The sequence below is a fragment of the Vanessa atalanta genome, chromosome 13, assembly GCF_905147765.1.
Source record: "Vanessa atalanta chromosome 13, ilVanAtal1.2, whole genome shotgun sequence".
Classification (NCBI taxonomy): domain Eukaryota; kingdom Metazoa; phylum Arthropoda; class Insecta; order Lepidoptera; family Nymphalidae; genus Vanessa; species Vanessa atalanta.
In genome coordinates, this window is record NC_061883.1 from 12,497,575 (window position 1) to 12,569,663 (window position 72,089).

The 72,089-nt window shown below is 35.4% G+C and overlaps 5 protein-coding genes across 10 annotated transcripts; 2 read left to right on the forward strand and 3 right to left on the reverse strand.

Annotated features, from left to right (window-relative positions):
• Window positions 1-1,654: 1,654 nt before the first annotated feature.
• On the reverse strand, window positions 1,655-3,738 carry LOC125068083. The gene is made up of 2 exons (XM_047677082.1): window positions 3,385-3,738; window positions 1,655-2,690 (listed from the first exon to the last, which is right to left on the reverse strand). Exons 1-2 carry the CDS (start codon window positions 3,710-3,712, stop codon window positions 1,765-1,767), a joined length of 1,254 nt encoding a protein of 417 aa, XP_047533038.1. The 5' UTR covers window positions 3,713-3,738; the 3' UTR covers window positions 1,655-1,764.
• Window positions 3,739-6,648: 2,910 nt separating this feature from the next.
• Window positions 6,649-10,966, reverse strand: LOC125068142 (protein deltex). Of its 2 annotated transcripts, none has more exons than XM_047677164.1 (8): window positions 10,719-10,966; window positions 10,217-10,435; window positions 9,711-9,847; window positions 9,100-9,358; window positions 8,704-8,937; window positions 8,370-8,560; window positions 7,998-8,106; window positions 6,649-7,590 (listed from the first exon to the last, which is right to left on the reverse strand). In XM_047677164.1, the coding sequence occupies exons 2-8, from the start codon at window positions 10,413-10,415 to the stop codon at window positions 6,776-6,778; spliced, it is 1,944 nt and encodes a 647-aa protein (XP_047533120.1). In that variant the 5' UTR covers window positions 10,416-10,435; window positions 10,719-10,966; the 3' UTR covers window positions 6,649-6,775. The 2 variants fall into 2 exon arrangements, with proteins under 2 accessions (XP_047533120.1, XP_047533119.1); XM_047677163.1 differs by having other exon boundaries at window positions 6,649-7,608.
• Window positions 10,967-11,505: 539 nt separating this feature from the next.
• Window positions 11,506-17,665, forward strand: LOC125068245 (double-stranded RNA-specific editase B2). Of its 3 annotated transcripts, XM_047677328.1 has the most exons (11): window positions 11,506-11,651; window positions 11,795-11,853; window positions 12,601-12,684; window positions 13,437-13,496; window positions 13,812-13,950; window positions 14,380-14,501; window positions 14,939-15,044; window positions 15,106-15,204; window positions 15,280-15,488; window positions 15,570-15,771; window positions 15,855-17,665. In XM_047677328.1, exons 1-11 carry the CDS (start codon window positions 11,636-11,638, stop codon window positions 15,941-15,943), a joined length of 1,185 nt encoding a protein of 394 aa, XP_047533284.1. In that variant the 5' UTR covers window positions 11,506-11,635; the 3' UTR covers window positions 15,944-17,665. The 3 variants fall into 3 exon arrangements, with proteins under 3 accessions (XP_047533284.1, XP_047533285.1, XP_047533286.1); XM_047677329.1 differs by lacking the exon at window positions 11,506-11,651 and having other exon boundaries at window positions 11,934-12,684; XM_047677330.1 differs by lacking the exons at window positions 11,506-11,651; window positions 11,795-11,853 and having other exon boundaries at window positions 12,627-12,684; window positions 13,437-13,500.
• Window positions 17,666-18,373: 708 nt separating this feature from the next.
• LOC125068036 (protein GLUTELIN PRECURSOR ACCUMULATION 3-like) lies at window positions 18,374-46,011 on the reverse strand. 2 transcript variants are annotated; one of them, XM_047677005.1, is made up of 7 exons: window positions 45,884-46,011; window positions 23,448-23,607; window positions 22,388-22,542; window positions 21,877-22,078; window positions 21,563-21,709; window positions 20,973-21,125; window positions 18,374-20,876 (listed from the first exon to the last, which is right to left on the reverse strand). In XM_047677005.1, exons 2-7 carry the CDS (start codon window positions 23,602-23,604, stop codon window positions 19,924-19,926), a joined length of 1,767 nt encoding a protein of 588 aa, XP_047532961.1. In that variant the 5' UTR covers window positions 23,605-23,607; window positions 45,884-46,011; the 3' UTR covers window positions 18,374-19,923. The 2 variants fall into 2 exon arrangements, with proteins under 2 accessions (XP_047532961.1, XP_047532962.1); XM_047677006.1 differs by lacking the exon at window positions 45,884-46,011 and adding an exon at window positions 39,742-39,915.
• On the forward strand, window positions 45,953-51,994 carry LOC125068038 (ras-related protein M-Ras-like). 2 transcript variants are annotated; one of them, XM_047677008.1, is made up of 7 exons: window positions 45,966-46,095; window positions 46,202-46,305; window positions 46,622-46,670; window positions 47,886-48,039; window positions 48,317-48,470; window positions 48,548-48,710; window positions 48,796-51,994. In XM_047677008.1, the coding sequence occupies exons 3-7, from the start codon at window positions 46,641-46,643 to the stop codon at window positions 48,880-48,882; spliced, it is 588 nt and encodes a 195-aa protein (XP_047532964.1). In that variant the 5' UTR covers window positions 45,966-46,095; window positions 46,202-46,305; window positions 46,622-46,640; the 3' UTR covers window positions 48,883-51,994. The 2 variants fall into 2 exon arrangements, with proteins under 2 accessions (XP_047532963.1, XP_047532964.1); XM_047677007.1 differs by lacking the exon at window positions 46,622-46,670 and having other exon boundaries at window positions 45,953-46,095.
• Window positions 51,995-72,089: the final 20,095 nt, after the last annotated feature.

Here is a 72,089-nt window from a genome sequence, read left to right on the forward strand (position 1 = left end):
ATGTCTGCCAGTCAAGTACGTCAGTGGTAACGCCAGGAGCGTTATAAAAGCTCTGATGCGTTGCACTGAGGAAATTTCGGGCCAACCCGAAATTTCTTTACGTAAATATATGTGATCTTTTATTTTTCTTCTTGCCCCATTAATAACTTTCAAAACAGTAATTTACTAACAATTAGTTATCGTTTGGTTCCTGGGCCCCCTCGTTTTAGGGGCCCCTGATACACTACACTGCTTTGCCCTATGATAGGTACGCCACTGAGTGTTATGTGCTTTTATACATGGGAGTGTCACTGTTTCATAGCGAACTGCTTATAAACAATAAATTTTATGAATTCAAGTGTCCCTCGCACTCTAGTGTAATTTACACTAACCAGAAGACAAACGAGTTGAATACATATTCTTTATTAGAATGGTAATACTTAGTACACACAGTTTCAGTTTCATTTCCAACTGATTTCATACTCATTAGGTAGAAGGATGCTGTAGAAACTTTGAGTGTATGTCACTATCTAGAAACAAGTCGATTTATTTTTACACTACTTGATATCAGTGAATAAATGTAATTTTAAATTTACCAATTTAATTATGTGGATAATCCTTTATGAATAACAAGTAACAACAGACAATATATTTAAAAAAAAACAACAATAATACACTATATATAATTTTATTAATTTTACCAGTTTATTTATTCACATCCGTCCAGTTACAATGTTTTAACTTTTTTTTATTGGATGTCAAATTACTAACGTCAAAAAGAAGAAATGGGTGTGCCATTCACCGTTTTTTAATTAATCCGTATTTATTTTACTAAATATTTTATACGAATGACATTGACTTATTTATTAACGGTTAAAAATGTTGCACACATAAAATTTATATATTTTTGTCACTGGCAACTCATTAGCATTATTGCAAGGTGTAGAACCAAAAATGGATTTAAGCTTACATGGTCGACTTCAACTGAAACACGTTTTATGTCAACACGAGTAAATCAACAATATTAGTATTATTAATATTAATTACGCATGACTATTGCGTTAAAATCAAATGCTTTTTATTCGATACAACGTTTAAAAACATTTATAAGTAAACAAACGTGCATGGGGTTTTGTATAAAACAATTTATATTGAATTAAACAATTACAAATTGACATAAAAAGCCACTGAGTTTCTTTCGACAATTTATCTCAGGTAGTTTCTTTTCCGATGGTATCTTTTAATATGAAAATCAATAAGTAAGTGTAATGCTTCTATATTTAATAAAGAATTTTATTTGATTTGATACGAAAGGCGATCTTATCGTTTAGAAAGCCATCTCTTACAGACAACTTGATAATGAATATTGATAGTCTACTGTCTAACAGTCGTGTTTACAAATATTATATTTGCGAAGTTGTCAGGTCAGAAGTTGGTCAGGAGTACGTGCATAACAGTCTTTACTCGTAGAAATAAAAAAAGGAGTGTGGCCGGTAACTTAGACTAGAAATACGGACTCCTTCTAGAGCATCCCTACAATAATTTAAATATCAGATTATTTTAATATTTTACACGTGCGAACATTGCTCGTATGTTTAACTAATCTAGTAAGGAATTGGTTTCCTTATCGAAAAATTCTTTAAAATAAGTTTTGTACGGTTAAAGTCTCATATTTACGCGTAAAAGGTAAGGGAACAAAACAATGGATGTAGTTACTGGTTGAAACCAACTAACTCCAGAGTAAGCCAGATATATTTAATAATTTATCTTCTTTGATATATTAATTCATAAAATATATTTTTCAACTAATTCTTCATAAAGTTCCAATTGTTTGGTTCTATAGGAATCGTTTTCTCTAGCATGTTCTATCACTGGACCTGATCGGTCTTCTACCAAATATTCCATGTAAGTTTCAGGATTATCGAAGGTCTTCTGCGCTTTAACCGGATCCATTAGAATGTAAGGAAATATCGTCGCCGCTTCCACCATACCAAACATTCTTGCCTTCTCGCACCAATCCAGGAAACTATCGAGATTATATTTAAAGCTATCCATCCTTAGTTTTGAATCATTATCTAAGGATTCAAAAAAAACTGAATAATAATGCCGCAATACTTCATTTTCGTAACACTCGCGAAATCTTCTCGACGTAGTTAGGTATAAAAACGCCATGACGTCGAAGGCCGGTGGAGCAAAACGCGTACACTGATAATCTATAATCACAGCATTCGTGACGAGATCTCCATTATAACGAAACAGAATGTTATTCATCCACAAATCCTTATGTATGATGACATTTAAAGTGTCTTCGTATACTTTTAAACTTTCACATGCCTTTATATAAAATTCAACTAATCGTTCCTCCAAATCGTCTGGATACTTTTTAGAATTTATTGACAGTTCTTTTAGAAATTTGCTCGTTAATTTTGCCGCGGTGTGTAACCACGGCGAGTCGATAAATATCGGCTCAGTCATAATATGACTACAATCATCTAGAAAGTGGTATGATCGCTTTCCATTGGCAGTATTCTTTGTAATATAGTTGAAGAAGGCTGCGTGAAAGCGAGCAATGGATGTTACGGTGACCATGACGTGATTTTTATCTAAATATTTCTTAGCAGGAAACGATTTGTATCCTTCCGCGCAGAGATCGGGCATCACTAATATGTTTTCTGTGTAAATATAAGCTTTCGGTCGCCAAGGGTATGGATCTGTAATAAAATATTACCATTTATGTATTTCTACCGTTAGGATTTATAAAACTTCTGAAACTCAGTCAGACTTGTATGTATTTTTGTTTCCTTGATGTAGGTTTTATAATTCTTATGGTTGTAAAAAATAGGCTCAATAATTTCAGAAGTCAGCTGAATTATACCTTAAAATTTGCGATTCGTGTAACATCCTTTATAAACTTGCAAACAGACAAATCTTAGTAGTATACCCTTAGAGCTTTGTGCAAATCGCTTAGCCTAGCACTAAACAGTATTATTTATTATTGTTGTATTCCGACTAAATATAGTAATAGTAAATGGTAAGTGAGTCAGTGTAATTACAGGCACAAAGGACATAATTTCTTAGACATTTAGGAATGGTTAACATTAAGTTTAGCGTCAATGGATATGAGCGGTTGTGATCACTTACCATCATATGGATCTTTCGCCAGCCTGCCTATCACATCTAAGCTTCGCACAACATACAAACTTGTGTTCATTATAATAATATGCTGAGGAATGGACACAACAATGATTTTAGGTGGCTCGTGTACATGGTGCTCGTGCTCGTGTGCTCGTGTACATCTATGCAATCGTGTGCAGATTAGTCTCTACTCTTCCCGACACGATGGCTTATAAGTTGGACCTGTCCTAACAAAGCATTACGTGACAACTTTTTTACAATAAAACTTACCCTCCGTCCCCCCCATCTCTTCAAACAGTTTGAACATTAAAGCTTCCCTCTTATTAAACTGATTTTGCGTAATAAATTCAGCCTTCGGCTGGTTACCCATGGGTATGGTTTTAACGAACAAGTGTATCTTCCTTACAAAGTCCTCCTTCACGTGAAGCGTCAGCCTTAAGTGATCCCCGAGGAACCCTGCGATACCCTGGGTCGCTGATTTCAGATCATAGCTGACAAGCTGAGCTCCAGGCTTGGCAAGCCTATCCAATATATGTTGTAGTTGCTTCGCACTCAAAAGGTCTTCGAGACTTTTAGCACTTTCAGCACAGTACTCCATTTTTGAATTCTCGAGACTTCTTTGAACGAAACCTATCCAATACAGAGGTTTTATACAATGGAGAATTTATTTATAAGATAATTTTATTGATCTTTGTCTTCTATTTATTGTTTCATAAATAGGAAATTGTGTGCAATTGCTTTCACGAAATAGAACCTTGAGTTGTTACGAATAAGGTCCTTATTATTCCAAAACTTATCTCTGAAGCATTCGTAGGAGATAAGGCGTTTGTATATATATCGTTTTGTACTATTGATTGTGGGCTTACAATACACGTTGTTTTAAATATTGAACTTCCATTGTTACGTTATTTCAAATGCACGCCGAATCATTTGACTACAGATAACGTGCCTCGACAAATAAAACTTACTAAATCACGTCAATTTCATTTGGAAATATACTTTTTATATAATCAAAAATGATTTGTTTAAATAAAAAGTTTAGAGGCAGGCATTGTAATATACTTTGGAATTCGCTAATATATGAATAAAAGACAAATTAATTTTTAAGTAACTTTATTAGCTAAATGTTATTTAAAAAAGCGTCAACAATTGGCGTAGTCGGCTTAACGCACGCTTGCAACGAACTATAAAATAAAAAAGAAAACTTATTTTGTGATACTTGCTTCTTACTACGCCAATTGAATCGACTTATTAATCATTCAACGACTTATATCCTATGTATCTGATGCTAATAATATCTTATAATAATAAAAATAATCTTCATAAAGCTTTAAAACGGAAGATCTGGTCGTAAAGGAAGACAATCTTACATACGTATATTTATATACAATACAATATCAGAGGCACTTACTGGCAAGATTTATTCTAACATACTTCACAATGTAACATGTAAATATTTAAATAATTGACATTTATATAAAAACTACGATCTTAGATATCTTTATCAGTCTTAAAAATAAAAATATAACAAATATGTTGTGAGAATATATTCGGAAGACCAAAGTGACATTTAACACATTGAAAACTTAATCAAAGTAAACCTTAATGCATGGACATAAGGTATATAATACAATAAATGAATTACATTCAATTGGAATGATGTTTCCGTCAAGATATATATGATTATATATATGTACAATTAATTTTACGATTTGTTTTAAAGCAATACTAATACACGATATAAACATACATGTCTCATATACATTTATAAAATTAAATGTCATGTAATATGTCATATTTAAATGTATATGACATAGTACAATATACAATGCATATATGTGATTATTTGAGATAGTAATATATCTTAACAATCGTTGTTTATGGAATGTATTAAACCTAATTATCATGTATTATATTTATAAAATGTTATCAAGATTAAACATATTATAAAAATAGGCACGTCGTATTAGTTTGTATACAATATAAAAGTGAAAATACACTTATAAAATTTTACTAAAATATATAATAATTAATTCCATAAATCACTATAATATTCGAGAAAATGTACATTTGTATTTTTTCGAGTTCGGTTTTTTGTGTTCTTTGTTTACAAAGTCTTTCTTGACCGAGCAGTTCGGACTGGCCTATCTCATATGGTGCTCATGACGTCGTGACTCTTTATCGACGACTTCAATAACATCATTTAATTCTGATTTGTATATAGTTATTTTAATCCTCTGAGTAAATAATTTTATGACAACGACCGATTTAAAAATGAATATCACACTTTTGGGTGTTAATGGCGAGTTACATAATAATGCAACTAAGTATCTTCTACTAACGAACTTGAGTTAGATATTAATTCAATCAAAGTATTACAAAATACATTGTAATAAACACATAATTACATTAAATGCAAATTTAATGACGTCATAATTTTAAACTACGCACAATTTCATTCGTAGAAAAGAGTAATTACTAATTACTGACTTAACCAAACCAATGTTCTTTTAAAATAACTTTTAAATTCAAGCAGTTTTAAGAGTGCTCGATTAAGCTACGTATATTTTGATTATAGTATGTGTGTATTAACTGGTGTAACATAGTATATTTTTAACTTTAACTTTGCCGTTTAATAAATTAAAATCCTTTGTAAAAATACATTGGTTAAGAAGGTATATTATTCGATACCAGATTATATAGATTATAAAAAAGCGTGGAGTTAATACTTGTTGACTTCCAGGCAGGATTTATAACATACATATATAATTGTATTTAATTAACATAACTGTATTTTTAAACGTTGAAAAAGAGTAACTATTGAGTTTCTAGCCAATTTTTCTCGGTAGAATTTACATTCCGAACCGGTGGTAGCTTCACTTAATATAGTTTGTTAAATGACGGTACAAAAGTGCTTGTAAAAGCCTACTTGAATAGAATATATTTAGATTTTTTGATATATGTCCTACAGTTGTAAGACTATATAATACGCGACTTCATTATTAAACAGACAGTATCATTCCAACATTCGTGTGTTTAATGACCCTCTTCCCCAAGTGATTTTTAAATTTTAGTATTGTTATTTATCCAAAAACTCTCGACATGCTTTGGGAAAACGCTATTTCTCTCACCGGAATATATATTGTGATATTAGGAGCACGTTTATTTTTTCGTTCCAGAATAGTAGACAAGTAATACGGCTGAATAAATTAGTTACCTCAGCTGTTTATAAAGCAAATATTACATACATACATTTTGGTGCTCTCAGGCTTTAAAAGGGAATAAAAAGTTTATATCATTTGGTGTACCTTGTATATCGATAAAGAAGTGCGACATTTTGAATAAAAAGATGTGTTTGATTTTTTTAGCACTTAACAGATAAAAGTACCAAATAGATTTTTCGTAAAATAGAATAATACATAGTACATAAAGGCTTAGGCTTTCGAGGAATTTCCATGAAATTTGAATGCAAAAATACTTTTCTTCAAAATTACATACGATTATAGTCCATCTCTCTTATATTACAATATCTTTTAGAAATATAAATATCATAACGGATTTTCTTAATAATTCTTAAAATAAAAATGCACGTATTGGCCGAGCTTACATTGAAAATGTACTGGAAGACACACGTCGGCAGTCGTCAGGTGCGACGACTGCGTCAGGCGGACGAGTCGCGCAGCAGGCGCGCCAGGTGCGTGAGCGCGCAGGGCAGCGGGCGCGGCGGGTGCGGCGGCAGGTAGTGGTGCGGCGCGGCGGGCGGGGGGGGCACGCGCCACGCCACCACGTGCTCGCGCCCCGTCGTCTGCGACGCGCTCACCGTGAACAGCACGCGCCGCTCCCACGCCGCGCGCAGCGCCGCCAGCACCTGCCGGCCCAGCGGCGTGTCCGGCAGCAGCGAGTGGCGCGGGAAGCCCACGGCGTAGTAGGGCGCGCCGGGCCGCGGGTGGCGCGCGCCCTGCCGCCCCGACCGGAAGTCGTACGTCACGAGGATGGACGCGGCGTGCGGGTGGCCGGGCAGCGCGCCGGGCTCGCGGCGCCACGCCATGGAGCCCGGCGGCTGCTCGCCGGCCCGGCGCCGCCGCGCGCGCCGCCCGTACTGCGCGCCGCACACGAGGCACGCGATGTAGGGCCGCTCGCCGCCGGCGCGCAGGCGCTCCAGGTGCTCGCGCAGGCAGCGCAGGTGCAGCACGTGGTGGCAGGCGGCCAGCGCCACGGCGCGCGCGGCGCGCGGGTCGGGGTCGGCGGGGTCGGGCTCGTGCGGGTCCAGCGCGTCGTGCGGGTCCAGCGGGCGCGCGCAGGCCCAGCACAGCGCGCCCCACTGCGGCCGCGACACGTCGGACACCCAGCGCCAGATGCTCTCCTCGTCCTCGCTGTCGCCCTCGCCCTCGCCCTCGCCGTCGCCGTCCGTCGCGCCGTCGAGCCCCGTGTCCGCCGTGACGGACAGCTGGTGTAGTTCGGCGCTTAGGTTGCAGTCTGTCGGCGAGTAGTTTGCTGATTAAATTAAAATAAATATAGTTTATATCTCGATATTTAAGTAGAAGGAGAGACGTGTCGAATGACTACGTCACGACAGAGAGTGCTTCAAGTGAAATTGTCTACAAATTAGGATAAGTGGCTAGTTACAAGTTAGATGAGTCGCTTACCTCACTGGTACTTGTAATTTTGTAAAAAGTAATATACTAATCATAAAAATGTATGTCGCTTTATATATATGATAGACAGAGTTCGGCAACATTTGACCGGTGACCATTGAAGTTGGCGCATAACAAAGCAAAAGATTTACAAAAATAATGATTAATTATCCAACTCTGACAAAGGTATTGAGAGGACCGTGCGAGTCTCAGTTCCAAGAGTTCGTTGCGCAGCACATTTCGTGGTACCTATATTCCGGTCGTCAGAGGCAGTCAACAAGTCCGGTCCGGAATCGGCCGCCTCGAACACATCGTCGCTGCCCGCACTGCAGTTCAACAGCTCCCCCACTACCGCTTGCTGAAAGAAACAAATAAAAACGTTTAAGAATTTAACAAGTCATGTATTAGTTTTTTAATAATTTATTATTTAATAATATTTATTCATTCATAGACCATTAATAAAACACCAGCTCCTTACATCGAGGCTATTTCGTTAAAATTTTACGAAATTTACGAATATTTTACGCGGCAATCACTACATGTACTGTTAGAAAAACAATAAAATGGTTCAATATATTCGGCCCGCGGCCTGCGACACGGGGGCGGCGCCGGGCGGCTCACCTGCAGGCTGTCCTTGCTCTCGTGGCTGAGGTAGGTGGACACGGTGTCGACGCTGTGGCGGCGCGCCGAGCGCGTGCTGCTGCTCTCGGTGTCGGTGTGGCGCTGCTCGTGCTCGTGCTCGCGCTCGCGCTCGTGCTCGCGCTCGCGCTCGTGCTCGGCGGCCGCGGCGGCTGCGGCCTTGCTGTTGTTGCCTAAGCACCACCAGAGCCGATTAAATCATATTTTCCTGAGCCAATACCATTATGTCTGTCTATCCTCCATCTTTATAATTATAAATCTACGGTATGAGTATATATCAATATATTATATCAATGTATAAATCAAATAATCTTACTAAATATATTGAGGTTGTGTAATATTTGTCGAGCCAATCCCGGCTTCCTGTCCTTGGGTGAGGCACTTCGCGCTCCATTCCTCTCCCTCGAGTCCCGCGCGGAGTGCGTATGCGCCGGTGCAGACTTTACGGACTGCACAGATTTAGCAGACTTCACGGACTGCATCGACTGAACCGATTGGACTGAATGCACACTGGAACCCGTGTGCTGTTGGGGTATTCGGGTTCTTCTTGCTGGAGTAAAAGGGTACATTATATAATTAAAATTAGCATCCTACAGAATGAAAATCACTTCACATCAAATGTATGAATCTCTCAGACTGCCTCAGAGCAGATATTGTTGACACGAGCTCACGAGGATCTCGCAATATTAAGCTAAAATAATGGAGCTCTTACCGTCGAGGCAAGGACGCTCGGGCGGAATGGGCGCGTGTTGTGGGTGCGGGGGGTGAGGCGGCGGAGCGAGCGGGGTGAGGGGCGCGGGCGGCGCCGTGGAGCGCGTCAGGGGATAGGGGGGGTGCGCGGCGCGACGCAGCAGCCGCAGGGGGGCCGCGCCGCCCCCACGCGCTGTCATACTGGACACGCACAGCACCCAGCCCTCCCACTGGACTACGTCCATGCCGCGTGACCACGCCTCCTCCAGTCGACATTGCACCTACAACAATATTATAAATTAATAACGTATTATACAAATATGCACTTAAATTTCTCTCCCAAAAATATTTTCCTGACTAGAAATATGAGATTACGAACCATACAAACAGCTTCAAAAATAATGACTACTACAGAGCATTGTGATCATAACTTTCTCTGTTAATATACATTTTAAAAAAAAGTTCATTGTTCACAATTATAGTAATATTTTTCATAAACTGATTTGTACACAGCAACCATTAATTACTGTGGTAGCTAATTGCAGTAGTCATAACTCGTCTAACTAAACTACCAATGACCCAAGTACTTAAACATATAAATGAATATAGTAATGTGTGGAACGACCCATCAACCTCCATGGGCAGAGGGTCGTATCTGAGCTCGGCGGCGCGCGGCGGGTCGGCGAGTCGCGCCCACTCCCAGCGCGCCCCGCGACCTCCCGGCGACTGTACGCTGTAGCACGAGCGACGCACCGCACACTCGCCCACACCTGATACAAGCAACTAGAGATGAGACTCTTGTGACACTGCTTTGTTAAAATTTGTGTTATTATACATCAACATTTGTAAATGTAAAAAATTTAGAATAAAGACATGTTAATTTAGGAAAGCAAGAAATGTTAGAGCACTAAAATCTAACCCTATCCAAGTTGAATATTTTATAAAAAATTTCAAAATCAAAATATATTAATTAAAAAGGCTAGAACTTGATTTATAGCTTGGTGTTTCTAGAATTTTGATTTAGGTATTACTCCATATATAATTAATGTTTCCATTTCAATTTAGAATGTGCTTTTTAAATATTGCCACCTTAGAAAAATATAATAACATCATAAATACAATTCACAAATAATTTTTACCTGGTGTGTCTGAACTTTGAGTAAGTGTACGGAGATTGACATAGTGTCCTTTGAGTGCTGGCTCTGCATCGGCCAGTACTACTCTCGTTAGTTTCTTAGCGTGAGCTCTCTCTAAAGTGCGTGCGACTCCAGGGGAGTGGGGTAGCCACTGCCCGTCTTGCTGCCACTCCCATACCACCACAGAATGAACAGACGACATCACACTGAAGTTGTCATATCCTTTAAAGAAATTTTTTTAATTGAACTTTATAGAAAAATTGGATAAATTTCAAATATGGTTTTTATTTGCTATAAACCAAATGACCAATGTTATCACCTTATCTATTATTTACACTTACACAATTTTAATGTTTACATTATCGGTGACTAATGTCCCATTTGTTTTATAACTACTTTTAAGCTATAATAAAACTTTAAGTGTTCCTCTTTTTGTAAACATAAGGGCTACAATATATTTCATAATCGACAGAACAGATAAATAAATACTGTTAAAGGCACATACCAATTCCAATTAGTTTTAAACGGCCTGAAACGCGATACACATCAATCAGTACTTATTATTTAATAAATTTCATTGTCTATTATCACTTTTCAACTTATTTTAGCAGTTATTTATATTAAAATGAAATATTTAGTATCTAAGGATATTTTAAAGTAGAAAACGAGTTATAAAACTCGTTATTATATGTAAATCACAACTTTTTTCTCGTGAAAGGCGAGAGACCAATGGAATAAGGAATTTCGATGTCGTTGTCGTTGATTGACGCTTGTTGCTATTATACTTGACATTTGACACCAATGTCATTAAAAATTGTAAATTATAAACACAGTACAGATATATTAAAATATGCTTTTGCAGTATTTAAGAAAAAAAATGTTCTATTATAATAAATATATATGTATCGTATATATAACAGATGCCCATCATACATGTATTAGGTACGGACGAACATTGAAAAGAGAACATACTTGTTTACAAAAAAAAAAACCGTAACTATAATGAAATGAAAAAAATACACATACATAATTATTAAAACCAAGTCCCCCACCGTATCTGTCTGTCTGAACATGATAAGCTGAAAAACTATTAAGAGAATTTTAATATTGGACAGAATGATGGCTTGGAAAATATCTTTCTTTTATTAAAATAGTAACTGTTTTAGTTTTTTCAAATATGTCAACAATTGCTCTTATTAGCGCGTTCCTCCAAATTTACTTATTGACAAAACTAGACTGAAAACTGAAAATGTAGTTTGCACTTTGCAGTAGAGTGTAAACACTCTGTGCTTTTGACTTTGACAACTAAATGATTGGATTGATTTGGTATTTAGTTATCGGCATTCGGCTTTTTCTATAGAGACATTTTCATCGGCGTCTTTTATTGGTATCGAAACAAACAAATATTTAAGGCCCATAACAATGTCGTATAATAAATGTATGTAAAAATGTTATGTGTTATAGATTTATAGTTTTATACATTCACAGATTTATGTGGCTTTTAAAAATCTAGTATTCATTTTAACTTTTATGCTAAATATTTACTATTATTTAATATTTGTTGTTCTCCTGTAATATCAGATGGAACACGCAATTCTGGCCGCTACAATTCTCCAAGACCATTTGTGCCAGCAGGAGAGGTGAGAGAAATGCTTCAGTTGAATTTACATTTTTTTTTCAACTTGTACTACCATGAATAACAGACTATATATTATCACAGCTATATGACGGGCTCCTAGATACCTCTGGCGCTGGCCCTAAAGTCACGAGTTACTCACTAACTGTGCCAAGCCATTATATGTCTTTAAGCATATACTGTATGAGGTGTGTTGACATGGTGCTACCCATCTCTTACAGTATCTGACTTTCACCAATAGCGCTGTTTACAAAGGATGTTAGTTTTTCGATAATTTTAAGTACAGCCTTTGGTGTGCCTTTCTGGACTTGGTGTAAGCCTCTTAGAGAGTAACTATAGGCTGAGAAATCATTATGGTCACGATGAAGCAGTTTCGTGAACATGCTGAGTTCTCTAGACTTAATTAGTCAGTAAGCTGATCTGGATTCCTAATATGTGAAGACCTTCTGGAATTGCAACAATCTGTTATACTAGTGATAGGCTTATGAGTATTTATGGTGCTATAATTTCATTGGGTCGAGATCATAGTAGGAATGTGGTGTAACATGGCTATTGTGCACTCATTTTTACGTTATGAAAGGTGTGTGAATGTGTCCAAACTATATGGCTTAGTTTTCTTTCCATTTCATACATTTGTTTATCGTTATAACAGAGCATATAATATATTTGAGTGAGTGAGAGGGTAGGCATGTGTGTTAATATGTGTTCGTGAATGTGGGTGCACATAGCCAACTCAGCTAACTGATGCCAGTTGAACACGGGAAGACCTCAAGGCAACTACGGCAACCATATGGGACTGCCACAACAACTTCCAAATGTTCAGTATAATAAGCCGGTGAGAAAATTTTTATATTTAAAAGTAATTAATCTCAACTTTAATCTGATTTTCATCATGAGTTTAATGATTTATCCTTGTTAACTTTTTTTTTTTAAATTAACTTTAATTTTTAAATTTTTTTTTGTGAAAATGATAATTATGTGTGTTTATAAACTGAGTTTACATTGCATAGCCAAGTCCAGTTAAAGGAGGATTAAACATAAATAGACAACTTTGACCTGGATTCATTAACATGATATTATTTGTTATGAATTCTTGGAAAATTGTAGTTTAATGTCAGCTAAGTTGTTATCAGTACTTTAAAATTTTATGTGATATATATAAATAAGGGAAATGGTGTTGTATTGTAAACAAAGATGTATTAAAAGGACTACAGGAGCTAAACACAAGTTTTATAATGCATAAAAGTATGGTTATATACTTTCAGTAAACAAAATCAAAAATATATATGATAATCTTCAGCATATATGCTAGTTAGATAGTGTTTTGATAATGTGATATATAAATTATTTGATCTGATACAAGAACATCACAAATTTACTAATATGTAAATTTACTAATATAATAATAATGAATAAAAACTATACTTATGTACATGCAATAATTCTGATATTTTGTCAGATTATTCTACAAGCAATATACTAGTGTAATAGTGTTTTACCTTTTTAGACTATCCAATAGATTTTTTATTAAAAAGATGACACTTTATAAATCATTGTAGGTATATAATTAGTTTCTCTCAATCATAGCCACCATTGAGTCAGAGTTTCAACACAGCTCGCCCAGTACCACTTCCTGTGCCTCCACCAGTAAGTAATCTTTTTCATCTTGTACATACAAAATACTAACAGTTTTAATGCACAATTCTAATTCACACATAAACACAAATAAATTTTAATCAAGGTTATTTTACACTTACTTTTTGATAGTTGTAGTAACAATGGTAAAGACAAAAAATAGCCAAACACATATGCATGTGCAAAATGTAACCAGAACACCAATGATGTGTTGTATTCACTGTTGAGCTGACTATATATTATCTATTGCTTACATTACAAGTAATTACCTCAGTTACTTCCTGTATATGTATAAAATTGGTTTATATTTTATTAATTGCTTGGCAGCAACAGCAGCAACAAGAGCAGCAGCAGCCGGCTCCGCAGAAGCAGCAAGATACTGAAATGAATTCTGAGGTGATGGATACTTCCGGCGGAGACGGTTCTCCTTCCCGTCCACCCTGGATGAAGTCCAAGCTTCAAGGTGGTGAGTATAGTTTTCACTCTGATGGAATAATAATTAATAAAATATCCAAATCCAATACTCAATTCCAATCAACAACATTAATAATAATGTAATATTCAAGGAATAACGATAAATTAATCTAATCTATGATACCCATAATGGATGAAACTGTTATGGGAACTTTGGAAGTATTAGTGGAAGTAGTGCAAAATATATCTGCGCTCGCAAATCGCATGAAATACTTAAATCTACGGTTTGTTTATGTTTATTCTTACATCGATCGATTATATACCAATAGGCTATAGGAAATTTTATTTTAAAAAATCTATCCTCAAGTTAGCGCACCTAATTCACGCCCATTGCCGCAGTGTAGTATCAGTATCAGTCTATTTTTAATAATGTTTCCTGGTACGATACATATTTCAAAGAGTGATTAATATTTACTCACAGTGAAGAAGATCTCGAACAAGGAACGTCGCAGGCGTCAGAACGAGAACCTGCGCCGCCTGCTGACGCCCAAGAACGCGCTCATGGTGCTCAACGAGATCATGCCCGGGGAACAAGTCGCCAGCGTCAGTGCTCATGGGTTTTATTTGCATTAATGTCTGAATCAGTTGTGACGCAGTGGAGTGGGGGAGACATGGACCAGGCGTTTTTAGTCAACGTGCTCATTATTTTTATGAACATTTAAGAGGTTACTAGTTCGAAATATGTCTTTTATGAACAAATATCCATCTTTAGAGAATTACTGTACATCATATAATCTTATCAGTTGTTTTCTCCAATCCACTTTGAAGAGTGACTAGAGGCACTGGGCTAAGTTCGGGTTTGAAGTGTTTCTTTCCGAACAAGTGGTAGAATTTTGACGGTCAATAACAAAGTGTGAAGCTTCTGTATATTATTATATTTCTGTAAATAAAGATAAATGAATGTTGATCACATTAAAGAACAAGAAATATTTTTTTGTCCCCGGAGGATGGTACACTAATCTCGTTTATGTCTCGAGCAGCAGTTCAAGGTGGAAGCGGTGTCCGGTGGCGCACAGTTCTACCGGCCGAACGCGCACAGCTTCTGTGCGGACCTCACGTTGCACGGGAACAATTACAAGGGATACGGTACGTGCGTGTGGGCTTCAATCGCGTGTCAGGCAGTCCGAGTGACGGCGTGTGCTTGCAGGCGAGAACAAGCTGACGGCGCGCAACGCGGCGGCCGAGCAGGCCATCCGCGACCTCATGCTGCAGCGCATGGCGCGCCTGCTGGCCGACTCGCGCGAAGGTATGGCCTTTGATTACTCCCCGTCGCGAATGCTCCGGTACCGGTACACGCACATAAATGTAACGATATACGCAGGGAACGGCTCGACCGCGGGCTCGACTGCGGGCTCGTGTACGGGCGCAGCTGGAGGTGCACGGGAAGGCGAGGAGCCGCAGGAGGGCGAGGGGGAGAGCGAGGAGGAGTCGCTGCCCATGATCCAGCTGGCGTCGTACGCGCTGCACAAGCTGTTCGCGGAGTGGGAGTACGAGGGCCACAAGGTGCCCAACCTCCGGCCGGCCAGCAGCGTGAGTGTCCGGCCGAGTGGCGCGTGGCGCGTCGCCCGTGACGCCGGCCGTGACGCCGCCCGTGACGCCGCGCGTGCGCAGGTGGCGGAGGGCGCGGCGGAGGCGGCGCCGGCGCGGGCGAGGGCGCTGCCGGCGGGCGCGGCCGCCATGCACCCGTGCATGCTGCTCACGTACATGCGCTCGCAGCTGGAGTACCGCGAGCTGCCGCCCGAGGGCGACCGTCAGCACAACCTCGTGTTCGCCATGGCCATCGACGTCGACGGCGTCACCTACGTCGGCCGCGGTGCGTGCTCGGCCCGAGACCCCTCCCCCCCCCCCCCCGGCTCCCGGGGGCCCCCTTCTGATGACCGTTTCGTTCGTTTGCAGCCCAGAACAAGAAGGAGGCGCGGAAGCTAGCGGCGAAGGCGGCCTGCGAGGCGCTGTTCGACGTCAAGTTTGAAAACGTGTCCGCGTAGGCCCGCCGCCTGCGCCGCCTGCGCCGCCTGCGGATCGGCTGTAGATTTAAGTGAAGCGACTGACCGGGTCGATCGGTGATAGTGTTTCTTATGATGAGGACGGTGCTTGACGACAGTCGTCTATCAGCCGAAATGTATTGCATGCAACGCCTGAACTTTTCATGTAATTACGATTTGAATGTTTTACCTAAATTGATTGACGCCAATCAAACACATCAGGCTTATTTTGTCACATTCGATCATGTGACTTTAAATGTCTTCCACCTACCGTAACTTTCGAATTGCTCCATCATAACAACCATAATTTTAAACGTGCCCCATTGGTATTTTGTCTTTTAAATATTAATAACAGCCATGTTTAAAGGCGCCGCCCCCATCCGAATAGGAAATTAATTACGCATATTAATATAGTTGAAGTATTAGTTTTTAAATCTACATCAGTAGGTTAAGATCATTCTTTGACATTATTGTTTCTATAGACTAAGTGGAAATAGGTATAAGAATGCTATAATAGTTTTGACATTTAAATGAATTTAACGAAATAAATATTATTTTACTTCTGAGAGATTCTAATGTTTAAACGTTTTACGTACATGAGGTCGCAATCTGCGCAATTTAAGTTGACCGGTGTGAAGTTGGCTTTCCAAGATCTTTGCGCACTGAAAGTCGTATAAACTACCCTTCATTCGGTAAAGATTTTATTGAGAACTTGTTTCGTATTATTGTCTATATTAGACGGTGATTTTTTTTCGTATAACAGTTTGTTATGACATTCGTAGTTTTTCTGCACTTTTACCGTATATTCGTATCCTAGGACTACGGAGGGAGGAAACCTTCACTGTCGACGATTTAGTCCCCTACTACACGATATTTATAAAGTTACAAAAACAAACTTAGCAATCGTAAGAGTAGGGCAGTGTATTATAATTTGTATATTTGTACAATACTCGCCCTTATAGACGTTGTTTACCGCTAAACAGTGTTTAGTTAAACGCTCTTGTCACTCTATATATCATCATCGAATTGACATTAGGAAAGAAACAAGAAGAGTCTTGGTTCTTTGAGGAGACATCGCTTTACTTATTTATGAATTTTTAGGTAAATTCACTACTCCGTTCAATTACAAAAGTGTACAAAATAAACTTGAAATTCAACAATTAATTTTGACGTGACACAGATATACAAAATCACACTATTATATATATATTTTAAAAATCAACAAAATAATACATTTTACTCATGGGGTCAAATTAAGTTCGATTAATCTTACTAGTGTAAATTAATTATTGTTGAACCACCGTTTCGGAATATAGATTAGATTCAAGCAGAACCGAACCGGAATAATCAAGAATCTTTAATTATTTTGTTAATTATATACAATAAAATCTAAATATTCTTCATGAGTACAAGGAATAGTAACTTTTTTTACCATATTTATGAATCTGCAAACAAAACAAACGGAATTTAAGTACTAAGTTGTTTTCGACTGCAAATGAAAAACAAATTTTATGTCTCTATTTTTTTAAACTTGTCAACGTCAGATTAACTAATTTGGTTTTTATTTGAACGCTCATTGGCGGGTCGCTTCCGATGACGCGACAGCCGACCAATGAGCGGTCAGTTTAGTTAATTTTGACTTTGATTAGCTTTTCAGCAATGATATAGTTTTGTATGTGTTATGAAAAAATACAGTCTTATAATTAAATTTATTTATTAGCAATATTAATAATAAAGAACATAATTAAACAAATCTGCTGGTTTGGTTTTTTATTTTTACCCGTTACTTATTCACTTAGATAGGTATTCTACCGACACACACACATACACAATTATGACACCGATAAAAATAATCTTTAGTGTTGTGATTCGGATTTAAGAATGTGTGAGTCTGTACGATTAAAATAAATCGCATCTCAGCGAATAATTTTAAATGTTATAAAATTATATTATCTAAACTCTTATGCGCGTTCTACCTAAATATAGTCTTCATTTGTACAAACTTTTTGTACTATTTGTGCGGTAAATTATTCAACATCGTCATAAGAAATCACGAGTATGACTTGGACGTCGTTCGCAAAAATTCATTCTATCAAATCAAATCAAAATATACTTTATTCAAGTAGCCTCTTGTAAGCACTTTCGATTCAATTTAACATGACTATATCTTAGGTATATAAATAAAACTTTAAACTAACAGAAGTTCGGGGTTGTGTCAATAAAATTAAAAGAAAACACTTCGCGACCGCTACATTTTTATTAACATTTAAAACATGTAACTTTATTCAAAAAACCTAATCAAAAAATTTACATCTCGTCCTGAAGTTGTGCGGATTTTGATTAAAAAATAATAACAAAGTAACAAATAAAACTTAACAGCTCAATAAATAATACAAAATATGTAAATTTAATTAAAACATTGTGTACGTAAATAATTAATCTTCAAGTTGCGCTACATGTGTAGTACGATCTGAATGTATGTTAGTATAACACGTGAAAAATGGGTTATGTAAATCTAAAACCTTACAATATATCCAATGATATTATACACGTAAAAAGAAGAATATATCACAATAATTCATAATACAAATTGTAAGATTAAATTTATACAAAGAATGTAGAAAAGGAAGGTTTACGGCTTTATCGTAAAAACAGCGATTTCGGGCAACCACATTGAAGAGAAAAGAAAAAACCGTTACATTGTTCAATTATTCAGCGTGACACGTGTCTTTTTTATCTGTAGGACCAATGTTGATTACATTCATTGAAAGTATTAAGTAAAGTTAAATTGCAGTTCTCATATGTTGGCGGATGGTTGGGTAAATATATTTTTTTATCAACAATGATAAATCTGTAGTTGGTACTAACTTAAGTTATTTAATTTTTCGAAAAGAAACCCCAAAATCGAACAAAATAGTTTTTGGTATGAAGGAAACGAACAGTTGAAATAGCTAATTGATAACCCCTGCCAAATAAAGACAACACAGAAGTCGAATTTAAAAAAAAAAACAGTCACTTGAGTGTCACTTAAACAAGGTTTTAAGTAAAACAATTGTCTCTATAATATTATGGGTAATTCTATCGGATGTCATATATACATATTATAATCAGGAATTAAAGTTATATAGTCATTTTATTTCAATCAATTTTATGTACGACAGTTATAAATAAATTTAAAACCTGCACATCATGTGAGTATAAGCACTGTACTAAATATTCATCTATTCATCATATTATATGATTTGTTTGTGTGGCCTATTTGACATTTCCTAATCGTAGATAGATATACAAGCTATCGGCGGTTTGATTCATTCACCTGACAAATAATTTTCCTTTGTACTGATTAGTCTCACTGTATTTAATGTTTCCATTTTCATAACGAAAGTAATAGTTTTATAACACAACTAATAAGAAATGAAATTAACAAAGAAATAGTTTATGTAACAAATACACACTTATAAGTAAAAACATTAAAGATAATCTTAACTACAATACTTGTCAATTGGCACCTTATTGTACCTGATATTTAAGTGCTAATGGACGCTAACGAGACGCTTAAATAAATAAAGACATTAGTAACATAGATAATAGAAAAAAATGCTTCTAAAACTAAAGGCATTTTCTCTTTGCCTTTGCTTTAATCAACCTCGTTACAGAATAAAAAAAAATATCGATGGAACGTACAGCGTTTATACTATCAGCATAGGCACTAAGTACTAGAATCGCATGAGAAGATTGTCGAATTCGAATATTAGGATATTTCTTAATCACATCTGCTGCTATTTTAGCGGTGTTGTTCATAATTGTAATCTTCTAAAAAATCTACAATAACAGTGTCAAATATTCATAAGGTACGCAAGTCTTGCAATGTTGCCGTCATTAAATCTCTTCGTCTGAGATAGACGACCACCATGTCGCCACGCTCCTCTTTTGCTCTAGTTCCTAAAGTGGACGTCAATGTTCTAAATACACGCGGGAGTAGGTTACAGCAGTCTGTAGCTCCACATGGAGAGCGGGCTCTGCAGCAGTGCGAGGTGTGGCGGCTCCTTGCCCCCTACCAGCAAAAGATGTAGCTGTCTCTCTCCATTCCTCGGAACGCTCCTCGCGCGTCTCTCGCCGAGGTCCTGCAGTTCTATGTCTCCGGGCCCCACACCGGAGTCTGGGGTCAGAGCGGAACCGAGCTTCCCGATATCCGGCCCCAGATAGTGAGGGTTGCTGAAACCCGACGACGCCCCAGAGACGCCGTTCACTCTCTCCGCGCTCGCATAGTCCGACGTCGAGAGCTCGGCCTCGTCCTCCGTCACCGGCACGGTTCCGGCGGCCGGCTCCCTCGTGAACCGGACCGACGCCGACTTCGACAACGTCACGCCGACCCTCGGCCGACTGCGCTCGAGCTCGGCCAGCTCCCGCCTCATGTCCTCCTCCTCCTCGGAGTCGAAGTACACGAGACGGGCCGCCTCGACCGGCGACAGCACCGGCGTCGGCAGCACCATGTCCGCGAAGTCCGGCACCGAGATGGGGTCGCGCGAGACCTCGCAGCGCAGGCGCTCCTCGCGCGGGCTCTCGCCGCCGTCGGCCGGCTGCCGCTCGTCGATGACGTAGGCCGAGCGGGACTTGCTCAGCGACGAGCGCTCCGTGCGCAGCAAGCTCTCCGTGGAGTCGCGCTCGCCGGCCAGCACGGTGTAGGAGCAGCGAGCGGCGCGCCGGATGTGGAAGCTCGACAGCTTGGATATCTCGCGCAGGAAGCCGGCGGGCGCGGGCGCGGCGTGCGGGGGCGCGCGCGGGGCGAGCGGCGCGCTGCGCACGCGGCCCCCGCGGCCCCCGCGGCCCGCCGCGCCCGCCGCGCCCGCCGCGCCGCCCACCAGCAGCGCGCGCCCGTCCACGCGCGCCGACGGCCACTTCACGCTCTGCACGATACGCTCCCAGGTCTCCGTCGCTACGCATAAACGAGGCGAAACATGGAGCGAGTCGATGACGACGAGAGGTCTCGTCGTCATCTATTTATCGATCGGTCGGTACTGAAGCTACATACCGAAGTGGAACCTCCAGAGCTCGTTGGTGGGGTGTCCGTGCGCCTCCCCCCCGAAGATGTAGAGATGTGCCCCGGCGCGCAGGCCGGCGTGCCCGCTGCGCGCGCTGGGCGCCTGCTTGCCGCTCACGCGCACCGCCGTCCACACGCGCGACACTGTGGTCGGTTACATTCTTATAACTATTTTAAATAGAGGTTGCTAGTCACCGACCGTGTTGTTATTTGTTTGTTTTCGTTTGTTGTTGTTGTTGTTGCTATGTATTACGGAGGCCATTGAAATTTTTTGGAGTCGGGAAAGAGTCACAGAATGCTTCCAAGATATTGTGACTTATCTACTTATCTAAAGCGTTTGATTGCGTGCAACACGAAACACTGGTCAAAGGTATGGCATTAGAAAAGCCGCACTTAATATTCTAATCTATTATCTTAGCAATGGAATTCAAAGAATTGATTTTATTAATGCGTAGGGGGTTTCTTAGCGATCAGTTCTTGGTACATTTGTCTTGTTCACCATAAATTGTACGATAAAAAATATATCATATAACAAAAATAAAAATATGCTAGAGACGACTGGTCTCGGCACGGCTACTGACTGGTGTCGTAGTGCCAGAGGTCAGCGCAGTCGCGCAGGTCGCACTGGCCGCCGTGCACGTACAGCCGGTTGTCGTGCAGCGCCGCGGCGTGGCGGTGCCGCGCCGGGCCCGCGCTGCTCGTGCGCACCTGGTGCCACGACTCCGACTCTGCATGCAACGAACACTACACTGTTCTATATACAAAACTAAGGAGGTTGGTAGTCGGTAGTCGGTAGTCGGTAGTCGGTAGCCCTATTATGGTTGGTGATCAGTATATCAGAATTAATTGTGTTTAATCTTTTGTTGCAAGGCGCTTATTTTAATGTATGACTTACCGTAGTGGAAAGCCCATAGCTCATTGGTAGATCCTCGTAAATCTTTGTATCCTCCGTATATAAGAAGGCAATCCTTAAGTGCGTGCGCGGAGTGTCCGCGCCGGCCGCGCGGGCCGCACGTGACTGCGCGCGCGTCCCGCGCTCCGCGACGACGCAGCGTCGAGTAACTGGACTGCCCTGGTAGCTTACGCCATGTTTCTATCTGTGAAATAACCTATGTTTACTTTCAAGTGTTCCAGCTTTGCAAAACGACTTAATTTATAATTTAGATTTATTAGAGATACTCGTAGGAGTATTTTTCATGTTTAAATAATCTATAAGTTTTGCATTAACCTAACGTATTCGCACCTTTAAACCTTAACAAAACTAGTAATATGTTATCGTTAATACCACTGATTTTTCTTCTGACCAGAGAACGCAACTTCCTGAAAAATCGCACTAGATATGGCGTCAGGAGAACACCAGGGGGTGTTCTCCTGACGTGTCATGATCTAACTGTTACATTTCTTACCTCAGTGTCATATATCCAAAGTGGCGTCTCGTTGGAGAGCGCACCGGCCTCGCCACCGAATACGTAGAGCTTGTTGCCATGAGTGGTGGCGGTGTGTTCTTGCAGCGCGGGCGGTGGCTCCCCACGCGCCTCCAACCGCTCCCACCGACTGGTTGCTGAATATAAGACAGAGCGAGTTACACGCTGCTTTGAAGAAGTCGTTAAACGGTGATCACCCTAGTGCTAAACATATCTACATAATTAAATTCACGTAAAGAAAGTTCGCTGATTGCAATCAAATTTCGGTTAACCCAAAAATAATTGTATATTTAATTTAATTATATTTTTGCTCGTCTTCGTTTGAATCAAAAATGACATCGGCCACTCGAGAGTAAACAATGAAACGACATATTCCAGTACACTTTCGCGGTTAATTGGTTTCTCGCGAACCGTAAACTGTTCTCGACCTAATTAGTGAGTGTCCTAGAGAAATGCTGCCATTGTCGAGAGCCCTTGACACCCACACGCTGCTCCGCCGGAGGCGATTCGCAGATAAAGATGTAGCTCACATTGAGTACGAGAGAATATTTCAAAGAGAATAACATAAACAAATTAAACAGTCCCAATTCAGACTTCGGGGAGCAGTCAACTTCTATACCATTCACGAATGTACGTATGACATTAGGCTTTGTCAAAATATTTTTCTAGTTTCTGTTAGTTTGCTTAAGTTTTGTGGTTGTTGATAAAAATATCTACTTAGAATTCTGGGGTTTATTTAGTATTTCAGTAACTTTAGTGTCGAATATCCTAGTTTAAGTCGCAGCGGCCAATCTCGAGGGAGACTTGCCAACTGCTCAGGAAATATAGTATACTACGATGGGACGCCGTTCTGGGAGGATCAGAGAGAATTCAGACGTAGGGCCAAATTACTTTAACATTTTTTCTGATGCAGGGCAGTTTTTACACAGCCAGCTTATGGCAGCTACTGAGAATATTTTCAGAGAAAAAAAAAATTGCTCCAAACTGGTTTTTTAACCCAAAGTCTTGGATCTATCCGACTGTTAGTTGCAAATGGACTCACCAAGGCAATACCTCCAGAAGTCCCTGAGTGGCACGGAGCCGCCCGCGCCGCGTCCGCCCAGTACGTACACGTACCCTCCCAGTAGGGTCGCGGAGTGCTTTCCGCGCGCACATGGAGCCGTACGCACCGCACCGCCGCTGTCCACCGACACCCACATCACCTGGAACATTATCAAACTATGTTACCATTCTAAAAATAATAGCTGTTCGTAGGTAGGTTTGAAAGATATCGCTTTATGGTGACTTTTTAATAACTATATAAAATTTAAAAAGGTCCCTATTGTATCCGCCTGTATATATATATATGTATTTTGACCTATAGCCAGACTGATTCAAGAGAAAGATTTATTTATGTCATTTAAGAGTATTTGTGAAAATATAATACATATACTGTAAACATGTTTATATGTATGTATCTATGTATGTATAAGACAAATGCGCGCCACTATATTAACTATAGACCTTTTCACGTTAAATTATTGTTATTAATTATAATCGACGTGCATTAGTATCAGTGACGCTCATGTTTAAAATATGTCTCAGTGTGTGTGAGCCGACTAACAGTAAGGACAGCATAAAAATACAAAATAAGTTATATTTGTGAAATTTATTATACTTAAAATTAATTTAAACTATTCGTGCGCAGCTACGGCGGCTGGGTGGTATAATATTATGTAGGTATTTTTTTTTATGGCATTGCTTGGCGGACGAGCATATGGGCCACCTGATGGTAAGTGGTCACCACCGCCCATAGACAAAGGCGCTGTAAGAAATATTAACCATTCCTTACACTTACTGTTATTTGGCGGTAGAATATCTGATGAGTGGGTGGTACCTATCCAGACGGGCTTGCACAAAGCTCTACCACCAAGTAAATATATATAAAAAGACTTATTTCTAATCTTATAAATTTTTTGTCACTATTTAAATCTCATTAACTAATTGAACTAATATTAATATTCCAGATAAGTATTGTTTTAAATATAATATATATTTCTTCGGGGCATTTACCACATACCTATTGAAAAATAAATTCCGATGACTATTTAATGCCTGATTTGAAATATTAACCGAAGGTCGTCCGTTTTACTCCATATATGCAGCCTTATATTCTAAACATCTGATCAACGAGGCAATTACCCTAATTATCTGTTAAAATACGAAAGTGATTTGTTTATTAATATTTTTTATTGTTTTTCAGTATTTAAACTAATAATTAGTATAATTGCCTCGCTTTAACTAATCTATCGATCGTCATTAAATTTTGATATACGGTGACGAAACCGCGGATGGAAACTAGTATTATAAAGACATCTTCCATATATGACCTAAGTTTTATTAAACTTATATATCTTTAAAAAGAGAGTGCTTTTTCAATTGCATCCTTTTTACTTCAAAGACTTCACAATAAAGGAAATGTATCCGAACTCCCCTTCAGCGTTATAGGTAGTTCTTTATATGTACTTTAATGAAACGGTCCGGCGTCCCTCAGGCCTCATTCCAGGCCCCCCGTCTCGCCATAACTACTACTTATTGACGATCGCGTCCCTTCTGTGAGGGTTGCAAGTAGGTTATCGTTTACAGCGTGTAAATATTGGTCGAATGTAATGGAATGATAGATGCATTCTCTTTTAAATATTGAACGGTACACGATGTTCGTGTAATAACATGTTTGAGACAACATCGTAGGTAATCGTAGTAAGATATTTACATAATGACAAGTTATAGCTTAGGCTGTATGTTGTATATTTTTTGTGATATATAACGTTACGTTAATTTAGCCGAAGATAAGTTCTCGGCTTGGAGCTTTTAAAGATCAAAGATCTGTATATTTCCAAAATTTCTACAGGTGATGTCCATCTTTTGTCGATGAGTAATACCTAACGGTAACTATAAATGTTTTTTTTTTTTTATATTTACGATCGGACAACAGCTAACAATATCGTGGCATATATCTCGCACACTATTCGGGTCGTGGTTGGCGTCAGAGATTCATGACTCCAATTTTACGGTTAGATAAAAGTAACAGCTGGGCTAACAATTTTTTTCTTTTTTTAAATTTGTAGGCGGACTGGCAAATGGACCCCGAAAAGGCAAGTATCGTCCATAGACAACCCTATGCCTACATACCATATAAAGCTCTACCACCAATTATTTATCCTTTATTCAGAATTTGAAACTTATTATTGTGAAATGTGATCGTTCGAGGTTTCATTACAATGTTTTTTCCTCACCAGGCAGGCTCGGCCTAAGATGAATTATTATGAATTAATTCAGTGACGCTTATTCGGATCTGAACTCGAACGTGATCTAAGCAGAGTGCGACTACGACTCTTTCTCTTAAAAAAATACGCTTACAAGTTTAAATTTGAATATACGTATTCCATTTTCCCAATTTAATGAACTAAAAGTTCTTCTTAAATTGTTTTCGTTTAACATCGAATTCGGTAATAATTATCGATGTTGAATGTCTAGAAGCTGAGATTTCACCAAATTTTGCTAATAAGAGATAACATTTTATCTCTCGAAATGAACTGGTCTGTTGCCAAGTTTTAACGCAAGGTATTTGCCCTATTTTTCTGTAATAAACTGAGGGACAGGTTATGTCGAAGTAATAACCGTTGCAATTTTGCAATCAGTGAAATGAAAAATTATTTATTTACTTTATCGAGTTGCGCACGATCGTTTGTGCAGACTTTTGTTAGGAGTTATAGTTCGACTCGAGAATTACGGTAATTTGCAGGATAAGGATTGTTAAAATTGCTTCTTATTATTATAAAATAAACGTTTATTTAACAACTTCATGATACCCTAACGTATATTTATCGTTGTCGTCCACGACGATTACTATTTCCAAAAAATATTTCACATACAGATGTTAATAAGGGGATTACATTCTAGTTTAGATATACATACTAATCTAACAATTTACAATTTATAAGTAACACCAAGGATGCGTCGATAGCAGAGGCATGAAAGATATAAGTATAAAAATTATAAATAAGTCTTTACTTCAAAAAAAAATTTGACATGGAATAAATTATGATACATGGATGGACCACAACGTCGTACCACCGGATAAATCGTGAGTCTAACTATGCTATCATAAAAAATATATGAGGGAACACCTACAGCTCCTAATTAAACCGTGAATCACTCGGTTACCCTTCTGTTTGTCGAGTCCGGTTTGTCTAACTAACTCCGCGCCAACACTGCTCCCGTACGACAATCAATGTACACGGGGGTTGGTTTTTATTTTTGTTTTGGATTAGGGGTTGAGTGTTGACTCGAATGTTAAAGCTGAAATATGCGCCTATAGCTGTTCAATTTGTGATGATATGTTTAATAATATAACTTTTATATAATAATATAAATTTTTGAAGTTAGTTGAGATGAGTTTTCAAACTTTGTGCAATGTTTTCATGAGTAATGTTTGAAAAATTTATGACGCAAAAACGTTCCGTGACGTGCTCCAAGTTAGGTCTAGGATGAAGAAATCTTATTAAGATCATCTTGACGTTTATTATTATAGTCGGTACTAAATGAACATGTTATAAGGTTTAGTAAACGTAATGAATGAAGAAATATTCAATAAAAACCAACGTCAAGTTCAAATAACAATGGCAAAATGACGACACGGCAACTTTTATATCAACGACGAGAAAGCTGGAGGCGATGCCGCTCAAAGCATTTGCATGTCGCTATTGCGTTTCCAATTTGACGTAAAAATCATTATTTCGGTCTTATTTTCTTATACTACGTTAATATGTACAGGGAATGAGGTTATTTCATAGCTTAACATGAATTATGATATTTTGTAAACCTTTTGAAACGGCTACAAAACTCAAATTCAAAATCTTTTATTTAATATAAAAACCTTACATTTAAAAGCATTACAGCAAAGTTCTTTGAAATGTATTGATTTGTAAATTAAAAAACATAATTGTTACAGTTTATTTCACTTGCGTTGTCAATAATAAGACACTTCAAGTTTAAATAATAAAAAATTGTGTAAAATTATCAAAAGTTTTTCAAAATTTTATTATTTTTATACTTTTGGTGTATTTTTATTAAATGCGGTTTGACCTAACTTGTATTTCATTTAGGATGCATTCAATGGGGGGTCACCCTTGTATCGCCAGAGGATGGTTGGAGGTAGAGGGAGGCGATTATCCACCCCTCTCATGTCGGCAGCGTAGCGGAGAGTTTAATTGAGGGCTCTACCGCTTTGGTACTCACAACTTCATAACTAGATCTGTGATGTATGATGCAATCAAATACGAATTTCCTTTTTTTATGTAAAATATTTAAAAACAATGCATAAAAAATAACAATAAAATATGGCTGCCTCGGATGTCTGCGTTAGCCTGATTAGAATTTAATTAAAAAAATTGTTTACAACACTAAATTAATTCATTTCGATAAAATGTGTCTCGCAATTACATAGTATATAGACTTCAGCTTTAAATTCATACGAAGTTTGTATCAAATTTTAATTCCAAGCGAAGTTATTAGTGAAACAAACTGTTGCACTTCTATTAAGATGTTCTGAATACCGTCATTGCAAGCTTCAGGTTCTTTGTAGTGACTTGTATTCAGCGCAATGTTAGTAAAGCTACCATCCCCAACGGCGACATGAACTCATTTGGTCTTCTTTGCTTTGTAGACTTTTTCTTACAAATGCATTGTTTTGTGGTAAGTTTTGCAATTCAAATGGCTCTTATAAAGCATTTTATTGTTAGATAGACAAGACAAGTAAGACAGTACCAAGATTTTGTTATGTATATTCATTATTGAGCTCAAGAGAATAAGCTTATTTAAAAAAAGAAATAAATTCGTTTTTTATTTCAATAGATTTGAGATGAAATTTAATATAAGATTGCGAATTCAAACCCCTCGGTTTCCTAAGTTTCCAACCCTGAATTTTCATGTGCTTAATTTATAAACCGTGTCGCGCTTGGCGGTGATATAAATCATAGCAAGGAATCATGCAGGTGGCTAATGAAATCTGCTATATCTATACATGCACCAACGCGTATCGGAGCAGTGTCAGCTCTAAACCATTTCCTCAAAAGGACGGGCACTGTCCAGCAGTTCGACATATACGGGACTGGGATGTTATTTTTTTTAATTTTTGATTTCAAGCCAGATAGCATGAAGGTTTGAAAGATATACATCATTGAAAAAGGGTCTTACAAAGACTTTTGAATTGCGACTAAAGACACAGCATTTAATGAATTCTAAATCAGGTGCTAAATTTTCTTGATTTTACTTTTTGGATTTAAACATAAAGTTTGTTTTAATAACTTTTATTTAACTTGGTAGCTCACTTTACAAAACACATTAATTATACTATACAGTTTTATAATTATCCTGCATAAAAATCAACAAAAACTCTTCTTTAGTATTTATTGGGCTTTGTGTAAGCCCATCTGTGTAGGTAGTAGGTACACTCATAAACCATAAATACTAAATAATATAATATCGCCAATCAGAAAAACTAAGCATTACTGTGTTCCCGTTTGAAGGGTGAGTGAGCCAGTGTAATTACAGAAAGGGATATAAAATCTTAGTTCCCAAGGTTGGTGGCACATTGGCGATGTAAGGAATGGTTAATATTGTCCACCAATGTCTATGTGCGGTGGTGACAACTACCAACCGGTAGCCTACCGCCTACCTATATCATAAAAAAAAAAATTTGTTAAGTAATTTGTCTAATATATAAATTTGTTTTTGAACAGATGATTTCAATTTATTAGTTGGCAAAATTACGTTGGGATTTTAATACAGAAAGAAAGACCTTGACCCGGGAAGAATAAAGAATTTAAAATTACACGGCTTATAAGCTTGATGATATACATATTAATTTGTTTGACTGAATTTTAATATAAACATTTTATAGTTTCAGAGCTAAATTCATTGAAATTTCGTTTGTTTGTGTTTCAAAATGGCCCAATTTTGGTGGAATAGCGTTTTCCTTGATCTTCGAAAAAGTTGTTGAATGTTACGTAACAACTGGGAAGAAGCTACTTCCGACTAGTTACGTAACACGACGCGAGAGAAGGCGTTGTATACATGGAATGATATACTTTTATTGTATACATAAATATTCAATATTAAAGTTAGATACGAGATCTGTAGTATTCATTTATACGTATTATGTATAGGATTGGATTGATTAGCTTGAGCTCTACCTTTTTTTATTTGTTTAAATATATTTACTACAATGATATTATGTTACGAAGGTATGCATGTCCCTGGTATGGTATACCCCTATTCAAATAGGAGAAATATTTGGTAACTTTATTAAAAAATAATTTTACCAATTTCCAATTTTTGGTCTATCGGCTAGGGTCCCTAGTATTGGGCTATTTGCCTACACTGTTTAATGGATGAACTTACACTGTTTTATTATTATATTAAATATCAGATGTCGTCTTCGTCGTTAAGATTACAAAAAATATTACGCTGACACACGTACGTACCCACACATTCAAATTTATTACACTACCTACAGCATATTAAAAGGTTGCCTTTTTAGTGTTTACTTTACTTAAATCTACACCAACGAATTGTGTTAGACTAGACGACGATTGATGATAGTATATTATCCATAATAACAAGACATTTTAAAATGTAAAAAGCGAGTCAGAAACAAGGTTCTCGTTAATAGAATACTTTAGACGAGGATTTTTATATACACGTACAATCACACCTCGCGTGTAAAGTTATTAAAAAAACAATTTTAGTTGCGATTTTTTTCTTTGCGTTACACAAAAATATATTTTTCAACATTTTTCTTTTACAATTTCGCTAGCGTCTGTATACGAAGTTACATGCAAACATATGCAATTTAATATTCAGAACATAGACAAGGGTAGCTTCGGAGAAGGGATGAAACAGGGGAGACAAATCAGATTTAGGCATCGACTGCACTTATCACCCTGTCTGCTATTTATTAACGAACAGAAAACATTTTGACGTAACAAAGGGAAATAATGTAACAAGGTGCGGGCGATTAGTATCCGACCTTATTAATGCAAACGTGAGTTGATTTGTTTGTTACGATTTCTTGTATAAACTAATAAATTTTGAAATTTTCCCATAACATTGTCACGGTATAGAAAAGAGACTTGAAAAAGGGTACCAAAACTCCCCCTTCACATCCGGGGGAAACCTCGGACGTTAGTTAGTTTATTTTAAGGTTTTTATATATGATCATAATGAGTATTGGTACTAGGCATGAATGTGGCAGATGGGGGGCGGGTGATAGGTTATTATATAAGATATATTAATACTGCAGCCTTGGCCAACGATCCTGCTTTCGATTCCTGGGTCAGGCCACTGAGGAAGTTTTTAGATGAATACACTCCTGGCTGGCTGTATTTTCTCTCCCATCCTTTAACGCTATACAGTTATATGTTTTCTTTGTGTTTTTCTATATGGATCAGAGTGTTGGGCCACAAAAAGGATGAATGAAAGACAATTGCATATAGCGGATATAACAATGTTGAGAGGAATGTGTGGTGTTACGCGAATGGATAGAATAAGGAATGAGTACATAAGAGGAAGTCTGAAAGTGGTATCGGTAACCGAGAAGCTATCTGGAAACCGGCTATCATGGTATGTGTATCTTATGCGCAGGAATGAGGACCATGTTGTGAGGAAGTTCTTGAGCATGGATGTGGATGGATATAGAGGAAGGGGTCGACTAAAGAAACGATGGATGGATTGTGTGAAAGACGATATGGCTGGAAAGAATGATACTTATAAGATGACGTCAGACAGAGAAGTATGGAAGAAGAAGTCATGCTGCGCCCCAAATAAAATTGGGATAGGGACAGGATTTTTTTCGTTTATATAAGTAGTTACGTTTTGTATGCAACATGACACGATCAATGTTTCAAGAGTCAATTTGATACGGGTCATTTTTCACGTTTCCCGAGATGTATCATTTTTTCCTAAATAATTCCTATATATAAAAATCAAAATACACTTTATTTAAGTATATTCTTACGGTAATAAATCTACCGGTTACGTAACTACTTTCCGCAAATTACCGAAAAGAACCGGCAAGTACTTGATACGTAGTTATTATTTAATATTAATACATATTATATTAGTTTTAGGATTATATTGATTATCCACTCTCCTCCATGTGAGGAATTCAATGACGAACAAGTTATTCTTTTATTTACATTTTAATTGATATAATATAGTCACGCTATTATCATTCATTTAGATGGATATATATAAGGTCCTTCTTATTGTTATTAATTAATAAACATACTGTTTAAAAATAAAAAGTTTCTATTGTTGAGCGTAGATAACGTATTGGATTAATCATGTGAATTTTAATTCTACATTGTTGCAAATTCGAAGAAGCCGTTGATTTTTCTTTAAGTTTAACAACAACTGTTGTTGTAGGCGATAGTTTCACTTTGAATGCAAATATTGTGGAATATATCAATTACTGAAATTAAAAGATGTTCATTTCCGAGACTGTTCTATGGAATGGCGTGTTCTATTAATACTGTATTCATCTAAAGATATAAAGCCTATTCCAATGGAAGTAGGAAAAAAGATAAACAATCCTTAGATTCACGTATTTCATATGATTTGCTAATAACTCAGCTATATTGTGTAAGAGTTTATGATTAATATATCTTTACTATAAACTATATTATAATACATCAATATCACACTTAATTACTTATTTCCACTTTAATTTTACTTAAAAAATTCCGATAGCAGTTTCGTAGACGTTCCAAACGCCATTTTTTCGCAAAGTCATAGTGAATATCATTGATTAATCAAGCTCACGAGCAATGATATAATGTTAATTTGTTGTCAAATGTAGTTTATTTGGCTTATCTCCTGTTATGGTTGGAATAGAGTGTATGAGATCAGTGGGATATAATTACGAGGCTTACCAAAGATTGTATATGACAGACAGGCTCACTTTTTAGAAGTTTGGTTCCATTTTGTATTTATCACGGAATAATATTCAAAATTAACCTCGCGTAATATAGAATAGTGCAAATCGAATGGTTGTCCTAATTATATATTAATTTATCGTTAATTATACATAGGAACTGTTCGTAAATACCGTAAGAAAAGACGAATGCCATTTTTCTTGATAGGACATGTTTACAGAGCAAACTCACCTAAGCATCTATTCTGACATTTTCATATCTATTGAATCAAAAATATGTGGTAGTTTTTTGACGAATGGACGCACCTTCACCAACGCATATAGATACTAGTTATAACACCAAGGGTATCACTATTGATCACACTTTTCACCGAAACTATGAATTCCTATCCAAATCATTCTATATTGTAAGCATGCTTCACCCGGAACATCTATAAAAACGCTGAAGCGATTTACGACCCAAATATCAGTCACATAGTGTTTTTTATTCCATAAATGTTGTTAAAAAATACCCTTAAATATTTAACTAAAATGTTACCCACTGGAAATTAAACTTTATATCTATAGAACAGAGTATATATTTGCTGATGTACGATTACATAAATCTAAGAAAGAGGGTTGAACGACCCTCGTTTTTCCCGCTAGTTCAGTGTTACGCAACAGCCTGCGAGGTCGACAACTCCACAGCTAGTCAAAGCTCTCGTGTAAATTAACACCTGTGTTCTTTGCGCGTATTGAGAACCCTAACGATTACGAGGAACAATTGAAATTACATCGAATTAACGGAGATGAATTCGATGAATAATGATTATAACCAATTACATTAGGGCTAAGTAGGGTAATGCGTTTAACGTGTTCCAATCAAATATGGTCTTTGTCATGGCTGTCTAGGCACCACCGAGGCATCAATCTTCAATAATTCATACTAACTGCGCCTGGTTTGAATGGTTAGTGACGTGACGTAATAGGCAGATCGACATAACATATTGTATCACAAATTACCAATTTGCCAAATGGAAGAGCTTTCATTATTATTTGTATATTATGCACGATGTCCACTTACCTGATTGTAGTCAATACAAATACTTGTACATCAATAAAACCTAAACTACTCTAGTAATACAGACAATGATTATGTACAAGTGCTGCCTGCATCATCGCTAACACAGGGATCTCATCCAATAAGACCAAGGACACAACAAGGGCTTCTATGACCTATATAAAATATTTAAATAAAGTATATTAAATTTAAGCACCTTTTAACTCTACTTTCCATGAATCTAAATATGATAATGACATTAATTATATATTGGCAAAATGTAAAATTTATTTTTTAAATTGATTTCGTAAACGAAGGGAGACATCTTGCTCCTAGAGGTTTGTCTAGCCCAGATACTTTCGCGGGCCTTTAAAAAATACTACATAAAAATGCAATTCAATAATGCCTTAAATCCTGCAAAACGCTGCTGAAATTTAACAATTCAGGAGGTCAAAAAAAAATGCATCCTTCAAAAATTCCGTCTCTATGTAGTAGTCATAATATTTGCAGTTAATGAAAAACACATTGCTAACCGCTTGTGCGGTGTTTGTACATATACTGTGGGCTATATGCCCACGAGCCGTGCCTTTGATAGACCCTGTTCTAGAGGAACAGAACTCCATATACATATAACTTGAAAAGTTTTCCAAAACAAATTAATTTAATTTAAATTAAACTTCAACTGAAACAGTACAGGAGTAAATATAGTATATAAGGTCGTATTAAGAGGAAATTTCTACAAGTAAATCGAAATCCATTTTCTCAAGTAGTTCCTTATCAGTACGTTTCAAATAAATTTTAGAAATTCAAAACCAAATAATAATACAACTTCAAAGAATTAGTTTTGTTTATTGATTATTTAAAAAATTGCACCGGTTAGAAGGACACCGCACTCGAGAAAAACTGGCGAAAAAATCCGGAAGATTAGAAGATTACAAGTCTACCCTGTCATACTTAAAGCTACTACCATCGTTATAAAATTATGTTTGTGTGTAGTTGACTGTATGTTTTGTATATAATTGTATTTGTACATATATTTTTACGTGGTTTAAGCTCCACACGCGACTGGCAAATGAAGCGTTAGTAAGTCATTGAATTTATGATGTCTCTTGAAATATACGATGAGCAATTAGTATCACAAATATAGCATTTTCTTAGACTCGTTTTTTGATGTTAGTTAGTTCAAAGTTAATATATCTTTCCCGGGGTACGGTATTCATTTCTATAATGAGATTCCACAGTTATTTTTCACTTAGCCTATTAAAAATGTAAAGCCCTTGTCAAAAAAAAACATTGACAAATCAGGCATATTACTCAATATAAGATTATATAATGATAGAATATAATGATTAAGAAGACTAGAGACTATAGACATAGTATTTATTCACATACTCTGTAATAACTACTACTAAAATGGTAGAAAAGAGTAACAACTGAGTTTTTTTGCCGGTTCTTCTTGGTAGAATCTACTTTCCCAACCGGTTGTACAGATTAAAAATTACCAATTTTAATTTTAAAGTATTAAAACAATAATATGCTTTTATGATTCAAAATCAGAATATTTAAATATATATTTATATTTACATTTTAATTTTTATCAAATTTCATACTTTTTTTTCACTACCGGAAGTACCTTTTTGATATAATAGTTTTTCTTTATTGTTTTTTTTTTATAATTGAATCATTACCTTCGTACATAGAAATAAATTAATTTTACTTCATTATAGTATTAGTATAGACAACATTGATCACTTTAATAGAATCAGTGATAATAATCATTGTATAAACACAAACAGTAAGGATAATTTTATATTCCGCAAAGGCAATAAATCCTTGCTGGGGTAGGATATTCTTTTCCATCATAAAATTCCGCAGATATTTTTAACTTTTCCGATTCATAAAATTAGATTATTTGTTAAAAATTATTAATAAATAAATCATATTATTTAACTCAAGACTATAATGATGATAAAAAAGCGTGAGGCTATTAATTATTAACTTTCAGGCAGGATATAAAATATGAATTTAATTGTATTTAATTGACATTATGAACATTGTATTTTAAATTCTTGAAGAGTCCCTACTGAGCTTCATAAGTTCTTGCAAAAGCCTACTTTAAGTATACTTTTGTCTTTGCTTCTTTATTTCAGTATCATAGTTAGTGCTTTACTTCAAAAACAATCTAGACTTGTAGATAGCTTCTCCTTTTAAATTTAGTTCACCACACTACTCAAGCGGAGTCAGCTGATTTTTATCTGAAAGACGCATGTTTCCTCACAATGTTTTATACTCATAAAGCAACTAAATTAATATTAATGGTGTTTGAGCTCGCATCTCCGGTTAAAGTTCATGTAGTCTTTAAAATATATACTTTTAAGAAAAATAATCCTTTGTTAATAGTAATACTTATTAATTTCTAGATTGTGTTAGGATAAAAGAAGTAAGAAGGACCGACAGACATTTTGCGAATTTTCTTTTAACCAATTACTCACAAATTAAACGACTACGAACCGTCGTCGAGTGCCCTTCAAATTAGTAAAACGTAAACATTCCAAGCGCTTAGCGGAGCCGCAGAGTTATAAAACGGTAAACTGTATTTGCGAGTAATGGCGGGGTAGATTTGTGGGGGGAAGTAATTATCAAGCTACCTAGTCTGGAGTCTGGACTTGCACCTCCCTTCAGGCTGTTTTCCTCCCTTGCGTCTGACCGGTCTTGTACTGATTTTCCTTTCTTTAATCTAGCTAATGAAGGGACATTCTAGGGTTACGTTGTGTTAATTTTTAATTGGTTTTAGAAACGAGGCCCATTCTGGCGTACTGCAAGGTTCTTGTCTTGGTCCTTTGTTATTTTTGTTTCTCATTGATGTTATCACGAACTGTATTGTTGATCGATTCATTGATTATATTCAACTATTTCGGATGTGTGAAGATTGTATAGGTGCATCTAACGGTTGCCTGTATGAAGCTGCATCGCTATTAAAATCAAAGACGCTTATGATGAGTATATACGATATGTAAAAACATATATGATAGGACATACGATGATTTAATGGAAGAAGTTCAAAGGCAAAGGCAAAGTTTAATGTTCCCTACGAAAAGCTGGGGATGGTCGCTTGTCAATTACATACTGTGCGCAGTTGGGATTTAAGTTATTTTGTGACGCCGCGGGCGGTAACTACTAGTTTATAAAATTGCCGATGCACATAACATATACAATAAAATATATAGACGAAAACTTTCAACAAAATAATTTATTTATTTATTTAAAAGATCAGTAACAAATTATGCATGTATATAACTCATTGAAACACAGAGTTAAAAAATAAAGAAAACAAGTGGTACCTCAGTTACAGGTTACGAAAATTATCGAAATTACACGCAGTTAGTTTACAGGAACCGACATGGTTTAGTGGTAAGAACTCGTGATCTTAACCGAAGATGGCGGGTTGAAATCAACTCGTTTTGAACGCCAAAAGAAAATTTCCCGATAAACCATGCATGTGTGGGATGAAAGCCTAACACGAGTCATCAATCTGCATTGGAATTGCTCAACAGTGGGATATTTATGGGCTTTCCTAGATATAATTTCCAACAAAGGTTTCCCTAGACAGTATTATTGTTGATTAAAACTGTATTATAAATTCTATGTAAAGCTATCACGAATTTGAAACAGTCAGTCCAAAGTTTTTTATAAGATCATTTTAATACGTAGACGTATAGTCTGATAAAGTCAAATTGAAATAGGGATCGCTTGAAATCATAGCGTAATGAATTACTAGAAATAAAGATTAAACAAAACTAGTAGCAGATGTGAAGAGTTGTCGTAAGAACAAATACCTTGCTGGTAATATGTAAACACATTTTATCTTGTTGAGTTTCGATCAAATGCTCGAAGGGTGGGGGTTGCATAATGCAATACGTCTGACGTGCCCACCTCACCCTGCCACATTCAATTTGCGACAGCTGTTGATACAGGATATGAAATTTCACCTGTCTCGGTGGATGGAGATGATGTATTGTTATAAGTTAATTAATGAACGATTTCTTTTTTCTTACATTTATCGCTAGTATTACTATAAAACTGTACTCTATCAGACCTTTTCGAATGATGACGTAACTCCTAATACATACGTCCCCACTTGCTGAAACGTTGGTTAACGTCAGACTAATTTATTTGGCTTTAATTGAAATGCTCATTGATCGGGTATCGCTTCCTTAACTGCCTTAGACCAATGTCAATAAAATGTTGCGTTTCAGAATATGACTATATAAATGTAGTTGTATTAGAATGTAATACATTTTGTTGAGTTTGAACATTAGGGCGGTCCCTCACTGGGATATTGCACTGGAACAGCTTAGATTCGAGCATAAGTGTATTTCGAGCATTCGAGTAAGAATAACTAAAAATCACAGCGGCTAATGATACTGTATAGGTATATATATTCTATAAAAACATCTGCCTCGACTGCAGGCGAATGCTCTAAATTTAATCTTAGATCGTCACATTACAGACGAAGACTTGTCCGTCAGTGAGTCAATACTGTAACGTAATGCTCAAAATCGAATCTAAGATCATTACATTACAGGCGAGTGCTGCCGGTGAGGGACCGCACTTAAACGAATAACATGCCATGTGCTTATGACCCACCCAAAAAATTATCCAATCAAAAGTAATTTCAACTAAAAAAAACAAATTTATACATTATTTTATGTTCCTGGTTTAAGTATACGTACAAATATCATTGTTGTTGACTTTTATTAAATAGGTTTTATTGAGAGAAAACAACTAAAGCAAATTACCTCGTGTATGGAATACGCATCCAAATTATTTTAATTTCATTCAAAACGCTTAATTAAATTAAAATATTTGACTGCACTTTGTTGAAAGCACTTGCTATTGTAGTGATTGTGCTTCGAACGCTGTTTTTTTCAGTCAGCCATGCGTGTTTTGTCGTTGAATAATATTCACCCCTACGCTACGCTTTTTGTAAATATGACATCCTTGCTGAGGGTTGGGATAGGCATTTTTGTACGGACAAATGCACCTACCGTTTTCTTAAGCGTTTATCTTACACGTTGTTGCTTGCCATTTTGTTTGCGTTGAGTTACCTATTCTTTTTTTAGTATTCTCAAAAAATACTAGATTTTTTGTGCCATATTAAAAATTGGTGTTTACATGGGTACGGGTAATAGAAACTAATTCAAATAAATGACTATTTTCTTAAGTTTTGTATGAAGATCTTGTTAATATCTTAACTAATTTTGCTAATTAAAATATCATTAATAACAACAACATAATTTACATCCAAATGGTCATAAAATCATCACAAATATAATGATCGCTATTGTAATCATCTTTGCGATAAGTCTGAGAAATTATACATAATTAGTTTGGGATAGTGTATAACATCCTATAAATAAATAAAATTATTCTAAATATTGTGTAAGTTGTAGCATTATTAGGACAAGTAAAGTACTTGAAAACTTTTTCAACCGTGAAACCTGAGTTTAAATATTATGAATACTTGTATATTCACTTTGTATGTAGCCCTTGTAGAAATACAAAACCTACTGAGGTGAGCACGGTTATGCTGTAACAATACTATAATTTTGATTATATAATAAATTCTTGATTCATGTTCAAAATAAACTATGATAAAGACCATAGTTTTTGATAAAATCTATGTCCCACGTCGGGCGCCACATCTTTTCATTTATTTATCACATCGGTTAATCCAATTATTACAGTAATGAGTTCCCTGGGGCTCGATCAATGACTTACACGTCGGTCTGAGATACGGGGTGATAAATTGCAGGAGAATTTATTATATATTAGTATATATCTTGCTAACAATGTTTTGTATAAAACGTTCAGATACGGTCTGTAACTGTAACAGTTAAAACATTTAAAAACAAAAATATGCCTAAAATTTTAATCACTACAATGTCAGTGTATGTCTGTAAATATTTTTTAAAGTGTAGAATAATATTTCGTTATTTTTTCGGAGTAAAATTAACAAACTTCCAATATTTCATTAAAATATTACTTTATTAAATTTTCATCAAGCAAAATATTTACTAAATATGGTAATTAATTATATTATTATCAACGTATTTTTATTCAGACCTTAAAATTCCTAAAAAAATACGTTTTATACGTATTTTTTTATGGCCTGAATGGCCTTTCTTATCAAATATTTACTTAATCTGTTCGCAAAGTTGTGTAACATCACTAAATAAATCTGGACACGCGCCGTGGTTATTGCCCCATTGGCAATACGAGTACCATTATTTCGAACTAGTATATAAACAAAGTACTTACCGGTCTCTCAGCATCCCCGATGCAGCTCAAACAACGAATAGTCCTTTCAGTTTCAATGAAGAGTAGGTTTTATAACGATTTAACTCTGTGTAGTGTTGATATAATTTTAATTTATGTTTTCAATATATTGCCTTATAGCATTTTTTAAAATAATTTGTGTGAAAGGTTGCATAATGCGTCACAACACGTGCGCCTGTCACTGAGTTTCACAACGCACTGATCCGGGCTGCTACGCAACCGCTTAGCGAACGCAAGATTTTAGGTTTCGTTCAAAAATATGAAAATGTCTACCCCTTATTTTTATAGTATTCTGTCTTTTAGTTTATAATTATGATATTTTTGTTTGAAATAATAAGCAAGGTAATATTATCTACTAGAGCAATAACTTTACTTGAATAAGAAACAATCTTGCAATATAAAATAAATACAGTACCAGTTAGAATGAATGTGACTTGTCACGTTTTTTGGCAAGACGATAGAAAGGAATTCACGGAATTATTTTTCGAGTTATAACACAAAGGTAGCGTGCTATAAGTCATGAAATTAACGTATCGTGTGCCTTTCATGATATTATAGTTGTCGCGGTCATTCAACCGAATAATATGGTGTTATATCACAGATAATGAAAGAATATAAAATTTAATACTTAATTTTTGCTAAAATGTAGAAATATTTGTAACAAAGACAGAATTAATTAATTTATTACACACTAAATTATGCGAACAGTTTGTTATATTTTCAGCTTTTATAATACATAACATTATGTTTATGTTTACTAGTAATTTAATTAAATAAAATACTACAGAAATAGTCGCAATTTTTGAACGTAAATGGATCGATAGAATAGCGGGGAAAGCGCGGGAAGCCCATTGTAATCGCCATCTTGGAAATGCGTTGTCATGGCAATGTTAACCGCAGTTAACTTCAGAAGTACGACAGCATTTTTATGTTTCATGTTTTATTATTATTATTATACGAAATACACGATTTATTTTATGAATCGTCCCCGAAGTATTATCAAAATATGATGTTAATGAGTTCTTAGTTTACTCGTATATATCTCACAATTATATTATAATTCTATTACCGTTACATTAATACAACTGCAATATCAATCTGCAATCTAATGAGTAATTATTTTCTTAATATAAACTGTTTAAGCGATTTTGATATATAGTAAAAACTAATGACATGCTTGTAAAATAAGCCTAAATATTTTCTAAAATAAAACTAACTTCTCATAAAATCATGTAACGGCATGTAAAAGTATCATCAAAATCGGTCCAGCTGTTTTCAAGATAAGCCAGAACAAACATACAGACGAACATCAATTTTAGATTTTTTTTATAAGTATTGTATCTTTATAATCACATATACCTACATTTAGTAAAAAGCTATTATTTCGATTTTATAAGCACATCAATTTTATTTTTTTTATAAATTCGGAAAAGGTAATTTATAAAAGTAATGTTTTTGTTGCTATGGTATTTTAAATATACATATTTTTTTTTTTATGAAATCTGTGTCGAACGGGCAGGAGGCTCAACTGACTACCGTCGCTTATTGACTTCTGCAACATCGGGGGCCTTGTCCTTCACCAAAGGACATAAAAGGACTTGTCCTATGAGTAGTCATATCAGTTAGGAAACACCGGTAGGTTCCAGTAAGTGCCTAAAAATCGAGCTCTTGTGTATTTCCGGGCAAACAGGTGAATAGAAAGGAATTTAATTATAATTGATCAAATAATATTACTTTTTGGCATAAATCACATTGGCTCCTCCGTGGTTTGATGGAAATGAGCTGAGCACGAGATGAATAATTATAAACATAAAAATAAGACTTTGCTTTTCCGTGTTTGTATTCGCGACCTTCGATTGAGGTCTACGTGTTCTATCTCTTGGATCTCGAGTTTTTAAATAAAGAAAAAGTATTTATCATGATATTCACTAAATGTGATATAGAAAAGATTGATTTCATTGTAAATATCGCGTTAGAACGAGCAGTTAATCTCAACCCGGAGCGCGCAGACGAAAGATCTTATAATTTTAAAATAAATCTCTTTTTCTCTTTTCATTCGTCTGCCCCCCTGTGGGTGTCACCCCCGTTGATCCACCGCTACTGACCGAAAGTTTTAAACTTTGTTTGGAACAAGCTCTCTCAAGCCCGTCACTAAGTTAGCGTGAAAGTTTTAACGTGAGATAGAAAAACTGTTTTATTACTTTGCCATAACATTTCCAAGAATGAAAACAACACTATTGATCCATGCTATAAGGTCTCATGACTAATTATGTTTAAAATTCTTTTAATGAATGGGTACAATTTTGAGAGTACTTAATTTATTTCTACAAAATAAAACATATTTTTTTTCATGTTTGAAATCAAAGTTCAGAACGTAAATTTAAAACAACCAGTAGGCACTCGTTTCAAAAGTTTATTTTAGTAAAATACAATTAAATCATGAAATACTAAGTTCATAGATACGAGCTGCTCCGCCCTCGTAGACCGTGGCGAGGTCTTAATATATGGTCGTTAGTTCTGGTGAATGCTAAGGACGAGTCATCGGGAACTATCGCCTGTATTGTTTTTTTTATGACCATCTGATGTTAAGTGGTCACCACCGTCCATAGACAATGGCGCTAAAAGAAATATTAACCATTCCTTACATCGCCAATGCGCCACCAAGATGTTACGTCAATTGTGTCTGTATGGGATACCTACTCATAGCATCTTAGTAGAAATTTATGTAAGGTCCCTATGGGAATCATCGTCAAAAGTCACACCATCCTATTGTTATCACAGATATGTCATTGGATACAAAAAATATGTGTGTGAAGTTGATGACCATTAAAGAGGAAGTCGCCTCACGAGACCAATAACAATAATTAGTATTATTATTGAAGTACGGAAAGGGAACGTCGTCCTCCGTGGTTGAAAATATAAAAACTTTTTCAACATTATAAAATAGACACATCAAATTATTGGACCGACACGCGACAGTATTGTACGTACGTGTATTGTACGCAGTAATTTCTTATTGGACCCACTCAATTATTACAATTTTTTTCTGCGAGTGGCAATAGTGGTACAATTTCTAAGGCAATTGCGCCAGAAAATTAGTAGAAATTTAGCAACACTAGCATCGATTCTCTCTTGACTTTAAATTTAGAAGTGTCGTTATCATAACAGTCATCTAGATTTTAGTGATTTTTTATTATACAGATACAAAAGTTATTGATATTCTGAAGGTTACGTAAGCAAAGTTCAAAATCTCCACGTTACTCCATGCATGTAATAATATCATGCACAGAATCCCGAGCATACGATCGAATTACGTCCCTCTCTTCTATCTTGTTAGCACGCTACTGCATGTACTCATACTGGTACTTAGCGCGTAATTACAACGAATGAGGGGCTGAGAAGTGATTTACGAGTAAAGTACACTGGTAGAGCACGTAGCATTCGAATGGGGATAAATATTTACAATCACTGTTTAGATAATCCATATATCTACAGCTCTATACCTATTACCAATATCTATTTTTAAAAAAAACATTAGTTAATTTAGTATACCTGTCTGATTATGATTTACTAGCTGCTCCGCGCGGCATTTATTTGACATCCTTACTCCGCGCTCATGGGCCGTAGCGTGATATTAAACACGAATAATATTTTTTCAAATAAGACTGGCCGTTCCACAGTATTAGCGAATTCAAACAAACAAATAATTCTTCAGCTTCATATAGATTTATCGTAAGTTGTCCAGGTTTTTTCATGCAACCAAAAAAATGTGAAAAGGATGTTAATGTGAACTAAATATGGTATAAAATTATGCATTACTAGTATACAATCGGTATAAAATATGTGTAACTATCCTATAAAATGTTTTTTAATATAAATATAAACAAGCCGCATCGCTGGCTAGCTATTGTGTTTGGGTGTAATCTATAAACTGAATAAAATAAAGGCCGACTTTCGAACGACGTCGACATCACGAAACCTAAAATGGAAGTGCTTTCAATATAATGCCGAGCTTCCACAGCAACAACTTTGAAATAACTATGTATATTAAATTAAATTTTGTAGTACTCATTACTAATAATCTTTTTCTATCTTATTTGCGATTTGCAAATTACTCAGTTATATTATTAAATTTTCAATACAAAGAGTTCTCGATTAATCTATAATATTTATTTATTTATTTAAATGCTTTATTGACCACCATAAAGTTAATGGGCACAAAATGCGGACTTAATGCCTGAAGGCATTCTCTGCCAGTCAACCTTTAGGTCAAACAATATATATATGCATAGAATTATATAAAACTACATAAAAAAAAAACATATACATACATATCCATACAGTATCTACAGAATAGATATTGATATATACTGTCTATCGTAAAAACATATATATAATATAACAATAGTTAATTTAGTAATAATAGTGCATAAAATAAATCATAAGAACTAGGGGCTTTCTGACAATATGTGCTCACGTAGACGAGTTTTAAAAGTAAATTTTGAGGTAGCTTTCCTAACATGTTCGGGTACTTTGTTCCATAACACAACTTGAACGGAGTAGGAATTAGAGACGAAACCGGAAGTGTGAGTACTTAATAATAAAAAATTATTGCACTTAACTTATTATATATCCACTTTTATTTTACTTCCAAATTATCAATAACACCTTAGTCGACATTTAAAAACCCATATGGGTTGAATCATATAAATTTTAGGTCCAAGGTTTTCAATTGTATTTACTCTCCCCGCTCTAACTTAGAATAGAATAGAATAGGCCCTAACTTTGAACATAATACACATGATAAACAATTTGATTTTACAGCTGACAGCTGATGCTGGTGTTGAGCTCTTTATAATTTATTTAATGTCTGAGAGTGACAGAATTCAACGTATTATATTTATTAAGCTGAGATTCGAATAAGTTTTAATCTTTAAGCATAGCATAGCATGCCTGTGGCTTAATACTTTAGGGCTTGGTCAGCGGGAAATAATCGGACCATATTCGTTAGGTAAAATAAACTGGGTCATAAGGGTTGAAGTGTCGTTAATTGTGACCTGTCCTCGTGAGATAAAAAGGTTTTTTTTTTAATTTTGTAAATACACTAAATAAAATCATGTCTGTAATTTTAATTTTCATTTAGAATGTTCAAAAGAGGTAAAATTTACCATTGTCTCTTTCGCTGGCGTACGTAGAACATCTTACCAAAAGTTCATTAAAATCGGATAAAAATAGTTTAAGAACACACAGTGACAAATATACAGATAATACAATACAAACATTCATTTTTATGTATCATGTAACACTCTGTAAATGTCCCACTGCTGGTCTAAAGCCTCTTCCTTTTGAAGAGAAGGTAATTCCACCAGGTTGCTTTAACATTAGACCCATGCATGGTTGAATTGTATTAATATTTTATGGTATTAGGTAGATATAATCTGAAGTGTGTACTGTATAGCATAGGTCATCAGTAAGTTTATCTTTTTAATAAAACGGAATGGGCCTATTCAGTTCTAGGCTAACAGTACTAGACGAACCTTGGTTTGTATTTTACGACAGAGTTAGAATCATCATTAGTTATCAGTCATCAGTTATCAATTTATATTGTTATATTAATTTGCGTACTTTGCTTTTTCACTCCTTGACTTGCATTTTACATGAAACAAATTCGCACTTACTTTTCCTTGCTGTATAATCAGTGTGTTTGGAAAAAATAATATCTTCTACCAGACACAAAAGCATTGTTGTTATATTAATCTAGCGTTGTTTGATCTGAAGCAGTGAGCTGTGACGGGATAGTTGAATGCACCATCAAACAGAAATCTCTACATATTCAAGTATTACAATAGTGTCTCTTGCAAGCCTAGCCTCATTTCTATTCAAACATCCAACCGAACTGGTACTTGACAGTTATTTTGGATCAATAAATTATTATTTACTCAAATAAAATTCAACATTTGTATTAAAATAAAATAAAATTGATGTTTCAATCATTTATAATTATTTAGGGAGCTTACAAAAATTTTAGGTATCAGATGTAAGAAACGATGATATTAAGTAGGCAACCATCATATTGACGCAGAAGTTATAATCCCGTTATATTTTATCTGTTCTTATTTCTTACCTTATTTGATGTGATAATCTGGCAGGAATCACAATGTCATTTGTCAATTTCATTTCCGTAGAAAAGAGAACTAACGGGAAAATTTAACCAGTGTCATTTATGTTTATAAATTCACAATTTTCAATTGTTTTATTCAAAATCATTAATTCCGTCCACCTTGCACCTCTCATTCCGTCCGTGCACAACACAAAAACAACGTACAAAGTGATGAGGTATGGTTTAAATCCGTCTTGGTCCGTCGCCAGTCAAAAACAAGTTGGGCGTAGGACGATTAAAGCTGTACTGATCTAAGAAGCAAATAATTGTCTACTGTTGCAGATAATAAGTGTTCACGAGCGTCGATCGCTCAAATTTGTGCAACCAAGACTACAAGAAAGACAGATATGACGCGTCCCGGTCCTCCCAGCGAAAACCTTCCCACTGTAAGTACCAATTTATCAGTATAATAAGAAACTATTCAAATTTTAAACATACGACTTAATAGTTTAATAAGCTTAAATGCAAAAGTATTCAAACTTATCATTATTTTGTTAATTATAAATAGCAAAACACATTTTGTTAATCAATTATAAACATATTTAGACATTTTTGCAAAATTTTATAAACCAAGATTATTTTGCCTTTACCACTTAAAACTTCTTTAAAACTCATTGTGATTGTTTTATTTTTCTAATTTTTTTACTTTAAATCAAAGACTTGAATAAATTTTAAACTATCTGTAGTACTGTTATTTTTCAGAGTTGATTTGCATTGAGCCATGGTGTCCATATTCAAAGACTGTGACCGTGTATGTTGCCAGACTGTTTAGAGCTTGCTTTTTTTAGTTTCAATGTTTAAAACTGGAATGCTAAGAACCTTAATAACTCGAGCATAGCTAATATAATTAAATTTAAATTACTTGTAATTATTGTGATATTATATTTATTAAAAATATTTCGTTTATTAAAAAAGTTTCAACTATCAAAACAGTTCATAAAGCACCATAGAACTAAATCTGACTCTTATGACTTTTCGTTTTATGAGTTATGCTCATGTTATATATCGTTTTTAGTTGTTTTATTTGTAAAAACTTAGAAATATAAATGTTTTTAACTGTGTCATACTTTTACTAGATATCACCCCTTATATATATTGCCTTGACTTGAAGATTGAGGATCTCTATAAACATACAAATATATATATATATATATATATTGTATTGATATGAATGTCAATAATATGTATCATAAAATTAGATCTTTTTCAATATAATTTGTACAAAAGTTTGAAACAAATTGAACAATGACAATCATCAATCGTTTGACTCAGAGTTCCCTCTTAAAAATGTTTTGTATGTAATCCCCTATGTTTTGATAGATATTATTGTAGTAGAATTTTATCTGACAAAGAAGTTTATCTGTTACTATTCATACATCATTTTTTATGGAAAAATTATGTTTATTATGAATGAAATAATCTCAGGTGATAGTTAAAAAAGCTAAAATATTGAAATTAAAATTAATAATATCATTATTTCAACAAACATATATCACCAGATTATTTTTCTTCTATGTATGAACTAAAAGCTTATGTAATTTAGTCTGGTTGTTATACTGAGAACAAAGTAATGAATAGAAATATTTAGGCATAGTGTCCACATCACAGTACCTATGAATAAAGCCATGGGTACATTTTTGTCAAGGACATAAATGGCAGAAAAAAACTTTATTGGAAAATAATAGATTAATTCAAGTCATGTTTGCATTTTCTAAGTTTAATTAAGCTTGTTTGTTCTGTACTAGTTGTTATGGAGCTCTGTAACCGTAACTGAAATTTGATATTGTATATTAAACAAAGAATATCATGTTCTTCTTGGAGATTTATTTTAAAACTGTTTGCACAAATTCATTGAAAAAGATTAGTTCAAATACCCTTTAATTGAAATAATATAATTCCTGAAGTCAGTAGTGTTAAAATGTTACATTTTATAATGGTATAACAATAGTATCTATATCGTTTTCAGGTGAAACTTGTGGTGGTAGGCGATGGTGGTGTTGGTAAAAGTGCAATTACCATTCAGTTCTTCCAGAAATTGTTTGTCACAGATTATGATCCCACCATCGAAGATTCATACATTCAACATACAGAGGTGGATGGACAATGGTGCATACTTGATGGTATGTGAAATATAATAATTTGGGTAACATTCAAAAAGTAAAGTGATAAAGGACCCACACAGGACTTAGACTTTTTATTCTTTTGAAGAAAAGGTTTTTAGTGTATTTTATATGAGAAATCTGGTGCGGGACTGGGGCGACGTCTTCACCGTCTATCGTGTGGGATCATACTTATCCTGGTTCTATTTTGCCGTCATTTTTTGGTGGGAGGGCTTCGTGCTAGCGCGTCCGCATAGGTACCACCCACTCATCAGATATTCAAATATTTGGTTCACAGTACTGGACACGGCGGGCCAGGAGGAGTTCAGTGCGATGCGGGAGCAGTACATGAGGAAGGGCGACGGCTTCCTGCTCGTGTACTCGGTGACGGACAAGCAGAGCTTCGAGAATATAAGGCACTTCCATACGCAGATCCTGCGAGTGAAGGACCGGTGAGAATTCCGGAAAATGAATTCCTTTATTCCGTCGCGTGTCTGACCCCTCTCACTCACTGCCCCCCCGTGCGCAGCGAGACGTACCCCATGCTGGTGTCGGCCAACAAGGTGGACCTGGTGCACGCGCGCGCCGTGAGCGAGGAGGCGGGCCGCGAGCTGGCGCGCGCGCTGGCCGCGCCCTACATCGAGACCAGCGCCAAGGAGCCGCCGCTCAACATCGACGCCGCCTTCCACGAGGTGACCTTACGCCGTCCCCTAGGTGACGTTTATTACTGGAACCCTGATCGTTGCACGCGACCGAAAACGACGTCTCTGTCCGCAGCTCGTCCGCATCATCCGCAACCATCCGCAGCAGGAGGAGAAACAGCGCCGCCGCAGGAAACTTTTCGGCCGGTGCGCGCTGCTCTGAGCCTCTCGACGAGCCGGCCTCTCGCGAGGTCCAGTCGTCCGTCTCCATTGAAACACTTGGTAATATTTGCGTTCGAAAGTTTTCCGAAACTTCATGATGTCACCGAAGATCACACCGATGTCTTACCGATCTTCGTTTACAAGTCAATGTAATTACAACAGTGTCACCGCCGCGCGTTGACGACGCGAGTTTCCGATTATTCTTTTGCGGAGACGCAGATTGACGTCCGTGTGGGCTGACGAACTAGCTCGGCACGAGGGAAATTACTAATTAAATACTGCACAAGGGAGTCGTTAGACGTATTCACGTACATATATGAATGTTACATGTACGTTTGTGATATATTTTTTAAAGCTTTATTTCCAAAGTATTATCTGAAATTGTTTTCTTAAGAGAAGTATTTTGTTAATTTATTTTTAGTTCTACTTATATTTCGTGGTATCTTTAAATCATAGGAGATACAAATTTAAAATGGTTCGTTTTTTATTTTAATATATAGATTTAAAGCTATTTATCATAATGGCGAATGGTTGACACGACAGTTGAGGACACGTTTTTATGTACGTATGTGTCTTTTCCGACATCGTTAATGTATATGTTCATAAAGTCGACCTATAGCTGAGGTACGGTTAACAAAACATCTTTGCAAATTTAACAAGAATCTACTAAATTCAGATTAATTCAGCGTAAATTTGCAGATTTTTTTGGGAGACATTAATTTAAACAATTCCTATTCGATTAGTTATGTCCACACTGTGCGTTTTCATCTTCAACTTCCGTCATCATTTTTCTATTCAACTTTCCCTTGACGATTCCTTAATCGAATGCAACATTGAACGCGATGCCAACTTGGTCATTTTGTTTCGGGCAGTGTTTTTTTTTAATTCCTCATGGACGCCTGGGAATGGAGGGCCCAGGCAGTGCCGGACTCTTACCGACTAAAACCCCATTTGTCATCATATTATATTATTTCAGGGTCTTTATTTACAATTTTTGTACATACAGTTTAAAACTTATATTTACGTCTAAAACATTTTATATAATACACAATTACAGCAAAACTACCAATACTACTATTTGACTACTTATCTACGTTTCTAATATTAACAATTTTACATATTTTCACACAATAATCCATTAAATCATTTCTGTACTCTTTGTTCTCAATTAATTCCGGTAGGCTACTCCTTTCCAGTTTCACCCCCGTTTTATGTTCTAAATTATATTTATCTATTTGGTGGATGGGGCACTCGAGCAAACAGTGCAGCGTTGATTCCACCGCCTGTGGATCGCATAGACATGATGGGTTCTCCCTACACTTGAACCGGAGTATTCGGAGAATCCACCATGTCCCGTGAGCATCTGCGTTAGGTAGCTCTGGGGTTTATGCGCCTTTATGTCTTAATTATTTTATGCGCCTTTACCGCGTCCGGAAAGAACGCTCTCGTTACGGAAGCGGTCCCTCCTGACTGGTATCCCCGGTTCCATTCATCGAGAGTCTTCTCACGAATGTTCCTCTTGACGAATGAAACCGGAACCTGGTCGTAGTCCGGCTTTCTCCGGCACGTGAGCGCCCCTTCCTTCGCCAGGCAGTCTGCGCGTTCATTTCCGGGAAGACCCGCGTGGGCTTTGATGCAAAACAAGGATACCATCTTGCTTTGAACCAAAGCCCGATGTAAATTGCGTCTAATCTCCACCGCCAACGGGTGAAGGTTCCATTGGCCCGTTACGGTCTCCAGCGCTGCTCTGGAGTCACTGTACAGACAAAGGAACTCCCCTTGTTCTTGAGGTTCTCGCTTGTGGCTCTGCAGATGGCCAGGAGTTCCGCCTGGTAGACTGTGCAGTACGCGGGTAGACTGAGTTTGACTGCCTTGGTCTCGACCTCATTATTCCATCAGGATAATGCAGCCCCTACCCGACTGCCAATCTTGCTTCCGTCGGTGAAGATTCGCACCTGCTGCACATTGTTTTGGTCTACCTGGTTCTGGTCTGAGAGACTTCGGATCTTCAGGTCCATCTGCATCGCCGGGTGAAGAGCGTCCGCAAATCCAGCCGCTCGTTCAGTCTCTCGATCACCCAGTACTAAGCGGGATGACCCTCTCCGTGCCTCGTCAAGGGCGGCTGCTTCCTTCACTCTTAGGTCGAGAGGTAGTATCCCGGCCAGTACTAGTGCCGCGTTCAGATAGACTGTGCGGTAGGATTTATATATATATAGCTTCTAAGCGAAACCTCTCTGGACCGCGTTCAGATGTTTTTGTACGCCAAGTTTTCCCGCTGCAGGCGCCCACGCCGCTGCTGCGTAAGTAATAATTGGCTCTATTGCTGCTGTATAAATTAGCCTAATTATTTCTGGGTGTAAACCCCAGCTAACCCTTGCGGCTTTCGACAGCCTTTTGTACATATCTGTGCCTTTGGCACATATGTTCGCGACGTGGTTGTTGAACGTGAGCTTTCTGTCTATCGTGAGCCCCAGGATTTTGATCACGTCAGCCATTCCGATATCCACCCGGCCATGCTCAAACGTGGGGTGTCGTATTTCAATTTATTTGTCATGATCATTGCGCAGGTCTTATGTGGTGCGAATTTCAATTTATTCGCTACATCCCATTCGTGAGCAAAACTCAGGGCGGCTCCGGCCTGTCTCTCAATCTCAAGAGCCGTGTCTTCCGCAAAAATCATCACTACGTCGTCAGCTAATGCTTGACAGAAGTACTACTTCTCCATTTCCTGTAATAGTGAGTAAATCTAGCAAGAGATTCCACAGGATAGAGCCAACTATTGACCCTTGCACACATCCTTTGTTTGTGGCTCTTACCGTTTCTTCCCCAGCGTATCTGAGTCTGACTTTCCTTTCGTCGAGATAACTATCTAGTAGCCGCCTGATGTTTACCGGTACTTTTTCCTCAGCCAGACGAATTCTGATTGCTGGCTACCATGCGCTGTCGAAGGCTCCCTCTATATCTAGTGACACCAGGGCGACAAGCTTTTTGAGCTTAATCTGCCCCTTTATTGTGGTGTATCAGGGTATAGAGGGCGTCCTCGGTGCTCTTCTGGGGCATGAATCCGAACTGGTGAGTACTGAAACGCGGTATTAGCTGCTTTTGATCCTTGCTTCTATCATCTTTTCCAGGACCTTCCCCAAAATTGGCAGCAGGCCTATAGGTCTAAGATTTGGGGTTCGTGTAATCTTCCTTGCCCAGTTTTCTCAATATCACCACTGTGGCTTCCTTCCAGGTGTCCGGGAAGTATCCTATCTCTAGGCACTTATTGTACAGGGCAAGGAAGGCGTCCGGCTCCTGGTATATAGCTCGACCGCATATGTCCGCGGTGAAACTATTTGCCCCTGAAGCCTTCTTTGGATTAAATCCTCCGATCGCGGTCTTTAATTCCAGCATAATAAACGGCGGGTTGTGATGCTCAGCATCAGTTGTGGAAAACTTCCGTAATCTGCAATAAACTTCAATGTAATGTCTTTTTCTTCGTCCGCCGTCTTGTTGTTGAACGGTTTGTGGCACAGAAATCCGCTACACGCGGGAAACGTGCTTCGTAGTGCGCGCTATGCTTTCAACTGTCGATAACGCACGCGGCAAGGGCAAGCCCCTCGGGCGCTGTCGACCGCGCTGGGACGCATGCCCTTACTGAACGAAAAAAGGCACGTGTGGACATAGCTATTAGTTAACAGCAATCATTTGTATTTGCATATATGATCATTGTTTAGATTTCCAATGTAAATTAATCGATTCGGCTTAGTAAATTAAACATCGATAAAAACCTTACTATGAGTTTTATCAATCCGAGTCGTGACAACTCCCAATACTGTCAAAATTATGATCTTTTTACGTCATTTCTCAAACAGCTTATAATATAGATGGAAGATTTTATGCATACGCGCATATACTATATCTATATGTTGCCGATAGTGTAAATACATATAATGAAAATATAACGTGCGTAAATCGACCATTAGTTGTAACGTAACCCAAAGAGATGTATTTTAGACGCTTGTTTTTGTTACGTCTCGAGACGATAAAATGTGTACATTGTTGATTTATAAAAGTATATAGTATATAATAGTGTTGTACTAATGGTAAATTCATGGCAAGCTACATGATATTTATTTATTTATTACTAGCTACTTATTCCGGCTCCTCACGGGTGGAATAAGAATCTAAATAAAACGTTAATATTGAAGAATAAACAACCAAGAAAACTTATTTTTTTTAGACTGAATCCTTTTTGCCGACGCTGTAGAATGCACCAAATTTTTAAAACATCAGATGGTTAGAAACTTAGAGGACATACATTCAAATATTTCTTAATTATGTCGATTAACAAAATCCACAATTAAAAAGAATTATCAAGAAATTTAAATATCAAAAAATATCGACTAATTTAAAACCATTACAATCACTGATTTTGACGTTTATAAAAACCTATTGTGATTCATTCACATTTCTTCCAGCGAAATAATATTTTAGTTTTGACAATGTGAATAGGTGTTTAAATTTGACCACACACCAGAGAGTGTTTTCAATATCGGTACTTAGTAATATATTTAGATAGCGACTATCGAGAGTCAAAATATCGATAGTTTCACAGCACTAATACAAAATAAATATAAAAGTATATGATATGATACACATTATGATAGCTAATTATGTTAAAATGCATTATAAATTAAATTTGTGTTTTTGTTTCAAACGAGCGATACGTGACGTGTCATTTGAGGTTATGTCGTCATTGAAACATACATTCGGACTCACAAAATGTAGATAAAATATTATAATTTTTATATTATAAAGTATATAAAAGTCGATGTAAAAATACGAATGTCGTTCGGGCAACATTGTAACGCGTAAACCCCATACAGATAAGCTACTGTATATAATAAATAATTGTTATTCTTAATGTATCGATTTTATGTAGAATTTGTATTATCACAAACATAGAGTAAGGACCTCCTTGAATACTAAGTTAGACTGTTAGAATCGGTATCGTTTGCCGCCGGGCTATTTCAAACGTATAGCGTTTATTTTATACGGACAGACAATACTAAAAATTAAATATGACATATAACATTTCAGTATTTTTGCTCCTGTTTGTCAAACTTTTTTTTTTTTAATAATTACAGACGTCCTTTAGAGTCAAATTGTTTGTCAAATTTGGAAATAAGAGACAAAATTTGACAAATTTGTTGGAAACATGCAAATTCCAGTTTTCCCCAAAATTTGAATGATCTAATTCTGACTACTGTCTGTCTGGTTTTGACTACATTTAAATTATTTCTTTAAAGTTTCACAGTATTGTAAGTGGAGAGTTTTAAATTAATTTTTTGTATATATTGTTTTTTTTTTGTTATTTACTCCGTTGCTCGTTTAAATCTTTATATTTAAAGCACATCACAAGCAAATCTTTATATTTAATCGTATTATTTTTAAAGCACAAATGAGTGTACAGATATTTATTACACCGATTAATGTATAAAATAGTACATTGTATATATTTTCTCAAATGTGTTTTTAGTTTAAAAGAATAATAATATATTAAGCGTAGATCAGTCAGTAAATAAATAATAACAAACGCGCTTTAAATAAAACACGTCATATTGTGTTTTAATATCCGATTTACCTCATAACATATATATTCTTTGAGTCCGATTAAACCATTTAAGGCCTCGTAAAACTTTTATGGAGTCGTTACATTGTAAATAATGGGCTTACGATGGATAAGTCGCAAAGTTAAGCTGCGGCTACAAGATGGAGACCACCAATCGCACCAGACAGTTTTAATTTTATCATGAACTTTTTTATTGTATGCACTTTGTTTTATGGATTATTTATATGTTATTAAATTTTTTTTTATAATTTTTTTGTTTTAATTTTGTAAGGTAAGCTAAACGTTACTATCCTTATAAGGTTATTTAATCGTAATTTTATGAATTGTCTGATATTGTATCTATAATGATTTATATTTTTTAATTCATAAACAAATTAACGTAATGTTAGTTATAACATACAACAGATTAATAAAGCATTCATTCTTATAATTGTAAATGGTATATATTTTTACAGGAAAATAGTGTTGCCAACAATAATATAATAATACATAACCTTATGAAGTCAGTGCTGCATATACCTACGTATAAGTCATGTACCTCATACAAATAATCATATGTTGTACTTTAATGTACTCAAATTTATTGTATTTAGTCGCCGACGAGAAAAAAATAAATATTTAATTTATTAATAGATTGCAGCTAAAAGACAAAATATTTTTTTAAAGATTCAATTGAAAATATTGAACTATTTAAATTCGTAAGTCTGAAATTTGTTACAATTATACAATTGCTTAAAAATAGTTAGACTCTTAAATGACAAGCTTAAGAGTTATCGTTTTGAAAATGTAAGATTTTCGTTCGATCATAATGCTTGATGATAATAGAGGAAGTATTATATACAATTATACAACATCTCTCATTCAAATGTATAGCAAACACAAAAAATGCTCAATTAGTAAACATTCATTTTAAAGGATTTTACGGATAATCTTAAAAGAACACATAAATTAGTCAGTCTGGTAATGAAAAAAATCAACAGTGTTGTTCATTTTGTTTCATTCCATTAAACAAGATTACTAGTTATGTTTACAGCCATAATTTTGTTCAATGTCAAAGTCAATGTCATTTTTTTTATTCAATTTATTTATTTTTATTCAAGATACACATGATAATGCAAAAAAAATTACCACCATATTTTTTTTTACAATTTATGCACCTTTAGCACACAAAGGATATTTAACGATTATTTTAAATTTCACAATTTTATATTTTTCAAGTTTTTCTGTGGATCCTGCTGTAGAAACTTATTCATTGTCACAGAACAGTTGATAACCTGTATAATCGGGTAATTGAAGTAACAAGTTTATGCTTGTTTCTAGAATTAATAGTATTTCACAACGTTTGAAAGAAAAAAACGTTTTTTTCAAACGTTATTAGCAAAAACATTCCGATCCGATCTTAAGATATTAGCTTATTATCAATAGATAGGCTGTTTTAATTTTTTTTATGTGCAACTGCTTGGCCGTATAACATATTCGTTTGAATAATTTTTTTACATTTATAAGTCATAAATTCTATGACGCACTTTTTAAAATTAGTATTTTTTGTTAAATCCATGCTAGCATGTACTAATGAGATTAATGCAACCGAAAAATATATATTTGTCACTTAATTGGATTAATGAATTAGGTTTTAATTTAATCTAATATATATAATGTAAGTTTCCTTTCTTTTCAATCCTATTTAAACCTTTTTTTGTGAGATCTCTTTGAAACAACTTTTAAACTGAATTTTTAGAGCCTAATGAAAATGTAACGAAAAAAGGAATTGAAATTATATTAAGTGTTTGATTTAGATAAGTTAGTGTAAGCCTAGATATCCCTGTACGTATTGTAAAAATATATAAATCGTATGTAAAGGAAGCATTATATATATAGCTTTTGTCTATTCCAGTTAAGTTGTCAGTCAAAACAAGATGGCGCGTAACGCGAAATTTTCTTGATAATCTGTGGTGTTTTCGATTTACAGTTTTACGATATTAAAAATATTTAACGATTGAAAAATTCAGGATTTTCTTATGGGTATTTCGTTAAACTAAAATAATGTTAATGCTTTCTTTATGACGAAACTCTAGCTTGGTCAATATGTATGTATGTTTGTGGGGTTAAGCAGTATCAAAGCGTGTATGAATAAATAAATTTTATTGTGTTATATGATGTATTTTTTGTTCTTTATAAGAAATAACTAGCGTGTAGTTGCGCAACGTTAATTTCATTATAAATGACATTAGTAGAATCCCACGTAAACAATTTTTTTAAAACAATGTTTTAGCTGACAAACTACGTAGATCTGTAGTTATTTCGCTTTATAATTCTTAGCAATTACATTTACATAATCGTATGGTTTTTTGGTTGGTATATTTTAAACGTCATAAAGCGAATCGTTTTACAAAAACGACGTGTTACCATAATGAAAATCTATATATTTATATAGACAATATAGATGCATCTTAATAAACAGGACTTATTTATGGTAAATTTGTACTAAAAAATACATAGTATAAATTCAAATGTGTTTGTTTTACAAATCGCGAAAAGACGAGACAGGTCTTTGTTATTGTTTTTAACTGAGGAATTTTACAGAATTAACAATAAAATTCCAATTTTTGCGCAATTACTTGAATGTAGACGCAGTTACGTACCTATACTGCGCGGTATGAATTGTTTACATAAATGCTTTAAAATTTTTCTAAAAAAAGGGGAAATTCCCAAAAACATTTTTCCCTCACATTCATTTATTATTCATTTAGACATGTACAAACTCAAGTTAGTAATAGAAGAGGCACGAAACTTAGTAATGATAAATTTACGTTTTGCTTCGCCTACTTTTTGCAAAATTATTAATTAGTTTGGCGATGTCAGTGAACTTTATAATTTCTCACTTAAAATACAAAACAGCCGAGACGTCGTTTAGTGGACACCGAAGGTGGTTTGCGGTGTTTTACTTCAGGTATCACGAGATGGATTATGGACACGAATTAAGCACATTAGGTAAATATTTTATTATTACATGATTTTGATTTGGCTCCACAATCTTCCGAAGATTTCTACATGATCTGCTCACGTGGAAGACATAATTAATTGTGATTAATTGATATTAGTGCTATCGCTGCACATGACGGCGGTGGTTCGATAAGCAATCGATAGGAGCGATATAAAAAATCGACACAAATTAAATATTTGGGGTCTTAGTATTCTAGTCTGTACAGCTCAAAACCCGTGAGCAAAACACCTTTTAATTTTATTCGTTTTCCTTGAGTCGAGGCTCATTGAATAGACGCAACGAGAACTACGAGAAAAAACTTAGTAGTGTAATTGTAGTATTTTTTAATTTTAAATCTACATCCTGCACTAATGTCTAGTCTTGAATGCGTGCCTCGTGTATTTTCTTTGTTACCAGATTGATAGCCAGTCAGGTATGCCAGACAGAGGCAGCAATGATAGAATAATTTAGTTCTTATTTTTTATCTTTATAAATCTGAAGCGGTACCTATAACTACAAAAAAAAACAGCGACGTATGACGTATGACTTTGATTAACATCACCAAATCGATTCAAATTGATTTGAACTTCAATTTGTTATCGATATTATATTTTTTATATAAAAAATGTATGATTTTATTTTCAAACATTCCTCTCAACACCAATGCGCCACCAGTACTTTGGATTTATCAATTTTTATCTATATGTAATAAATACCCAATCGAACTCACATGTTTATCTGAATAAGGAATAGCAATGTATTGGAGAAAATGGCTTCGCAAACAACCTATAGTTTTTTTACCAATTTGTAATTCATAAAAATAAAGTTTACCTGAAAAGGTTATACATGCCGTCGCAGCTTTTTCTGCGGACTTATTTCAGACTTACTATTTTCTAGTATATTGTTTCAATGTATCTCCTGAGCCAGCCTTTGCCACGTAAGCGTACATAAACAGTTGTTTTTGGAGAAAACACGGTCATATTCAGACATATTGTATAAAATATTTACAAGTGATATGCATTCCCGTTAGGAGGTGATAGGAGGTGTCTATTTGCGATAATTTTAACCCCCATATACATGATGCAAAAGTGACTCATTTTTGAATTATCAGTTTTATAGTTTTTTTTTTTAAATAAGTCAAAAATGCAACTTAAACAATTTATTTTTAAAAAAGTATTTTATTCATTTTATTTTATTTTGGTTGTTTTGAAATAAGTACCTAGTTATTATATATTTTTGAAGAGCTAAGGAAACATTTTTGTTTTTAAAATTATCTGCAGGACAAGTTTCATAACGGTTTTTTAAGTATTTTTGTTGAAAAACAAAATGAAATAAATGTTGAAATAACATCGTTTTCCGTTTCACATTTTTAAATTTGGACCGATAATAATTATAGTTTTATTATTGGCAAATAACCAGTCTTTATTCGTTTTTATTAATCAGAAGAAAAAGAAATAGATTTTAAATGATACGTTTTTTAAAATAAATAATAATTTAAGATTTAAAAACTGGGAATGAAATCGGTTTAGCAATTATAGATAAATAATACAATATAAAAGACACATAGTACATGAACGCATTGTTAAACTCTAGCAATTCCTTAACCACTCTCTATGTGTCTATTGTGTATTCATTCGAGTAGACTTTTATCGGCACTTTTGAATCATCGCATTACAAGATTAAATATAAAACCACCATTTCGGAATGTACCATCTTCCGAGAAGAAACAGAAAATATCTTTATCATATCTTCTACCACCAAGCAGTAAAACTTGGCTTTGTTGTGTTCCGATTTGGAGGGTGAGTGAGCCAGTGTATCTACAGACACACGGGACATTACATCTTTGTTTCCATGCTCGTTGGCGCTTTGGCGATCTAATGTAAATATCTATGCGTGGTCGTACCTGTTTACCATCACATGGTGCCATATATCGACACCAATAATTTATACTACGCTAACTCGAAAGTGTGCGCACACTCCGCTAATAATTGTAAGCGTAATATAGATCGATTGATTTCAAAAATTGCCTTAAGTTAGCGTCGTATAAATTTGTAACTTCGTTAATTTTGTATATTTCTTCACGATTTTATTAATACATGTAAAATAACATATTTTAAGCAACTTGGCACAAAAAAACGATTTTCACTAAAATCCGTTTGCTTATTTTATAAAAATAGCTTAGTAGTCTCCTAATTATGTGGTTACAAGATATACAATAAGTTTATATGTACTGAGGAAGTTAAAGAAATATATTTTAACATGATATATAAAAAATAAGGACTCGAAATTGTATCTCATTTATTTCAAAATTTGCAGAGCACCGAGATTTTTTTTTTAATTAATTCTTCGAAACAACTTTTAATGTTGAATTTATGAACAATAGCGTGCATAATTTATATCCATAAATGTATCCAAAATTAGATTTTAATTAAATGTTAGAAAGATAGATATTAATAGTTATTTTTGACTTGAGCAATAAAAAAGTCATACTCATTATTATCATTATGCATATTGATTATACAATACGAGATTACATTAAAGACTAGCTATGCCCGTGACTTCGTGCACTTTTGAATTTAACAAAAAGTTATTGTTCAGTTCGCAGATTTTACTGTAACTTATAAATTCTGTATTAGGCAGCTTTTGTGATAATAAGTCGTTGGTGGGAGGCATCCTACGTGACGGCGGAGTGCTGGACAGTATTTGGTCATTGCAGGAAGACTATTATTATTTTATATTATTACATCTGCTATCTGCCAGTTTCGTCAAAATCGGTCCAGCTGTTCCAGAGATTAGCCGGGACTAACATACAGACAGAAGAAAAATAGGAAAATATGTTATTTTGGTATATGTACCGTGTATACATATGCGTTTAGTAAAAAGCGGTTATAGTAGTATTGCAAATACACACTCCAATTTTATTATATGTAATAATAGATAATAGCTAGATAAAAACGTGGATATAGTTTTTATTGATGCTAGGCAGGATATTGTACTTTACTGACATATGTACAATGCTATTAAAAAAAATAACTACTGAGTTTCCTGCCGGTTCTTCTCGGTCGAATCTACTTTCGGAACCGGTGGTAACTTTTTTGGTTTACATTTAATTCAAAACTGTAATAGGGCTTCGAAATTGATTTTTTGAGCTTACTTAAACACTAATTACAATTGCCCTTCACATTAAATTTAACGGGTTTTTATGTAACAGAGGCTATAATTAATAAACACTAAGAGATAATAATTAGCTAAATATTTCTTAAAATAAATTTTAAATGTACTTTGTACAGTATAATTAACTATATATAGAAGTATAAGAAACATTACTGCAGATTGGAAAATTCCTTGTACCACCTTTGTCCTTTGTAGATCTATGATCTTGTATGATCTTGACTTCGCTTTAACATATGATTTAACACAACTGATCACCTCTCCAACGGAAATATCAGTCGTGGAGGATCATACGTCTTCCCTGTTGAACTTTCTGCTGACTTCCCATCCGGATGGCTACCAGGTTACCATCAGTTGGGATCGTTGGGCCACTGTCTCGTTCGGAGTACTCTGACATAAAACTCGTCAACTTTGGTGTTCCACAAGACTGCGTACTATCACCCACTCTTTTTCTTCTACATATCAATGACTTGTTGCAAATCAGGAACCTTCACTGTTATACAGACGACAGTACCGTAGACACCTTATTCACTGGCCGTGCTAATATTTTTGGGGAAACTTCGACCAAAACCGCAACAAAAATGTGTCTAAAATCGAGTCTTTTTTAAATTAAGTCTCGGACTGGGGCCGGCTAATCCTAGTCCAGTTCAACCCAAAAAATACATTAGCTAGCTAGCTATTCGGTTCATATTTGGCTTACGCAAATATGACCATGTCTCTGAATTTCGTACTCAGCTCAAGTGGTTACCTATTCGTTTTCGCCGGAATCTACATATTGTTTGTCTTCTGTACTGTGTGTTATTCAATCCTCACTCACCTATTTATCTGAAAGAAAAATTTAAATTTTTGAATTCTCGCAATGTTATTGACGGGCACAACATGAACTTACGTTCATCTGAAAATTTATTTTTAAATCCACCTGTGCAGAAAACAATTTTTTTCAAAAAATCTTTTACGGCTGAGGCTACTCGATTGTGGAATGCCCTCCCGCTTAATATCAAATCTGCAACCTCTTTGACATTATTTACAACTAAAGTCACTAATTATTACCTCACACTCTCATACTGAATGGCGACTAGATACTATTTGTTATTTGTATATATCTGTATATTTGTATGTATTTATGTATGACTTTATGTATATATGTATGTATAAATGTATTTATGTACCTAGCTATATGTATGTAGTAGTTTATGTATGTATTATATTATTTGTATCTATGTATGTAGTCTATTTTACACCACCTACCATCTCTCTGTTGGCTACTACTCCATATCACCTCGGTTGTCTGGAAGAAATCGCTTTAAAGCGATAAGACCGCCGGTTGTACCATCGTTTCTTTATATAAACTTACTATAAGGCTAATCTGTTTAATTTGTGGTGTACAATAAAGTATTTAAATAAATAAAATAAAATAAAGACATTAGTTTGCGCGTTAACCGGTTAAGCCCCCCGGTGTTGCAGATGTTCATGGGCGATGGTAGTCACTTTCCATCAGATGCGCCTCCTGCTCGTTTGACACCTATAGTATAAAAAAAAATGAGAGTTCTTAGAGATGATAAACCTTATATAGAAGAATTTACATTATTTATTATTTGTTTCTTATAGTTGCTACTAGCTGTCAATTGTTGATAATATTGAGGCCAATGGGCCCCCTTATCGATGATTCATTGTATTTGTGTTTAAATACAGGATTTAATTTACCTTAGAGTTAGATACTTTCAATTTAGAGTAAATATTCATGTTAAAAGAAAAAAATATGTTAAAAGAAATAAATACTGTTTGGTATTTGTTTTGCACAAACTTTTATGAAATACGGCCTTAGTCGTTGTCATACTAACAACACTTATTAAATAATACTCAAAATATTTGAAACTATTGCATCGAACTTGGTTAATCATTTACTTGGTAGGGATTTGTGCATTGGGTGGGTACAAGCCGCTCATCATAATATACTCTACCACCAAACAGCATACCTATTCAAAATAAAAATAAAAATCAAAATATACTTTATTCAAGAAGCCTTTTGCAAGCACTTTTGAATCGTCATTTGACAAACTATTTAAAGTAAAGCTACCATTATTGTTGTATTCTGGATTGAATTGTTGAGTGAGTAACTGTAACTACAGGCACAAGTAGGTGTGCCAACATTTCATCTGCAAAATATATTATTTTTCAGACTAAGCTAAAATAAGATACACATACATTTGTAACTTATGTATTTTTATAAAAACTATATATATTTGTGCTTCATGATTTTTTTGTTGTCTAAAATAAAAATGTGGTAATCTGCTTTAACAAATACATTTTTAAAAATTATGTAAATCAAAATGTAATTGTTATTAATGTGATTTTACATTTGTTTTTTATCATAACTGAAAAGCCTTTTTTTAAATGCCGAAGTAGCGAGAACAGAGCAGAAACCAGGATGTATTTTTGTTTTTATGGTATTAATCGTGAAGGCACATATTATTTCGCCAATGTCACGAGCGAAGCAAAGCAGACGAATGACCAAACATACGTTTGACTTCGGTTTTTTTCGAACCGGTGGTAGAATTTTGACAATCAATAAGAGAGAGTAATACTACCTTTTGAAAAAATACATTTGTATTTGAATTTATACTGGCGAGTTACTCACTGAAGGCGGCGTAGTGTTTGTTGATGGAGTACCTCGTCGCGATGCAGAACATACCGGGCACCTGATGCCACACGTGTTAGTCGCTCTTACGGATCAGGCGTTGGCTTGTTGTTCGCAATAGCATAACTATACCTAATCGCCATTTCATGTACATCATGTTTTTCCATAAAATACAATTAATACGATGTGTACATTATTGTAAATACATAAATTTAAAATATATTATGTGTGATGTTTTAATGTAATGATTCAGAAAAATGTATACTTGTATATATCATCAAATAGCTAAACCGGCTTTACCTTTACCGGCGGCTTTACCTGCGGGATATAATAAAACTTTACCTATAGTACACAAACCACCATTATACCCCCTTGAGCGGTGAGTTAAAAAAAAAACAGCCCATGTCTTTTACTTAAACTATCTCCACAGCAAATTTCATCTAAATTAATTCAGTGGTTAAAACGTCAAGAGGTAACAGACACATTTACTTTCGCAATTAAAATATCAGTATAAATTAAGATGTTAATCTTAAAAAGCAGTGGTTCTAGTGGATAAAAATGTCACGGAACCCCGTCCTACCCCAAGGGTTGGGTACCTTTCTGAACGTTGTCACTGCGGTTTAACGTACATAATAGAAAAAAAAAAAAACCACCATTTTAATACTGTAATTTATTTAAATTTAAACTTACAACAAACAGAATTAAATTAGCATAAAATTAGTACTTTATTTAGATATTCTGTTAAATTTATTTCAGTTGAAACTACAAACTTAAATAGTTTTTAGTTTTTATTAACAATATTCACATTTTTCAAGTTAACTGCTTGTATTAATTAAATCAAAATAAATATTTGTAAAACCTATGGTCAAACTTCAGAATTAATAATTTAATTTTTTATCATTACAGTAGTAGTTAGTATAAAAATAATTACAGTAGTTTGTTCGTACGTCTTTGACACTCTATCTGATTATCACTTATCTCTTTTAAAGTTATAAATAAATATTTAGTACAAAATCAATGTAATCCATATCGTTATGAGTATTTAATAATTAAATTAGTTATAAGTGTTATAATAAGTTATAACAGATAGTCAACTCTTTAATTTCTTAATAAAAATAATAAGTAGTCTTTCGTCCTCGTAACCTCGATATGCCCTTCCTGAAAGTCAACAAATATTAGTTCAACGATTTTTTGTTATACATATATATAATCTTGTGTTGAATAATATACTTTATTTATTAATGTTTTTAAAAAATGCTTTGGATTTCGTGAATCGGCTTATTTAAAAATATCTGCGAAAATTTATCATAAAAACTAATAAATAACTTTATACCTTGCCCCAAGAAGGTCTTATTAACTTTGCGGAGCTAAGCATATCTTTACTTGTCGTGTTCATACAATGATTATCACTGAATATACAGTTTTTTTTTTTTATGACAGAGGTGGCAAACGAGCAGGAGGCTCACCTGATGGAAAGTGACTACCACCGCCCATGGACATCTGCAACACCGGGGGGCTTGCAGGTGCGTTGCCGGCCTTTCAGGAAAGAGTACGCTCTTTTCTTGAAGGTTCGAAAGTCGTATCGGTCCGGAAAAACCGCCGGCGAAAGCTGGTTCCACAGAGAGGTTGTGCGACGCAGAAAATGCCTTAAAAACCGCGCTGTTGTGGATTTACAGACATCTTAGTGGTGCGGGTGAAATTTAGAATTTTGTAAATATATTGTGACGCAACAGTGAGTATACCTACCGAAGGGAGTCTCTAGCTCCTAACTTATAAATAAACCGGACTTCTTAGTAAAATAAAAGCAGAATAAATATCTCTAGAGTTACTCCAAAGTAATATGACATATTATACCATGACTATGAAATAACCAAAATATACTAAAAGAGTAATAATAATATCAGTTAGTGAATTCTAATCGAGTATGTTGCGGCTCTACGTCTTCCTGTTAAAAAACAATAAATGAGGATTCTGCTGAAGCTTAGAATCTATTGTTATACCTAAAAACATTATAGCATTGGTTTCATCGGTCATTCGATAATTCCTGTTTAATGATGTATGTATTGTTTACTGTTTAATGGTATATATTATAATATTACTTTCTAAAATAAAGTAGGGTATAAACTACATATTTTGTCTTTCAGCATTAAAAACTAAATTATTAGTTGTGAACCAATCGTTTGTATAAAATCGGTGAAGTATCATCAGCAAACAACAAAATATTACAATTAATTTAAGCAAAGTAATGAAGATCATTTATATATAATAGAAATAGAAAGGGACCTTCAATTGATAGTAATGGAACACACATTTTTAACATAAATCTAAAATATTTTATTCCATTAATAAAAACTTGTTGGACTCTTTGGACTTAAGTATGAAGCAATGATACCAAGAGCTTTACCTTTAATATTTGAGCTTTCATAAATTGGTACTTTGGTATCATTGCTTCATACTTAATTAGATTATTTTTAGACAAATCGCAGAATACTCCAATAGAATTCCTGTGATATTACAATGCATCGTAAATATACTTTAGAAGACCTATTCCCGCATCTGTTGTCGAGCGATCTCTCGTAAAAGCTTAAAGCTCGCTTTGAAAAGTAGCAAAGTTCAAATATTTTGCTTAAAGATAAGAAAAGGAAGTATACAAAGAAGCCTGTAATTATTGACATCGCTTCTGTTTCAAGTCTTCAAAAGTGATAAGACTTTCCTACCTTTTAACAAGTTAGGCAATTGACCGGTTTCCAACATCTTGTTAAAAATTACTGCTAAGAATATACGGAGCAATATCATACATGATGTAATTTATTAAATTTACCGAAATTCCCCTATATGTCGTTCGTTTTATTAGTATTGTGGGTTTTAGATACTTTTTGATATCTTTTTTTTATGACATTGGTTGGCCCATATGGCCACCTGATGGTAAATGGTCACCACCGCCCATAGAAAAAGGCGTAATTTTTAAAAAGGCTTAATGTTTAATTTCGTATATTTTTATTTGAATATTTTATTAACATATTGGCATTAGCATTTATTCAGAGGCAAACTATCAACATGCATTAATATTTAATACAATTATACTATAGAGTCCAGATGCATAGAACTTGTCCTATTTGTTTTGTACTGGTAGGTTGCGTCGGGTAGGCATGTGCTGAGTACCTTTTTTATTTCTCTCCTTAGCTGAAACTCTGAGAAGTGTATCAGATGCTACTATATATTTTTTATTTAATTTAGACCCTTGTTTGTTGAGATCATAGGACCCTGATGACTTGACTTGATTGGCTAAAACACTATGGTTATATTAATCTCAGCAGAAGTCGACTCATTTTCTTGCGTACGCAAGCATTTACAACTAAAGTTTCATCAAAACTCAAACTTTTTCAAGTAAGAGGTGCATGGCTCAAGAAGATTGTTAGCTACATATATATGTCAATCTATCTGTGTTTAAGTCATACTTTTTATTTAGATATTCTAAAGATCTCTGTAGGTTAGAATTTTTTTAATTTTAGTTGTTCTATTTATATTTTGTATTTTTTATCAAATATGACTGGTTTTCTTATTCTGTAATCGTGTTTAATGTTTTTTATTTTTGTTGTATTAATAAATTTATTTAATTTCATTTTTTTTCCATTTTGTGTTGTAATCCACAGTCTACTAAGTACTACATTACCTCGATTATTATTAGTGTATGTGTGTGTGTGTGTGTGGTGCCAAATGGAATACTCTTCTTTGCTAAATATTATTATAATAAATATATATAATATATAGGTACCGCGCTTATATATTATTTTTCTCTTACATTATTTATTTATTGGTTTTAGTTATTTATTTTATAGATATCCATAAACTTGGATGTTTTCTATCCACTGGCCGCATTTTATATATTATTTCACTTTCATGGTCGGATGGCCCCCTCTGACACGAAATTCCGACTCGGCCAGATCAACCGGCACTGGATCAACGTTTTAAAATTATTTTCAAGGCACAAGAGAATAAAGTGCACATTGGCCGGCGAACAACCGACAAGCTCCTCGGCGTTGCAGATGTCCACTGTGTTGCGGTTATGGGCACTTTCCGTCAGATGAGCCATAAAAAAAAAACTTCCATTTACCGATTTAATAGACACTACATTGTTGAAAGGCTTAGGATAATTGCACGCACGATTCGACTTACCTGAACTACTCACTTACTTACTTTTGTTTGCCTTAAATTTAAATATTATTCTGTACATACCTGTTAATATATATAAAACATATCACGGCTGTGCACTTATGTGATGAAAGATTTAAAATAAACAATATTTAGACCGGTTTTTGTTTCAATCGAGCGAAATATTTATTTTAAAAAGTCGGTAATAACTCGCGCCTGTTAATCCAAAGGATGGGCTGAGGCCTGCTCTCCGTTTGACGGGAATGTGTGGTGCTTATTTCATCACACTCACATAACAGAGGCATACAGATATTCTTCGACCAAACATCTATACTATATCCAGTATTGTTGTGTTCCTGTTTAAAGGGTGACTGAGCCAGTTTAACAGGCGCAAGGGACACAACATCTTAGGTAGGTGGCGATGGTTTATATTTCTTGCGGCGCCAATGTCTATGGGTGGTGACCACTTACCCTCCATTACCAGGCTCATTTACCCTAACCTAACCTAACTGTAATACTATGAAATAAAAAAAGTACGAACAATTATAAGCACATTAAAAGCACACTGCGATGCTTGAGGATTTGAACTCTTAATCTTCAAATGTACGCTTACGCTTTTTTAATTTATGCACTATGACGTAGTGTGCAATCCACGCCTATCGAGATTCTCGTAATATAAGGGTACGTTGTACGATCTATGCGGAGTCGTAGGTGGAAAGCTGAACCGCTTCCATCTCTTTACAACTTGCGTTATTTGTTTTTAAGTAATTAATACAAGATTTGTTTCGTGTAAATTATGGAGGTAATCAAAAGGTAAGATAATGTACTTTATTACATTAACTATTAAGTTGTTTTAAGTGTTTTGCTTATTTAAATCGCGATGGTTTGAAATAAGGATGAGAATCGTTGGAATTCGCTTGGTGTTCTTTTGTTTCCTATACTACGGACATTTTTACAGGAGGTCAGGAGGAAACCTGTCTCTTGATAACAATGAGGCCAATGGGCACCTTTATCAATGATTCATTGGGTTGAATTTTTATTACTAATTATTATCTATATAATCTTTAATTGAGTAGTTTGCCTTTTGTTTAAAAACAAGATTTAAATTTACTTTAGGAAGAGAGAAATCTTAATGTTAAGATAAAAAATAATGATATACCATTATATCGAATCTGGTTAAACATTTACCTACTTGGCGGTAGGGCTTTGTGCAAGCCCGCCTGGGCAGGTACCACCCACTCATCATAATATATTCGACCAACAAGCGGCAACACTTTGTATTGTAGTGTTCCGATTAGAAGGGTAAGTGAGCCAGAGTAGCTTCAGGCACAAGGGCCATAATAACTTAGTAACCAATTTTAGTGGCGCATTGGAGATGTAATGATTAAAACTTCTTACGGCGCCAATATCTATGACTGGTGGTACCCATTTACCATCAGATGGGCCTTATTCCCGGTTGCCTATCTATTTCTTAAGCAAGAATAAAAATGGACGAGATATTACAAGACTTTGTATCATCCATGTGTGCAGCAACTTCTAACAGCCTTTAGTTCCTATTGTATATTTTAAGAGGAAAAGAACGTAGAATTTCACATCGAATTGATTGGTCGAGAGCTGGGCTAACATCATTAAAGTGATATCAACTTTAATTATGTTAGCCCAGCTCTCGATCATCCTCCTGCCCTTATCCCAATTTTACTTGGGGTCAGCGCAGCATTTCTTCTTCTTCCATACTTCTCTATCGGACGTTATCTTAAAAGTACCATTATTTCTAACCATATCGTCTTTTCCACAATCCATCCATCGTTTCTTTGGTCGTCCCCTACCTGTATATCCATCCACATCCATGCTCAAGACCTTATTAAAGATTAAAGTGGATATAAGTCAATTGGAATAGTCTATCGAGAACTGTTCTTAGTGCACAATATAGCAGAGTTATTAGAAAATCCTATGGATCTAGGCCTGAGGTTTGTTTATCTTTATTCCTTTTGGACTAGGCTTTAGCTTTAGACGTATCTTGATTGTTACGAACATATTGATTGTTTTAATAATCCTAGACTGTAGGAATATATACTTCAGAAATACAACATTAGGTATTAATTAGAAACTATATAAATTATTTTCTTTTCTTTAATTATTTTCCTTGTTATAGGAATAATATTTGCTTTGTTATAGGATTTTTTTTTAATTGTTGTTAATTATAAGTACATTTAATTGATCGTTAGACTTGGGTCAAACTTATATACATTGTGTTCAAACCAGTGGTCTTTTCACAGTTTAATAACTATAATAAGTTTATAAACTATGTATGTTATATTTAGACGCCTATATATATTTTATAAATAAATTATACGTGAACGAACGGCAGTCGATTCGGGTGATTGTCTGATTGAAGGTCCAATATATTATTCCTTATCGTACAATATCGGAACATGATCATCAAGACGGAAAGTCGCCTGAGAATGCGTGTTTTTGAAGGCAGTTTTTAATATTCAAAATGATTTTTATATATTATACTATTGCCGACTAACCTTCATAAGCGTTCTTAATCATACTTGATTAAAAAAAATAACTTAAGAAAAAATTAAAGCAAAAAGGTAATAAAAATATTTTACGTATTAATTTCAATATTTTATAGACATAATGATACGTTTTGTCAAGGGTTCATTTGTATTGTATTTCATTATAATTATATGTTATATTGGCCTTATTAAATATTTATATTTTTTTCAAGTCGAGCCGTCGATTCTTGAGAAGCTATTACAATACAAGTGCGTGTGAGTTTGTATCTGTCTTGGAGTTTGTAACAATCGCTAATTGCATGAGATAATAAAATAATTATTCCACAAAGATGTTAATTAAATATAGTTTAAATATATATACAGGTAGGCGGATAAGCAAATGGGTACCACTATGTAACCATCAGTGGCCCACCGTCATAGAAGCCGCCGTCGCCGCAACCAGCGCTGTAAGCAATTTTAACCATTCCCATCACCGCCAATGCGCCACTAACCGTGTGAACCGCGATTTTATGTCCCTTTTGCCTGCAGTTACACTGGCTCAATCGTTCTGTCAATGCGATGCGATGAAAAATGATAGACGGAAAACGATATTATTTCAATATGTTTTTGATTTTTTTCCACAAAAATGCCCGTCTTGCAGACTTTTTAAAAAATATCACCGTTTTCTTAGCTCTCCAAAAGTAACCGAAATAAAATGACAACAAAGGACGCTATTGGAAATTTGTATTCGATCAAATCTTCGCTCTTTGAATGTCTCGCAAATAGGTTTAAGTTATACCTGACCAATGCAAGATTATTCGCGTCCGTTTCCTAATCGCCGGCTACCCCATGTATTAGTTTTTTTTTCTCTGGACCGACGAATATAATAACTCAAAATTGGTTTAATTTTGCATATGGGGGATAAAAATAGGCTCCCCTTTTACCTTCTAACGTGAATACGTCGAATTACCAATAACCCTGTATATCAAAAATATTTGACGAACTGCGAGGGTCTTTTATACGGATAACTGTTTAACTCGATGCTAGCAGAACATGTTTCAACGGACTTCTTTGTTTTCAATAATTAAATAATTTTGATTCGAAGCAAAACTGAATTTTAGAAGAATTCGATTGTTTTCAAAGTTAAAGCTTGTTTAGCATTTTTTTCTGCCCACGGTTCTTGGGGAACCAGTACTAGACACGTCGAAATACCAATCATCATGACCGACCCCGATATATGTATAGTCAATCAGTGACCAGATGTCACTTGGTGGTAGGGCTTTGCACCCTTTTGGATAAGCACTGCCCACTCATCACACATTATGCAGCTAACAGCAATACTCAGTTTTGCTGTGTTCCGGTTTCCGGCGCCAATGTCTATGGTGAGTTACCGGTGCCTGATTTGCTCGTCCTGCCTTTTATACGTATAATAAAATATATATTTTAGGTAGTACTAATTTTATTAATAATAAACATTAACAACGGAATTTGTAGTGTTTAGCATTAAGTTATATTTTGTACATTTTCGGGAGCTGCACCTCGATGTCGCTAGCAGAGTTAACGTGTTCCACGTGACGGCATTATTTTTATTTTCATGATAAAATTGAAAGATAACGTGTTTAACTTTAACATATAAGCCGACTTAAGTTATACACTAAGTTACTGCGAAGAATGTTATGAATGGATCGTGTTCCTTATAAACGTAATTAATTAAATAATACTTATAGGCATATACAAATTACTAACATATTCTAATATGACTTAATTCGTACCTACTGGAATTCATTGACTCATTAATAAATATTTTAATTAGATTAAAGGCTGGTCTTGACTATCTTGATGTATGTTGATTGATAATAATTACTTGATTCTTGTCCGATTTGAACTCGAAATTGTAGATTAAGACTCTCGTGTACCACCGCCACCTCTATACCACCTTAAATTGACATATTAAGGACGAGAGACTAATAGAATTGGTGAAACTTGTAAATTAATACTTTTCATAGTTCTATAATTGCTACACTGTTGCAAAATTGCTTTATGGTTTCATTGAGGTGCCCTTATATGCGGATGCAAATTGCTCTAAATGAGCAATTTGCATCCGCATATAAGGGCAAATTGGTAAGACTGGTCGATTGTGACGTCA

Excerpts from the sequence above, each read along its gene's own strand:
- LOC125068083 (XM_047677082.1), bottom strand. The coding sequence starts at position 3,712 with ATGGAGTACTGTGCTGAAAGTGCTAAAAGTCTCGAAGACCTTTTGAGT. Across the intron at positions 2,691-3,384 it reads AGAGATGGGGGGGACGGAGG|ATCCATACCCTTGGCGACCG; the intron begins GTAAGTTTTATT and ends ATTTTATTACAG.
- LOC125068142 (XM_047677163.1), bottom strand. The coding sequence starts at position 10,415 with ATGTCGTCTGTTCATTCTGTGGTGGTATGGGAGTGGCAGCAAGACGGG. Across the intron at positions 9,848-10,216 it reads TCAAAGTTCAGACACACCAG|GTGTGGGCGAGTGTGCGGTG; the intron begins GTAAAAATTATT and ends TGCTTGTATCAG. Across the intron at positions 8,561-8,703 it reads ACACAACCTCAATATATTTA|GCAACAACAGCAAGGCCGCA; the intron begins GTAAGATTATTT and ends GGTGGTGCTTAG.
- LOC125068245 (XM_047677328.1), top strand. Across the intron at positions 13,497-13,811 it reads CACTTCCTGTGCCTCCACCA|CAACAGCAGCAACAAGAGCA; the intron begins GTAAGTAATCTT and ends ATTGCTTGGCAG. Across the intron at positions 15,489-15,569 it reads ACCTCCGGCCGGCCAGCAGC|GTGGCGGAGGGCGCGGCGGA; the intron begins GTGAGTGTCCGG and ends GCGCGTGCGCAG.
- LOC125068036 (XM_047677005.1), bottom strand. The coding sequence starts at position 23,604 with ATGTGGGTGTCGGTGGACAGCGGCGGTGCGGTGCGTACGGCTCCATGT. Across the intron at positions 21,710-21,876 it reads GCTATGGGCTTTCCACTACG|AGTCGGAGTCGTGGCACCAG; the intron begins GTAAGTCATACA and ends CGTTGCATGCAG. Across the intron at positions 21,126-21,562 it reads CCTCTGGCACTACGACACCA|TGTCGCGCGTGTGGACGGCG; the intron begins GTCAGTAGCCGT and ends AACCGACCACAG.
- LOC125068038 (XM_047677007.1), top strand. The coding sequence starts at position 46,267 with ATGACGCGTCCCGGTCCTCCCAGCGAAAACCTTCCCACT. Across the intron at positions 46,306-47,885 it reads CCAGCGAAAACCTTCCCACT|GTGAAACTTGTGGTGGTAGG; the intron begins GTAAGTACCAAT and ends TATCGTTTTCAG. Across the intron at positions 48,471-48,547 it reads ATCCTGCGAGTGAAGGACCG|CGAGACGTACCCCATGCTGG; the intron begins GTGAGAATTCCG and ends CCCCGTGCGCAG.